At 40.3% G+C, this 68,977-nt stretch overlaps 9 protein-coding genes and 1 non-coding gene across 12 annotated transcripts in view; 6 read left to right on the top strand and 4 right to left on the bottom strand.

The window, feature by feature from the left end:
- penkb (proenkephalin b) overlaps nucleotides 1-2,415 on the top strand; it is a 3,360-nt gene extending 945 nt beyond the window's left edge. The window contains exon 3 of the mRNA XM_027013142.2: nucleotides 1,210-2,415. Within this exon, the coding sequence (XP_026868943.2) occupies nucleotides 1,210-1,836 (627 nt within the window). The 3' untranslated portion in view covers nucleotides 1,837-2,415. The remainder of the gene's footprint in view (nucleotides 1-1,209) is intronic.
- Nucleotides 2,416-3,732: 1,317 nt separating this feature from the next.
- sdr16c5b (short chain dehydrogenase/reductase family 16C, member 5b) lies at nucleotides 3,733-9,273 on the top strand. The gene is made up of 7 exons (XM_027013141.2): nucleotides 3,733-3,936; nucleotides 4,096-4,434; nucleotides 5,097-5,228; nucleotides 5,431-5,530; nucleotides 5,649-5,793; nucleotides 6,652-6,777; nucleotides 8,771-9,273. The coding sequence occupies exons 2-7, from the start codon at nucleotides 4,114-4,116 to the stop codon at nucleotides 8,865-8,867; spliced, it is 921 nt and encodes a 306-aa protein (XP_026868942.2). The 5' UTR covers nucleotides 3,733-3,936; nucleotides 4,096-4,113; the 3' UTR covers nucleotides 8,868-9,273.
- Nucleotides 9,274-11,873: 2,600 nt separating this feature from the next.
- Nucleotides 11,874-14,978, bottom strand: chchd7 (coiled-coil-helix-coiled-coil-helix domain containing 7). The gene is made up of 4 exons (XM_027013134.2): nucleotides 14,873-14,978; nucleotides 13,936-14,030; nucleotides 13,526-13,624; nucleotides 11,874-12,699 (listed from the first exon to the last, which is right to left on the bottom strand). The coding sequence occupies exons 2-4, from the start codon at nucleotides 13,993-13,995 to the stop codon at nucleotides 12,595-12,597; spliced, it is 264 nt and encodes an 87-aa protein (XP_026868935.1). The 5' UTR covers nucleotides 13,996-14,030; nucleotides 14,873-14,978; the 3' UTR covers nucleotides 11,874-12,594.
- A 370-nt stretch (nucleotides 14,979-15,348) lies between these two features.
- On the top strand, nucleotides 15,349-24,704 carry plag1 (pleiomorphic adenoma gene 1). Its single transcript, XM_027013133.2, has 3 exons — nucleotides 15,349-15,475; nucleotides 20,864-21,202; nucleotides 21,400-24,704. Exons 2-3 carry the CDS (start codon nucleotides 20,967-20,969, stop codon nucleotides 22,352-22,354), a joined length of 1,191 nt encoding a protein of 396 aa, XP_026868934.1. The 5' UTR covers nucleotides 15,349-15,475; nucleotides 20,864-20,966; the 3' UTR covers nucleotides 22,355-24,704.
- Nucleotides 24,705-26,571: 1,867 nt separating this feature from the next.
- Nucleotides 26,572-28,269, top strand: rps20 (ribosomal protein S20). The gene is made up of 4 exons (XM_027013165.1): nucleotides 26,572-26,680; nucleotides 27,178-27,277; nucleotides 27,464-27,537; nucleotides 27,960-28,269. Exons 1-4 carry the CDS (start codon nucleotides 26,678-26,680, stop codon nucleotides 28,140-28,142), a joined length of 360 nt encoding a protein of 119 aa, XP_026868966.1. The 5' UTR covers nucleotides 26,572-26,677; the 3' UTR covers nucleotides 28,143-28,269.
- LOC113579327 lies at nucleotides 27,327-27,396 on the top strand. Its single transcript, XR_003410862.1, has one exon. It is a non-coding gene; the product is annotated as a small nucleolar RNA U54 (small nucleolar RNA).
- A 754-nt stretch (nucleotides 28,270-29,023) lies between the features above and the next one.
- Nucleotides 29,024-34,817, top strand: zgc:56231 (uncharacterized protein LOC406257 homolog). The gene is made up of 18 exons (XM_027013150.2): nucleotides 29,024-29,326; nucleotides 29,420-29,512; nucleotides 29,609-29,728; nucleotides 29,815-29,953; nucleotides 30,097-30,281; nucleotides 30,496-30,577; nucleotides 30,665-30,844; nucleotides 31,081-31,192; nucleotides 31,436-31,498; nucleotides 31,577-31,723; nucleotides 31,978-32,143; nucleotides 32,632-32,811; nucleotides 33,201-33,340; nucleotides 33,613-33,778; nucleotides 33,858-33,990; nucleotides 34,082-34,152; nucleotides 34,369-34,488; nucleotides 34,563-34,817. The coding sequence occupies exons 1-18, from the start codon at nucleotides 29,204-29,206 to the stop codon at nucleotides 34,794-34,796; spliced, it is 2,454 nt and encodes an 817-aa protein (XP_026868951.2). The 5' UTR covers nucleotides 29,024-29,203; the 3' UTR covers nucleotides 34,797-34,817.
- Nucleotides 34,818-34,871: 54 nt separating this feature from the next.
- Nucleotides 34,872-42,529, bottom strand: LOC113579313 (tyrosine-protein kinase Lyn-like). 3 transcript variants are annotated; one of them, XM_027013148.2, is made up of 14 exons: nucleotides 42,427-42,529; nucleotides 42,141-42,230; nucleotides 41,786-41,900; nucleotides 41,102-41,147; nucleotides 39,862-39,967; nucleotides 39,612-39,710; nucleotides 38,723-38,826; nucleotides 38,364-38,513; nucleotides 37,837-37,986; nucleotides 37,239-37,421; nucleotides 36,816-36,892; nucleotides 36,449-36,602; nucleotides 36,095-36,226; nucleotides 34,872-35,494 (listed from the first exon to the last, which is right to left on the bottom strand). In XM_027013148.2, exons 3-14 carry the CDS (start codon nucleotides 41,897-41,899, stop codon nucleotides 35,292-35,294), a joined length of 1,518 nt encoding a protein of 505 aa, XP_026868949.1. In that variant the 5' UTR covers nucleotide 41,900; nucleotides 42,141-42,230; nucleotides 42,427-42,529; the 3' UTR covers nucleotides 34,872-35,291. The 3 variants fall into 3 exon arrangements, with proteins under 3 accessions (XP_026868949.1, XP_035375788.1, XP_026868950.1); XM_035519895.1 differs by lacking the exon at nucleotides 42,141-42,230; XM_027013149.2 differs by lacking the exon at nucleotides 36,095-36,226 and having other exon boundaries at nucleotides 35,270-35,494.
- Nucleotides 42,530-46,620: 4,091 nt separating this feature from the next.
- On the bottom strand, nucleotides 46,621-55,082 carry LOC113579295 (RP1 axonemal microtubule associated). Its single transcript, XM_027013110.2, has 3 exons — nucleotides 54,408-55,082; nucleotides 52,569-52,716; nucleotides 46,621-52,028 (listed from the first exon to the last, which is right to left on the bottom strand). Exons 1-3 carry the CDS (start codon nucleotides 55,080-55,082, stop codon nucleotides 46,621-46,623), a joined length of 6,231 nt encoding a protein of 2,076 aa, XP_026868911.2.
- Nucleotides 55,083-63,123: 8,041 nt separating this feature from the next.
- sox17 (SRY-box transcription factor 17) lies at nucleotides 63,124-66,876 on the bottom strand. The gene is made up of 2 exons (XM_027013100.2): nucleotides 66,384-66,876; nucleotides 63,124-64,404 (listed from the first exon to the last, which is right to left on the bottom strand). Exons 1-2 carry the CDS (start codon nucleotides 66,670-66,672, stop codon nucleotides 63,344-63,346), a joined length of 1,350 nt encoding a protein of 449 aa, XP_026868901.2. The 5' UTR covers nucleotides 66,673-66,876; the 3' UTR covers nucleotides 63,124-63,343.
- Nucleotides 66,877-68,977: the final 2,101 nt, after the last annotated feature.

The raw sequence follows: 68,977 nt of genomic DNA, 5'->3' as shown, positions 1-68,977 counted from the left end.
CCTGATTCTGTCCGTAATTGTTCATGCTTTATTTTGAAAGTAAAATTAAACGTGTTATTATTATTATTATTATTATTATTATTGGTGTTGTTGTTTTAGTTGTTGTTATTGCTGTTCCTATATGTTTTATCATATAATTCAAAATTGTGTATTTTTTATAACAAAAGGCAATTTGGCAGCATGATTAATTATTTATACTTTCAAAGGCCTTTTTTAGTCAATAGATTTAATACTTTACAGTTGTATAAACTGATATTTTATTCATTCAGTGCCTGAAAATGGTGGCGATATATTGATTGGAGGCATTTTCTAACCATAGCATGCTCCCTGAATCCATTTATAGTGCATGATGATGTATTGATCAAAACTGCCCTAAAATCTTTTGGGGGTGGCTGGTGACTGAGTGTGGGTGGGTGTGTGGGTGTGGAGAGAGAGAGAGAGAGAGAGAGAGAGAGAGAGAGAGAGAGAGAGAGGGGGGGGGTAGTTTTAAAATGAAAACTGAAAGATTATTGAAAACTATATGAAATGTTTTTAATTTTATATTTTATTTTCACAAAGAGAATACAATAGCACATTTCAGAAAAGTTTTAAATCTGATCAATTCATATGTTTATCCCATAAATATTTTTAATTCAGTTCTTTTTTATGGAGACAAAATGACTCCACAGTGACAGTAAAACCAGAACATAGTAAGGTTGTGGGGACATTTTCCTTGAGGATATTTTTATATACACAAATTTCAGTAAAAAAAAATTGTATATATAAAAACCTATTTTATATAAAAGAATAATTTTAAAACAGACAAAGGGCTTTATTTTGATTATAATATGATTTAAAATTTGTAATAGAAAATACAGTAGACAACACTTTGATAGAGAGGTCATTAAAAGGCCCTTCCTGTTCAAGATATTCTGAACATTTGATTCACACTGCATCTGTATTCATATGGGCACCAGTGAGCTTATCACTGCTTCACTCATGCATTTACACTGCTCTGGAATGAAAGGAAAAGAAGTGGTGTCATATGTCCCCTTTTAAGTTAGTAAAAATTGGACAGAGGGATTATAGTTTCACCCACCAGCTCTACTCTGATGTGTCTAATTAAGGTGGAGTCTCTAACTGTATTTGCATTCATGCGTGTTTATGAGACCAAAGTTTGCAGATGGTATGTTTGTGTTGCTCATACACTGCGCTGGTATGTTTTGGCAGGCATGTGTATTGCAGTGCAAGGGGCATCTTAATGGCGGCGGCTCGTGGGGTTTGTGTCAAGGTCTCCTGCAGACCAGTGTAAGCACACCTGAGGCAGAACAGGTCTCCAGAGAAAGCACGCCCAACCCCCAACACCATGAGGAAAAAAAGTATGGTGGCTTCATGAGGAGATATGGTGGCTTCATGAAGCGCTACGGAGGCTTCATGAAGCGATATGGAGGCTTCATGAAGAAGACTGCGGAGCTATATGGACCGGAGCCAGATGACATTGACCGCAGCAGAGAAATCCTGTCCAAGAGCGATGTAGAGATGCTGGCCAATCAGGTTGAAGATGATGGTGAGAGAGAAGAGGCTGCTCTGAGGAACAGTATTAATGTTAAAGGTGGTTCTGTAGGGTTAGAAGGTGTGGCTAAGCGCTACGGTGGCTTTATGAGGAGGGGTTATGCCTCTGAGGGTGGGGCTAGGTCACTAGAGAAACGCTACGGTGGGTTCATGAGGCGAGTGGGCAGGCCAGAGTGGGAGGAGAGCAAACGCTATGGGGGCTTCCTCCAACGATCTCCACAAGAGGAGGAGGAAGAGGAGTCTTCGGAGATGGAGAAGAGATATGGAGGTTTCATGGGATATTGAGCTGCTCGTGGACTGTGGTTAGCCATCAGCTATTATGTTCTATTCCACTGTATCTCCTTACTCTTAGAGGCTTTCTATGTGATCACAGTAGAAAAAAAAATGCTTAGAATAGGAACATGCTAACACCATGTTTATAATTTGATCATAATGTTTTTGTAGTGCTAAATATATATTCAAAATGTGAACAGTATGCTCTCATAGACTGGTTATGGTTGTACCATGGTTTATGGTAATTAATGTTCATTTTTGACAGATGCAAGCCTACACAGCAGAACGAGCAGATATGAAAAAATAATAAGAACTTTCATCACTATATCTGATGTACCTGTTTCTTCATCAGTCCCTCATCCCTCTTTTCTAGACTTTTTATCAGATCTAGTTAAGAGAATTATCCTGCGAATTAATGAAGTGCAGCAACTGACTAAAAAGCATAAAGCACAGCAAAGTGAACTCCCCTCCTCACAAATGTCCTTCTATCGGTCTGTTGTTCTGGTGTCAGTCTGAATTTGACATATGCTGAATAAAACTGAATAATCTTGAATAAAACTGCTCAAAACTGCAACAGAATGTTTCTGTCTTGAATAAAGAGGCCTGTGCCAATCTCCTGTTAGAGAGATACATCCTGTCACTCTGAGTGGCATTTCAGTCTATTGTTACTCTGCAATAGTGGCCTTACTACATCATGTCAAGATGATATGTTTTGTTATAAAATCTAGCCTAATCACTCGATCAATATCTTGAGAAGATGAGTGAAAAGCTTTCATTTTAATGACTACAGCCAGGCTGGTGGAATATAGTATGGTAGCCAGACAATTCCTGAAACATTTTACAATGATTGTGACAAAATCATAAATCCAGGAAGCACACTTACTCAGTATTGCATTTATATCACACTCATATACAATCATACAATCTAGGACCTTTTAAACAGGGTCAGCGAATGCCACAAACTGGGTACATTATTTGAAATGCTGATGTCATAGGCTACTCAGAACATGACCTCAGAACTTTTTTTAAGAGCACCTTTCAATAGGAAGCTGGAAACTTGCATCGCATTCACTTGTATCTCTAGACATGTTTTCTTTATTAAAAAAAAAGAAAATTGGCTTTATTTTGTATCTGTACCTCTTGACTACATCTACACTTAAAACATATTATAAATAAACAAAGATGCTTGAAGTCGTGTGACATTGTGATTACAATTTTCAAAAAGGACAATTAACCACTATAACCGCTTTTTAAATAGAATTAATCTCTCATCAAGTCTGTGTTTGAACCGCTACTGAATACTAAGTTTCTGAATACAAAAGCAACCTTAAACTTGTGCTATTCATTCCTAAATATGTCATGATAAATTATTATAATAATGTCTGAGTTGAAAACAATTAACCTATCCTTAAAACAATACTGCATTTTGCCTAAAGAATCCATATACCCTTAAATTACACAGCAAGGTGTGGTGACAATGTCAAACGTTAATTCTCCAGTTGGATTATTCACTAAATAATCTGGTATCAAGTCATCCGCTTCTGAGTACCAGATCAGGTAGGGACAGAAATACACACACACACACACACACACACACACACACACACAACACATTCACATTAAATGTAAAATATTTCCACATATAGTCTAACATATATGGTAGATTGGTTTGTACCTCCATGTTGTTGAACAAGACCAAAGTTTATGTTTACATAGGTTACCTACTAGTCCGGTCAAGCGAGTGAACTGCCTATAGCAAATAAACCACACAGCGCTTCCAAATTCCTAAAAATTCTGAATAATGTAATTTATTCTACAGTCTACCAAATTGGTTAGTTGTATCACTACATCACGCCAATAAACATCACAGGACACAGAAAACGGGAATTTTTAATAAGCTTTGCGATAATTGCTCAAATGCCTCGCGGCCTACAAACAGTTAAAAACAGACCGCGCCTTCCACATCCTGCACCGTTACAGTGGCAGCTGGTGAAACATTGACCTTTGGCTTGGAGTAAAACACGAAACATAACTGTGCAAAGGTCGACTGTATGCCGTTTGTTTAAAACCGGAATAAACGGAACATTGTAACACAATTCTAGCCTATTTGAGGTAAGTGCGCCGACTCTTGAGCCGCACGCTATGTCATGTTACATGTAGTGGACGTTTCCTGCGGAAGTCATTGTAAAACATGAAACCATATCTGTTTTATTTGGGGTTGTTGGGTTGTTGATCACGACGCTGTAAACTTACTTCCCCACTTGTGTGCAGGCCCTGTTCGCTACCGCCATGAATTTCTTTCTAGAGACGTTGAGGATGTTCGTGTTCTCGGTGATCTGTTACTTGGAGGCGTTCTTTCGGATATTTATTCCTGCGCGGAGGAAAAGCGTGGCCGGGGAGATCGTCCTGGTGACCGGGGCAGGAAGTGGCATTGGCCGTCTGGTTGCTTTAGAGTTCGCGCGTCTGGGCGCGCGGCTTGTCGTGTGGGACGTCAACGAGGAGGGCAACAAAGAGACTGCGCGCATGATCCAAAAAACCCACGGCTCTCGCGCTCACGCGTACACCTGTGACTGCAGTAAACGAGACCAGGTGTATAGACTAGCGGACCAGGTAGGGATGCACACACACGTAGCATTTGATTCGTTATATTGGACTTGCGGTTTTAATATTGATTGCCTATTTTTTACGCACACTGTCCTTGAGTCGTAGAAATGCGTGTTTATATTAAATTATTATTACTGTGTTCATATTTACATAACGGTCAAAACAGCAGTTTTTATATGCAACGTGGAGAGGCGAGGCAGAGGCGTGCCGTGGTTCACACAAAACATACGTTTAGTAGCACAATGACGAAGAACGACACTACGCTAACAGACTAAACACAAGAAATAGCAAAACACAGTAGATTTGCACAAGCACAGTCCTTCATAGAGAAGGAGTCAAATATCGACAAGATGATAACCAAACAAGACCTTAAATATACATACTAACAAGGACGATAATGAAGGTCAGATGTGACACATGACCTATTAACAAGGGCGTGATGACGGGGTCCAGGGGGGAGGGGGGCGTGTTAGGACAGTAAACACTTACCAGCACGTCATCCATTATAAGTGTTTTTAGTGGCACTAAAACAACAGCATTCTCCAAACACTATTTAACTTTGTGGCAAATCTAGTAAAGCTCTTTCAGTATTAGTGAAAACACCAATCAAATGTGCATTGTCTACTTCGAGAAAGCGAACATGGACCCAATTTATATTTCCCTTATAGGTCAAACGGGAGGTTGGTGACGTCACTATCCTGGTAAACAATGCTGGAATTGTCACGGGGAAGAATTTCCTGCAGTGCCCAGACTCGCTCTTAGAGAAGACAATGGAGGTCAACAGCATGGCCCACTTCTGGGTTAGTTAACCTGACTTGCCCTCTCTCACTAACTAACTAACTAACTAACTATCTGTCTGTCTATCTGTCTATCTCACATTAATACACTCATGCACACACACACACACACACACACACACACACACACACACACACACACACACACACACACACACACACAAATAAATATGTACATACAGGTGCATTTTCTCTTCCTTTCTAGATGTACAAGGCATTTCTCCCAGCCATGATTGCTGGAAACCATGGCCATCTGGTCAGCATTGCTAGTGCTGCTGGACTTTTCGGAGTCAATGGACTGGCAGGTATACACACAAAACACTATTTGTGTAACTGGAACACTAACCTTTCCACACAATACATTTGGAAATGATCCAGTTTTACACGAGTTTGTGTGTGTGTGTGTGTGTGTGTGTTTGACAGATTACTGTGCAAGTAAATTTGCCGCAGTTGGCTTTGCAGAGTCCATGGGTCTGGAGCTGCTGGCTGCACGCTGTTTTGGAGTGAAGACCACCATAGTCTGCCCTTTCTTCATCAAAACCGGCATGTTCGAAGGCGCATATACAAAGTAGGGTATGGTGGCAACGCATAGTAAACACTCAGTGTGAGCATATCAGTATTCTTGGCTAGATTACTGAAAGTACTTTTTAGGTTTAAACAGATGAAGCTTTAAATATTTAAAGTGCTGTACAGTTTGCTGAGGGTTATTTCCAGCCACTCGTTTGTTTCAAGTGTCTTAGAGAAGAGAGAGAGAGAGAGAGAGAGAGAGAGAGAGAGATATGGAGGTAGGCTCACACGTCTGTAGTCTCCCTAGCCCAGAGCCATGCATCAGGTGTCAGGTTAAATTTAAATGATCAGTGTGTGTCTGTCAGGATGTTTCTGAACGGAGTGTCTGCTATGGTAGTGGAGGTGTGTGTGGGTGGCCCCGTGAGACAGATTTTTGTTGACTCTGCCTGTTTAATTTAATTAGCACGTGTCAAACTGAGCTGAAGTTTGTTTTGGGTTTTTTTGCCAAGATAGATGGTCATTATTTAAATAGATAAATATTGTTTTAGTGAGCAGTCATAAAGTACCTCTGAGTAGACACGCTCATTCTGAGTCAGAGTTTACACAGCACAATCATCCTGGTAAGACACTGGTAAGAGATGTCGAGATCACATGTTTTCTTGTAAAATTCACAATGAGTACTCAGAGCTTAATAGATTAATAGAGGATCCTTTATTACTAAGGATTCTTAGTAATAAACAGCTGAACCTCCTTATTCACCAAGTCATTATGCATCTTTTACTGGTCATAGGCATGTATGCCTTATCTACCTTCATGGAGATCAGGCCTGTCAAGGGTCAGTAAAATGTGACACAGTGAGTTTGTCCTTCATATGTGTTTGTAAACTGGTGAGAGATGTGCATCTAACATGTGTATGCAGGTGGCCCAGACTCATGCCTCTTCTGGAACCGGAGTATGTGTGTAGAAGGATCGTAGATGCCGTTCGAAGAGATCAAGTCTACCTGTGTCTCCCTCGCTTCATCTATATTGTCATGCTCATGAAGAAGTAAGACCTGCTTCACTTGTCCCTCCTGCGGAGGAGCATAACAACACTGCAGCACTGCACATGAACCCAGTAACAGCACGCCATTGTAAGTGTCATGGACGACACTGTAAACCTACCTGATAAACCTATAAACCTACCTGATCTTTATTCACTTGTGTAAAATCACAAATACACTAGTACTGCAGCACTACAGGTCCACCTGTTGCCATGCACAGCACCTGTTGCCAGGCACACCTGTTAACCGATGGTGGCCGGGTATTATTTGGGCAACAGACTACTTTCGGCACAGCAGTAGCGCCACAGGGCAGCGGCATGAGCTGGCTCGGGTGTAGCAGACGCAGCAGTGCTGCTTGGCATACTTGCATGCACCAGCGTCACTGCACGGTTGAGAGTCACCCAAAAATATCCAGGGAACAACAGTCTTGTGGTCAGAAACCAAGACCGTAGGAACATATTGGAAAATGGGGGGGCAGGGCATGCCTTAATGCTAGGGATATCAGGGGCTAGCTACCACTGAAAGAAAAACACGGGTTTGGTCCATGTGGGTTGGTCAGTATGGATTTGGTCCATTTGGGTTAGTCCATGTGCTTGTCAGTCAAAAGGCCACTTATTGTCAAAGAAGGTGGTTCTTGGCTGAACTGAGTGACAAATACAAGACTCTTTAGAAAACCACTTCTGGTTTGCAGAACAGTAAAGATACGTTAGCAAGCCACTACAGCCTTGGATCATCTTATTTGGGAGTCTGTCTGCAGTATCACCACCATTACTCCTACCTTCAGTGGCTTAGCTGAGCAGCTGGAGCCTGCTTCACTCCACCCACCCTCTTCATCTGTTATCTGTTTGGTCAAGAAGAAAATAATGGTTTCTGTGGAAAGTAATGCCAAATTATACATATATTTTTCTATCGCAAATCGTATTAGGACAGTTAATTAAACAGATTATACAGTGGACCAGATCAAAACACAGAAAGGCTGTTCATTTTCAGAGTAACTCACGCATGGCGTCTTTTTAAAGGAAGATTATATCACTTCATGCGTCTGTGTGCTTTGGGATGTTGCTGTTATGGAGAGGCGTTTGTGGGGTGGGGTGGGGTGGTGTGTGTGTGTGTGTGTGTGTGTGTGTGTGTGTGTGTGTGTGTGTGTGTGTGTGTGTGTGTGTGTGTGTGTGTGTGTGTGTGTGTGTGTGTGTGTGTGTGTGTGTGTGTGTGTGTGTGTGTGTATAAAATTTGTTTTGTGTGTTTAATGAATGCGTATTTTATTTGTGGGCATGTGTATTTGCTCTCTCTGTTGCTAATGTTCATGGCTCTTTCAGCTCTAGGGTAACAACACCAACAATTAAGCATTTTAATGGTGAAATTGTGAAGTTTAATTGATATTATAATAGCATCTGCTGGTAAGAGTACAATGTTATAATGGGTAACCACTAAGCGACCTGAACGATCTGGAGCAAGAGATTTGCTGCACTGTACTCTGTGTGTGAATCAGTGTTCGATCATGCTAGTTATTTTATCTGCTTATATGTTGCTGAGTGTAAAGGTATAGTACTCAATTATGGGATTTCTAGTTCTTTACTATTTTTGCTATCACTATCAGTATTGTGTCTAATTGTCCCTTGGTGTTTGTACCCTTCTTCATTATATAAATACCGTTATATAAATAAGCCTTTTAATGTAGTTTTTCTTGCTGTCCTGATGCATGATATGGATTTTTATTTTCCACACACATTTCCCCGAAATCAACTTGGTGGATGTCTGCGTCTGCAGACTGGCTGAAAGATAGCACTTTATCCTATTTCAGTTGACTAGTGTGTTTCTGTATTTCTTGTGAGTGAAACTGATTGCTGAATTAATGGCGCATTCTTTTTGTTGTTGCTGTTTACCCATCTGTCAGTTACTGGTGATATACTATCATTTTGAATATATTGTTTTTGTATGAGTAATGACATTACTTTTCCTTGCTCTCTCTCTCGCTCCTTCTCTCTGTCTCTCTCTCAGTGTTTTGCCCACTAAAGTGGGTATGCTGGTTGCTAAGTATATGGGATCGCTTGACTTCATGGCTACGTTTAAAGGGCGCCAAATGAAGAGTGACTGATACCGAAGAGAACACACATCTGACTTTAAAACTTGGGGATGGCATGCAGTGGCCCAGGGCCATATAGCAGAAGCCAGTGGAGCAAAGCTACTGCTGTAACCACCATTTGGCCATGGGGAGGGGGGTGGTTTAGTACTTTTACACACATGCATGTCATTAGCACTTAGGCATTGTTATGTAGATTTCAATTAGAATTTGATTCATTTGATCTCTAACTGTTAATGTAGTAATTCCCTTCATAGTCAAGATTATTGATAAAGTAAGTTTTTGGAAAATGCTCATTTTCATAGTAATACCCTTTTATAATGTACATCTTATGAAGAACTAATGCAGTTTATATGAATGTACCTAGACTAAGTAAAATTCCTCTGACTATAAAACTCAATACAGCTTCTGAGACTTCTGATAATGTTGGACCAATGGATTGAGTTGTTGACGTGACATCATAGAACATGATTTTTCAAAGATGTATGGAGTCTCTGTTTATAGATTTACAAATTTGCATCTATTGTACATCTTTGTACACCTATTTTGCACAAACAGAACCATAATGTTGCTCTCTTTAGAGAAATGTGTGTAATTCTTTAGTCAGCTCTCCTAGTCATTCCCCAGTTTTTTCAGTGATTTATTTACTCCACTAAGCAAATCAACTGTTTCACAGTACAGTAGTCACTCATGCTGAAGATGGATTACAAGTCTTTAAAGAATACTTACTTGATACAGCTAAATACAGAGCTAACAACACCAATGAATACAGAAAGGTTCAATCAAATTGCCACTGTTATGATAATAACACACCATTACTCCATTTGTTTTCATCACGTATTGCTAGTTAAAAGGTATTTGCATAATTGGCCATTTTTTGCAATGTTCATGTTCTGGCGCTATGCTTCCAGTAACAAAGTGGGGGCCTGGAGTGCTGTAATTGTTTTGAATTTAAACCAACACTGACACGATATCACTAAAACAGCTGTGTCTTCCCTCAGCTCTGCAAGCAAAGACAAATTGAAAAACAGTTTTTTAAAAATAAAAAGACTTCAGGGGCAAGTGTGGGGCATTATGATCTTAAATAAGGCAGTTATCATAGAAAATAACTGACAGTGTCATATTGTTTTATATCATTCTGATTCTTTGCTCAGTGTCTCAACTGTACAAGACCATCACACTAGCCACTGGGAAGTTTGAACTAGGTCTAAAAGACAATTTATAAAGAATATAATTTTCAGACTCCAAGAGTGCAATTTTAAATACATATTACTAACACTATCAAGATACTTAACAAGTTTCGTTTTACCCCGGAGCTCACCAGGAGGCATGGGTGATCTCCCAAAGTCTGCAGCTTACCTCACCAGGTGACCTGTTCTGGCTGTCCTGTCCAAGGCCATGAGGATACTGTTAGGCGAGAGCCACCTCTAAAGGAGAAGAGCCCCAGACAGAAAGCACTACAGTCCAACCCAGAGGACTGCGGTCTTGCTGTCCAGAACTGCTTTGGTTCCAAGGTAGCAAGTTCCCCTCTGGTTTTCTTGGAGGAGGCTAGTGGGCCCCTGGCCCTGAACTCCAGGGGCCGACCATTCTACACCTGACCACTATGCAGGCAGGCCAGCTGGTCTGGAAGGCTGCCCAGGGTCACGTTAAATGAGTTGTGCTCTGTCCCTGCAGACTTCAGCATGGTGGATACTGGCTCGTCGATGAAAGGAGACCCAGTCAACAAAAGAGGGCGCTATCTCCATGTCCTGTCAATCAGAGGGGGCGCTATACAGGAAAGAGGATGGAGTTTTGGGAAGTGCAGTGTCGCTGTGCCTGAGCCCTGTATGCTCTGGTGTTCGCCATGTCACAGGCGCTGGATGGCATGCACTGATATGCCCCATGCAGTAGTTGGCACGATGGGTGGTACACCATAATCCCCCCCGTAATATGGCACGTCGTGTGCTGTAAGGTGTGATGGTGTGCCCATGTTTCACGGCCTTGACACTGCAGCCTGTTTACACATTTCAGGAGGCACGTGTTTGATGAGTTTGATGAGGGGTACTGTGATGGTGCCTTCCCTCCAGCAGCCTCCATCTCTGCCGATAGTATATACGTGGCCTTTTGTTGTGCTTTTCTGTTGCTCATGTTTTAGTTTTGTGCCACATCCCACACAGGTTATGCAAGTTGATTCTCATTTGCTGCATCACCTGTGTGTGTTCCTTGTCGGCCATTAATGTTATGTTGGCTTTTTAGTTCCTTTTTGTTTATGTTTATGTTATGTTTGATTTCATTTCATTAAACTCTTCAGTTGTAGACTTGTTTCCTTCCTTTTTGTACATTCTATGCACATGACACTTTAACTACATAGCTTTTATATTAGCTTCAATGTAGTTACTAAATTAATTACAGAGGACACTGAAAAATGTGTCAATGTATCCACGTGTGTCCTATTAGACTAACAACAAGAAAGAAACAGTAACTACTACAAAGCAGATAAAAGTGTGTGAACAGTGGGAGGAGTGGGTAGGGATGAGAAGAGTCAGGTTTTAAAGCACACAGATGACAATCAGTCACGAATGAAATGTAATTCAGGTTACACTAATGGAATGTCATTAACCATGGTTTGAGTATGAGTGTCAATTCAATGTGTACAGCCTCACATTTTAAGGCTGTAACCCCTATAATATATATATATATATATACACATACTATAACAGTGATAGTAATAGGAGGTTATGTTCTACCACTGGACGTTCTATCACATATTGTGTAAATTTTCACTATTTCTAATTCATTCAACATTCCTTACAGCTATACAATTGAATATTTCTACTCTTTTGCAATTGGAAGATATATGAATACAATAATGATTGGTGCATGACCCTATTTACAGGAAATACACAAAAAAGTATTTTATCAAATAACTATTCACTGTAGTATATGGATGCAATAACGATAATATTAACCGTGAAAACTCCTATTGGTGCAGTAGAAATAAAAACTATTTATTGTAGATATTTATACAATAAGGAGGATGTCTGGCAGTTTGACATGAATATTTTATTTTGAGGGGAATGTTAATACTTTGAAGTGAAAGCAAAATGTAGCAGCTGCTGATATGAGAACTGTATGACCCTATCTCCCCCAAGAGGTCACTAAACGAATTGCAAGCCTTTATACACAACAGGAATAAATTTACCAAAAACATTTGCATGTTGCCATTGTGGACAGCAGTTCCCCACGCCCTTTCAAGAAAGCTAGTCTGTCATCACATTACAGATTTGCACATATAGAAAATAATTACAATCACAAATGAGCAAAACAAAGAGGAAATATTTGTTATTTATTAGACTCATGAGGATGTTCATAAACAATATTTATTACCAGGGAACATTGTGAATTAAAATAACACGATAGAATTTCTATGCACTCTCTGACACACACAATCTTACACATATGCTGAGCTTGTGTTCAGGTGCTCATCATGGACATGCTCAAAAACACACAAACAACTGTACAAAGTGCATACAAATATGCTGAACTGCCACACAAGTACACATGTGTACATACACACCTACCCAGTGAGTACACATGTACACACCTGCCCAATGAGCTTTAGTCTAAAAGATCTTCCAGATGGAAGGATACACTCATCCACAGACCCTGGATGCCTGCGAAAAGAAATGCTCTAATAAAATTCGATCACAGTGGCACATTGAAAGAGTTGTCGGGGAAACTCAGTTCATGGTACATTTGTGTGTCAGTAGGGCTTTCCTCCCAGAGCACGTAATATTTCCTCCTGCTCTTTAGCTGTAGGCATTTCTGGTTTTATTCCTTCATGTCTGCGCTGAAGCTTCACACTATGCTGAAAGAGACACATTCACATACAGCATAAGTGCAACAGACAATATTTTTATATAAGAAATTTTGATTTATGTATACAGGTCTGTCTTATATTAGGGTTGGTATAGTGTGTAACAACACTGCCTCTCCTGTAGGGGACCAGGGTTTAGACCCCACCTGGACAATTACTTTACGCTATACCATCCTTGGGCAAGACTCCTAACACTACATTCACCTACATCTGTAAGCATGCTTGGATTTTGCTCTAAATAAGAATAATATAATTATGGGAAGCAGCTATGCAGTACTAAATAATAAATAAATTAGAACAGAACTTTCAAAGACTCTCCGGTTTCTGACAAAAATGGGGTTTAAATCACCCAACAACATTACAGTAGCTTCTACCAGCTACAACAATAACTTCATTACTCTGAAAATTGTTTATAATTGTATTGGTCCATGTTTAAAGCAAGACATTTGTTTCCAATGTGATTTTCTTTACTACTATTTAAATACTAGATAAATGTGTGAGGAAATACATTTTGCAAATGGTTCTCCAGAATTGTTTATGGACTGCTACAAGAGTTATAACAAAATACATTTTACAGGTAATAATGGACAAACAGCAGATTGTTTAAATTCATCAAAATGAATTTTATAAAGGCTTCAAGATGTAAGCATGCTTCAGTTTGTGGACTGGGCACCAACAATAGGTGGTTTCCTCACTGGAATTGAAATATAATAAAATGTAAACATATATAAGGTCTTGCTTGGAAACCTCAAGTGCAGTGGTTGGATTAGGCTGAAAATGTGACCAATGTTTGGTTGTATGGGGTTCAAGTACTCACCCAGTACTTCCTACAATTCTTATACTTCATGAAGTATGCATAACACATGTTCTTATCATAGTTATAAGCATCCAGGCACTTCTGTGAACCATCACTTTCCTGAACATGAAACAAGAAGTAGTTTATTATTAGAAGTGGGTAAATGTATTTCTACAAGGAATATTTGCCACTGAATAGCTTTTTGCATATCCAGAAAAATTCAGCATTTCAACATGGGCAAAAAAGAAAGAAAAAAGTACCACCCTTTATCCCAAGTGTGCATCTTTCCCAATTAATTACTTCAAATTGTACTGACTTGTTAAGCACTCGTTAAATGGGGTAACAAGCGCTTTAACAACATACAGAGACACAAGCTCATTAAGATGCACTTGAACCATTAGTATACCACCATGCCGATTTCTCAGACTGACCTCAATACAAGGGTTCGTGTCCATATTGCGAACCTTTCCAGCACTAGATTTGGCATTCATTCTTCACACACACACCTGCATATGCTGGATTATCTCTGTAAATTCAGTTAAAGTGAGAAGTGTTACACATTATAGTTACACATGCTGCCGACAATGATACATTTGCACAATGCCGCTGATCATTGTAGACCTTTAGGTGAGGTTTTTCCAAGATTTATTGAAAGATTACCGTTACACAACAACTCGACTTGTACAATTAATTTACTTCATTTACCGAGAAATACAATTATGTACAGGCTAAATAACACGTTAACGTAATCAACCGGTAGGTTGCCGATATCTCGAATTTATTCATATGACAAAACCATGACGTTTATTCAACCGGTATCCTAATTGGCTGTATTGAGTAGGCTAGCGCTGACAAGGGTTAGCTAGCATAGCATAGCCTAGCTAACTGACCAAAGTTAGCTAAGTGAATTGACATTGAACCGCTTAGGCAGCACTGGACAGGGAAAATTAAAAAATCGCTGAAGGTTTTGTTTGTAATTACGGAGAGCAGAGGGTGGCTTTATACACATAATTTATGAAGGGAATACGTAGCTAGCTAACTTATTTAGCCCGTAATAACATTAGCTAGCTAGTTAGCTATCTTTAGCTAGCTAGCTACGAGGTTGAACCAGTCTTGGGACGAACTGTTATCTTGCTAGCTAACCAGCTAGCTTCATATCTCAAAGCTCGTGTACTGCTAGCTAGGGTAGTGAAACAGTGCTAGCGTTATGTGATAGCCTTATAATGGCTTTAGCTAATAATGTAACCAGCAATACTTTTGTCGGATAGCTAGCTAGCTACTTATAAGATATTCGTGCAAGTCATAAATCATGTAACTTACTTATGTTTGCTTATATAAACGTGCACCTTTTCGTATGTGTATACTTACCAAATATTCTGACAAACTCTAGGTACCTAGCAAGCTAAGCTATCATAGAAGTCGCGTCGCTTAGCTACAGACCTCTCGCTTTTCCTACGTCACAATGGACGTCACACAACTCACTGGAACAACGTAACCGAATCACTGACAGCTCAACTGACCAACAGGCGGTGACTCACCAAAATAAACTGCTGCCTACTCAGTCGACTGACACCTCTTTCAACCACTAAGACATGGGATCTGGCCATTTTTTAACCCACCTATTGTTTTAATAGAAATAAATGGAGTCATTTCGATTGACAGAATCACTGACGAGTCCGAAAATTTTGATTTTTTTGAACGGCACCGTCAATAATAGTGAAATATGAAAATGACAGGTCGTTACACAAATCACAGCTACGTAGAGGGAGGGCGTCTGTGTGGGCGTGGCCAAACAGGGTTTGGTTGCATCGCAGCGCATAGCCTACACAATGGCTGCTGGAAAGAGGAGAAAGCAAACAATTTTCAGGCCCGCCGCGTCCAGCAAAAAATATGAGAAAAAAATTATTAAAAATTCGAAAAATAGTTGAAAGTCAAGAAAAACGCCCTAGAAAGGATGTTAAGGCTCCCACGGTAAGTTTTACGCAAATTAATTAAATTGTTACGGTGTTCTTGAATTAAAATATCGGGGTTATTCCAATTATGAGAGTGAGGGTGAGCTAGGGAAAAAAGTTTGTGTTAATCAGCGCCCAGTTTGAGACTTGCGAGAAAAGCAGCGGAAGGCAGAAATACATAGAAAATTAATATAAATTATGTTAGAAACTTCTGTCATGGCACGTTCAATGCAAACGAATGTCAATAAACAGGGGAAGTGCTCGAGGTTTTAAAAAGTTGGAAAAACTTCAGAAAATTAGTTCAGTTTAGGTTTTCTTTGAATATAATAACGACGGTGCTACGAGGATAGCCGTAGCGAACGCACGCGCATTTAAATATTGTAAAAATTAATATAAAATGCACGCTGCAGTCATGCTGCTCAAAACTTGACACATACATGCACACGAGACGACTGTAAACATGATGTTGTCGGTAGAATCACGTTTACACATTCTGTATTACGTGTAATACCAAAAAAATAGATAAAGGCTTTACAGTTGTATTTGTCCACGTGTTTTATTAAATTGTTGCCAAAATGTAGTTTTCAGGAATACTATTGATCGTATTGGTCGTGCCAAAAAGTGATACAGCGTTTCCGAATCGTTCAGTAGGCTATCGGAGAGAGAAAGTTGCTTGTCAATATCACAAACAACCAAAATGGAGGGAGAAGTTGAGGGGGACTAATTGGGCGATGCTAAACATTTTCTGCGGTGTGTCTGTCTGCTCTAATTCTACTCCAATACAGTGTCTAATTCCAGATAAGACCGCTGCCATGCGGATTTGTATTAAAATTCATTTGCTTTCATGACATGGGTGAGAGTGGATTGTACGAGATTTGTGTGATTAATAGAATAGCCTATTAAGTGGTCAATAATCATTAGAGGTTTGGTGTGTGTAGTGTGGTGTGAATGTACGTAGTGTGAGTAAGATTGAGTATGGTCTGTAATCAAGTAGTGTTATCAAAAAAAACAGACAGAACATTTTTGGATACGCGCTCAGGGATACGCACGACATTCATAGACAGTGCATGCAGAATAACTACATAGACTCCGTTTTTATAAATACGTTTCCAAGTTCTTCTGCTTTGCATTTATGGCTTAGCAGAGGATGAAAGAACATGTGTGGTATGGCTGGATATGTGAGGTGGAGAAGGGGGGGGGGGTAAAATAGCCCTCCTCGAGAGGGGCACCCCATTCTTAATGTTCCTGAGTGTCCTTTTATGCAGTGAGTCCGAGAGGGTTGATCGGGTTTAGGGGCAATTGTTATTTATGCTATGCTGTTGGTATAATGTGGATACAAGTGTGAAGATTCTGCCTCTTTAAGAAGTGTGAATTCTGTTTCGGAGGGCTTCAAGATAGCGTTACTCCGCGTGTATGATATGTAAACTCCGGTCGCGCAACCACTGGCGTGTCTTAAGCGAGTCTACTTGTGCGCACATTTCCGCCTGAGCGATTTGACACAGTCCATACGCACACCCAGAGTCAGAGATTAAATTATGCTTTTGATCGAACCCCGTATTCCAGAGTTATTTATGAAAGAGTCTTCTGGCTTTTAACAGTGCAATAACATTTGAAGTTTTCTTTAAGAAAATGTAGACTCTTTGGAGTGTTGATATATAAATACTGTTTTCTTTGCATTGTATTTGATCGTTTTGTTTCGTGCCCTACTTGATTTATCTACAACTAACAAAGAAATATCATAATGGCGTTTAATATCATAATTTACAATGAACATTTTCTTATATGTGTAGTAAACTTCTGTCTCATTGCATTTTTATATCTTGGTTTGCTGTATAAAACATACTTTGCTGTAAAAACACAATTTAATAAGTCAGCAAACTGCTTGTTAAACATTGAATCATATTTTGTTGTTGACTAATTTTGTGGTGTATTAAAGCCACATTTATAACACATTCACAATGCACAAAACGTTAATTTGTCTTAAATAATGTACTTGGTTTCTGAATGTAATACCTTGCTCTGTGCGATACATTTGGTAACTTTCTTGATAGCTTTTGTAAGACTAAGAGTTATGCTATAAAAAATCTGTTACTTTGAGAAGAAATGTGTGTTCTTTTCAAACATATGTTGCAAATGTTTGCTCATGTGGGTGTTTTAGATTTCCACCTAGATTTTCTATATTTTGATTTTTTTAATGATGATGGATGATTAATCATTACTAAACAATTAACTGTTACATGAATTGCTGAGTCTATATGTTTAAAAAAAATGTAAAATTAATCCAGTTTGCTGCATTGTTTTTCATTTGTCGAGTTCACGTGCCTTTTCACTAGGCAATTAGTTACAGTAGTTCTGAAAAAGTAAATAATTCTTTTAATAAATTCAATTAATTATTGGCTGATTTAAATAAGAATTCATACATATAATTTAGAATTGTCAGAACTGCACACAGCATAATTAAATTTGAAGATATTGTCACTTGATCTCCATAGTAAATAGTCTTGTCTTGTAGTTTATGAGCAACACAAACAGTATTAACATGGATTAGCAAGAAAAAATTCTTATTTTGTTTAAATTGTTTTATATTTTGTTATTGGATATTAATCTAGAGAGGAAATGTAAAGTGAAAAATAAACAACAGGTAAAACAACAGTAAAACAGCAGGTTGTGTTGGAATGTAAATTAAAAAGGATACTCCGTTTAATGCCGCTGCCTTCTGAGATGAACGGAAACATGGATGATTTTACAGAAAAATCAAATGTCCAAATGTCAGCATGTTAGCAAAGCATCAAAGTTCATGCAGCACAAACCAAAACATAGCTTATGAGTAACACGCCTTAGGGACATATTAAGCAGGCAATGGACTTCTTGTAACTCACCTGGTAGAGCAAGTAAAGGAAGATGCTAACACCACCAGGTTAATGGGCTCTGCTGGAAATGTAAATGTAAAAAGGACTACTAATACATTTGAGAAAAACACCTTAAGATGGAATATATCTCTCTGCTCGCTGCAGTTGACTAAATGTTTAGTTTTTTAAGTATACTAAATTCTTGAAAGTTATTGAAAAGTATTACTTAAAAGTGTCTTGGTATCTATTTACTGAATTATTTTGCAGTGCATAATCTGTATCTTAGTTGGCTAAAATTCTTTTGATGAATGTAAAAATGATCTGTATGTTTTTATAAGTCCAGAAAAAAATGTATTTAACAGCCTCAGAATTAAGAGACTCAAGCTGTCAGTGTGAGTGCATAGAAGTTAGTGACACACTATAGGCTGAAAAAGTATAAAGAAAAATGTATCTTGTTGTTGTTTGCTCATCCAACTGTATGTCCATTTGCTTTGGAGTCAGGGGTGTCACATGGTGTTATACTGTAACATGTGGTGTTACATTGTAACAGAGGAGCATGGACCATTTGGAGCCAGGGTGTCACATGATGTTACATTGTAACAGAGGAGCACGGACCATTTAAAACATTTAAATATCTTTTTACCTCTTTGTCATGCTGCTGCAAAAGAGGCTGTGAAGGGCTGCTGTAGCTTTTAACATGCACCTCTAAAAGGTGTGCAGGTTTAGTTCTCCCTGATATCTTACACAGGTCCAATGTCATAGACAGTAACACTTTTAAAATTATAGTCTGTGCATAATTGACAATAACATTTTAAATGTAATATTTGTTGTTTTGGCTTGATATTCATATTGGATTTGACATGTTGATTTTAAAATAAAACAATAGTTGTGAAGTTTAAAATACAAACTATAAATCTTTCTTCAAATACACATACATCCACACTGGATAAGGATTAAAGGTATCTTTTATAGACATCCCATTTTAGGGAGCCAAACATATTTGGACAAATGACTGCTTAGTTCCGGGGGGCCTGTGATGGTTAGTTCACACATGGGAGCCTTCACAGACGATCTGGAGCTGAGTCTTGATATGGCATTTGCATCAGGACTCTGCTGCTGTTGTCTGACAACATAAAGACCAAAAAAGTGTCAATACCAATAAAGCAGGCCATCACAGTGCTGGAAAAACAAAGCATTAAATCAGTCATAGCCACAGCCAAATATTAGATGGTTCAAAATCAACAGTTGGTACAGTTTGTCAAGAAGCAAGAATGCACAAGTGATCCTTGCAATGACAAATGATCCGATAGACCATTAAGGATCACAGTGGTGGATGACTGAAGAGGTTTTTCATCACAGTGTTATACTCAAAGTCTTCTATAAGGAAAATAATACATTAGCATGACTTCAGAGGGTTTACCAAAGATGGAATCCACTTGTAAACCTCAAGAAAGACATATTTTGCAAAAAACACGTAACATGAACACCTTGTAGAGTTCTGGGGAAAATGTTCTGGGGACCAAATGATAAACCAACATCAGAGTCACAGAAAGATGAAAGTGTGGACAAAAAAAAAGACATGGCCAACCATGATGGAGGCATGGGCATGCATGCTGAATCTGTGAATCTGACTCACTCATCGTTGTTAATAACAGCAGCAAATTGAACACAGGAATCCTAAATGTTCAGATGCAACCAAATACCTCAATATTCACTGGATGGTGCTTTCCTTCAGAGGAAGACAAGAAGACAAAATATAATAGTTTGGTGTTATAGATTACAAGGAGAGAAATGAACAGATGAATTACTTAAAGTTCCTTACAGATCACCTGACCTGAACCCCACTGAACCACCACTTACTGAACAGAAATGCCCCAAAACAAGCAAAAACTTAACACGACCTCATTATAGACCCAGCTAAGCACCACCAGGAAAGATACTCAAGTGATCTCTAAGAGTGACACCTAGGAGACCTCGGGCAGTAATGTATTCTGAGGTCTTGTAACGTTGTTGTACTAAGACATGGTGATTTTATTTAGGTTTATGTTCATTTTGTCAAATGAAATTAGTCCATTGAAATTACGTTTGGGTCACAGATACAGTACATTTCTATATATCTATAAATGGTTTACCTAATATAGATACTAATAATGTTAAATTGAGTTCTGCACTTTAACTCCAGTTATTTTTTTTCCCAAAACCTCAGTGCTAAATTGCAGTGTTAAACAACCAAATCTGTGTCACTGTCAAATTATTTAAAGACCTATGTTTCTGCAGTGTTGGCACCTTCCAATCACTTTTCCATTCCCCAAGAGGAATAAGTTGTGTGTTTAGCGTGAACCCGTTTGTTCATGGGTGACACGTATGGCTTCATACGTTAGTGTTTCAGCATGCCTCATTAGCCCATCAACTGTGCTGGGAGAGGCAACGTACTTTGCAGTGTCAAGCTGAGGATCAGGAACCACCACATCCTCCAGCAGGAGTGAAAGACATATGTCTGATCTCCTCCGATCTGTTTGCTCTCTGGCTATTTGTGTCCTTCTCTTCCACCCCCTCAGGGCCTGGCCTCTCCGTGGAACTGAAGATCCGGCCTCTATCGCTCCGTCAGCGTTCGGACGCACCACACGCGTCCACCGTGTGGCCAGCCCGTGCTAGGTCACCATGGCCACCGTCTCCCCCGGCGGAGACTGCACCAACCCGGCAGAGGGTGATCGAGCAAGGAAGAGGAGGCCAGAGGGGAAGGGGAGGAAGAACTTCCCCTGTCAGCTGTGTGAGAAGGCCTTCAACAGTGTGGAGAAGCTGAAGGTGCACTCTTACTCGCACACAGGCGAGAGGCCATACCGCTGCACACATACCGACTGCACCAAGGCCTTCGTCTCCAAATACAAACTTCTTCGGTGAGGAAAACACTCAGAAAAACAAAAACATGTGCTGTCTGCTTATTTGATAGACAGGGTGACACTTCAGATCAGATGCAGGTCAGTTGCCCCATGATGGGGCAGTGTTCTGTGTGGTATGTGATATCACAAGCCTTGTCCTCGCTCGCTGGTTGTGCGCCCACTCACTGTTTGTGCACGTGACTCTATCTCTGCAGGCACATGGCCACGCACTCGCCGGAGAAAAGCCATAAGTGCAGCTACTGTGAGAAGATGTTCCACCGCAAAGACCACCTGAAGAACCACCTCCACACACACGACCCCAACAAGGAGGCCTTCAGCTGCACAGAGTGTGGCAAGACCTACAACACCAAGCTGGGTTTCCGGCGGCACCAGGCGTTGCACGCCGCCCACCGCGGCGACCTCACGTGCCAGGTGTGCCTGCAGCCGTTCGCCAGCACGCCACTGCTGCTGGAGCACCTGCGCGGGCACGCAGGCAAGAGCGCCTCCGGCACCAAGGAGAAGCGGCACCAGTGTGAGCATTGCGAGCGTCGCTTCTACACCCGCAAGGACGTGCGGCGCCACCTGGTGGTGCACACGGGCCGCAAGGACTTCCTGTGCCAATACTGTGCACAGCGCTTTGGCCGCAAGGACCATCTGACACGTCATGTGAAGAAGAGCCATGCCCACGAGCTGCTGCGCGTGAAGGCTGAGCCACTGGAGCTGTCGGAGGCCTCGCACATGTCTCCAGCGGCAGGCGCCCTGGCACTGCGTTATCCACTGGCCCATGGCTCCTACTCGCCCCCACCCCCGCCACTGAGGGCAGAGCTGGAGAGCTACCTGCTGGAGCTGCAGGCAGAGGAGACGCCCAAGCTGAGTGGCGGCACTGCCGCTGCTGGGGAGATGGCAGCAGCACCATCTCTGGACTTCCTGTCACCGCTGTTTAACTTCCTGCCCTACAGTCAGGGGGCAGGACCTGCCTTTGGCATCTCATACAGCCAAGATGAGATGCTGCCCACGATCGCACCCTCCCAAGACGCGCCCGATCCTCTGGGCCCGCTCACGCATCCACACACACTCTCACAGACCCACGCGCTCACGGCCAATTACACAAATTCACAAAGCCTGAATACAACCACAACCCTGCCTCGCTTTCACCAAGCCTTTCAGTGACCTAAACTTGTATGTTCATACACCCTTAGTTACGTTAGCACTCGTACCAACACCTTACAACCGACTTGGCACTTAATAACATAGATCACCACAGCAACACTTTTCCTAAGTAATACAAAACGTGTCTTTGAGAACATATCACTCTCTCAAATAAATCTATTTCAGCACAATGTGGAGGCATTATACAAGTCATGTTATCGAAAGAGGATATGGAACATCGCATGATGAAACAAAATGAAATCACTTTGTTTTAAAAAACGCGTGTCTGCAAAGCAGTTTTACAGTGAAGCTTTGCTCTATGCTTAGAGCATATAGCTTTCAAAACCCTCCCATTTAGCACTTTGAACTTGTTAATGTGACGTTAAAGTTCCGTCAAAGTTAAAAGAAAAAATCTGATATTTCTGTTAATTTTTTTCATGTTTTGCTGACTCATAACCTTTTGGGTACTTAAATGCCAGCATTTGAGTGATGGTGTCAGAACTCCACACAGCCAAAGGCAACCAAACCCCTCAGAGCCAGAGTGAGGAAGGCTCAGCTCATCTTGGTTTTAGTTGTTTGTTTGTTTGTTGTTGTTTTTTTATGGCTGTTTGCCTTCATGCTGCTGCTCGTTTTAAGGGCCTGAAACTTTACCAGTGCAGATCTGCTTCACAATACAAAGCGATAAAGGGAAGCATAGACAGACAATACGAAGACTTCACACACCAACAGTTCTTCAACGCTTCTCTTCTGCGTCTCCTCCCTTGTCATATTTGTCTTTGTCTTCTTTCTATTTGCTCTCGTATTTCCCGTTACCATTTCAACTCTCAACCTCGTCCACCAGAATGCTGTTCATTGCACTGATTAAATCATTAGTATAACAAAACAACAAAACATTCAGTTGCAGCAATATGTGCTGTGGCTATCAGAGCACAGAACACTTAAGGACCGACACAGTCTGTGCAGTGGCCTTTTATGAATTTAATAAAATTCAACAAACATTTCAACAAATATTTCTACACAGGCTACAAACAAACTGTAAAAACCCACAATCTATAGATGACACAATCTTTGCCCAGCCATACCCCTCTAGAAATAGATTTGTGTGTGTGAGTGGGGGGGGGTGTCCTGTTTAAGGTTGGTTATGATAGGGGTGTGTGTTGAGTGAATGTCTGGTTCATGTTGAACTTACATTGGGAGCTAAGGGTTGGGTGCTGGAAAGCCTGCGCTTTGGGCATATTTTCATAATAGCACTTTTAAGAAAAATCTGATGCCTTTGTTTTGGCATGTTATCTATGTGTTTTTTAAGAATCTTTCTCATAAATGGTTTTAGATGTCATATTTAGCTCTCAAGCAGATTGTTAGCATGTATATACAAAAATCAAAATACTATATGTGATATTTTTACAGGTACACTTCATACAGTGTTTTACTTTGTACATTTCTCCTGTTTTTGCTTCATTGCACAAAATGTCTGTGTCTCTCAATGACACATTAACCTACACGAAAGGTTTATTCCATGCATACTTTTCCATACACTTCCTCTTTTCATAAAGCTCTAAAATGCTTTCAGAAGCCTGTTCAAAAATGCAGTTTGAAAATATTTCAGTATTGGGAAAAATGTGTTGAAGAGGGCAAACTAGAATGCCTGAACACATTTAAGGTCTAAAAGAGTGATGTCATTAATGCTGCTGAGTTCCTGACTCTGATTACATAGGGAATCTGGCTGAATTGCTGTGTTTGAGGGCGTTCTCACTGGGAGACACAGACCTTTAGCAATTCTCCTGTTCAGTTTCAGTGGTACCATCATTCATTGCGCATATGTGCACAAGTGGAACACAGTCTCTATTTAGTTAATGCTGCTATTGGACAAAATGTAGCCATTGATGGCGCAATAGAACTTTTTATTCCCCATTTTTTGTTTGTTTTGTTTTGTTTTACTTTAAATCCAAGACTGTGTGTTAAGGAGGGAGTGTCCTTGTGTGTCATATTGTGATGTGTTGGTAAGGTGCTGTGGCCCTTACTAACAGACCTTTTTTGGAGCTGGATGTTGCCATAGTAATGTTCAAGAGGAGGGTCTTGGCAGAAGTAGCCTCTGATCTCACAACCTGTTGAAGGGGAGAGGAAAGAATGAAAGATAAATAGCGATCGCTTCATGGAGAGACAGCATTCCAGCCATAATAGTGTTTTTACATTGTGTCCTCGTGTTGTTGTCCTCATTGTTTTAATCACATTTCTGTAATGTCATCCTGTGATAGTGCTAATCAATGTATATGTTACTTTAATGTACTTTTACAAACTACTGTTGTAAATGTATATCCCATTGACAGAATGATTCATATACCTGTGTGTGTGTGTGTTTGTGTTTGTGTGTGTGTGTGTGTGTGTGTGTGTGTGTGTGTGTGTGTGTGTGTGTGTGTGTGTGTGTGTGTGCACGCGCGCACATGTGTATGAGTATGTATTTGTAATGAGAACTTGCTGCTGCAGCCTGCATTTCCTTTTGTCTACTCCAGATGACATCATCCAAAGAGAAAGTTATTTATTGGCTGGCTGGGTGAGCCAGGTGTATGTTGTAGAAGGTGAATGACTGGTTGTTGGGTGTTGAGAGAGAGAATGAGAGTGAGAGAGATTGCATCTGTGTGCATTCAGACGACCTTTGCTGCTATGTGAGGAGAGGAGAGATTCGGTCCAGTGTTAAAACTGTCCACAGTACTGAGAGCTCAATAAACCAGAAGGACTCACTTTAAGAAGTGCTTCTCTGTAGTTCTGCATGAGCATGTCAAATTAGCTAAACATTCTTAAGTAGATATAACCTTGCTGTATTTGTATTTTCTGAACAAACAAAAGTTGTCTTGGTAGAATTTAAAATTAATTTTTATGCATATCTGGTCTGTTTTGTTTGCTTTTTGACTTACTGACTATAAGACATTGATTTAGCAAAATACGGTAGGTGATCATATATGCATACCGTTCATAATCTAGAAAGTGCACACGAGAAGATAAATAAGTAAAAATTGATTTGATAATATTGATGTGTAGAGAGGGAATGTCAAATGTTTCTACTTTTTCAAATCAACTATAGTAAATTTGTGATGTGAATCTTCACTAAAATAATAATAATTTGTTGTACATTAGATAGGCACTGTTTACAATAACATTTTTGAAGTACCAGAGCAATGACAGGCCTATGGCAGCAGTGGGAGATTGAAAACCAAAGTTTAATTATTTTTTATTTTACATAACTCAATTATGGATTTGCTGGTTATGAAGATTTATTTAGAGCCTTTGACACTGAAAATGCAACCATTAATAATTTGATATAATTAGCCTACTTGTTTAAAAAATGTAGGGATGAGGATCGAATTTCTTTTCAAAATAACTTGAGGACTATCCGAATAAACAACAAAGAATTAACTATATATTAAGTTATATATTTGGCAATACAACAATACGAATATTGTAGGGCTATATAATTTGATATCAGGAATGTTTAATGTTGCATAAAATAAAAGCGATATGAAGAAAAGAAAAATGACTGAAGAAAAAAATAAATAAATATATATATATATATATATATATATATATATATATATATATATATATGGGCAATCTTGCTCGATCTAAATCCGTTGTTTTATAAGGTGACGTCTACTTTTACGTCATTTATTTAGTTTTCCTGCCCACGAATTCCTTTGCATTAGTGAAACAGGGCTATGAAAACTGTTGAAAATTACGCCAGTACTGTTATTTTTGAATTATTCGCTGTATATGATCTGACGTACATACCAATAATAGCTTTCTATATATTAGCTACTCATCCGCTGAGGTTTAATGAGATCGGAAATAATGTCCGGTCCTAGCCTTGTAAAATCTCCACACACCCAATTTTTGCTATTGTTTGGTAATGTTAATTTTAACAAAATGATCTGTTACGCTAAATAAATATGAGTGAAATAAATACACAAATTAATTCAGCGCATAAATAGGCAGTATTTTTGGCCATTTGTGTTACCAAGTACATGGTGCTCAGCTTAAGTAACCGCTGCTGAGATACAGCGCTACCATGGCAGCCGCTGGCAACAGCGCCGCGAGAGACTGCACGTCCTGAAGCTTCGCGTGGACTCCGTGACCCTCGTTCCGAGCTCGCGCCAGCTCCTCTTTGGCGTTATTGGTCGTGCGCGAGCGGGTGCACAGGTCGCGCGGTACCCGGATGTGTTATATAACCTCACAAGCAGGCCTCGCAGCCTTCCTTTTCCAGAATAGAAGCGGAGACTCTGAGTCTACGTATCCTGGCTCACCGCTGTTCGCCCCTTACTTATACGAATAAGTCGGCCAGGAATACACACTATGGTATTTCTCTCCAGGCGTGTTCACGTATTTTGTTGTAGCTGTATCGGTGGGAATGTGCTGAAATAAAGAAAATGCCTAGAAGTAAATAGACAGTGTTAGCCACACGTGTGGTTCTTACCAAGTTAGTTGTCTGTGAGGCTACTTGGCTAACGTTAGCTAGCTGGCAGGCTGGCTAAATAAAGTTGTGGGAAAAAAATCGGTGTTATAAGTTTTGGTTTATAAACACTTGCTAGCTAGTCAGGTACGTGTTTGTTAGTCTCGCACGTCTGAATTGTCCTGCACGGTTATTGAACATAAAAGCGGCGTTAGCCGCTATGAAACGTCACTCATTGTCCACTTGGAAACATGCGAATTTCTTTTACGATAACTTGACTAAAGCTTGATTGTAACTATACAAAAGCAATGGCTTCATAGTTTGTATACTAAGTGTTTGCTTAACACATTAGCTTCATTAATTTGCTTCCAGAAATTTGAATAATCTTCACCTCCCCCCCCAGGCATTCAAAGAAACCGGCAAAGCTCCCGTTGAGCCCGAGGTGGCCATTCACCGCATCCGGATCACCCTCACGAGCCGCAATGTCAAGTCTCTCGAGAAGGGTCAGTGCATAAGACCAGGGCCTCGTTTCACTTTTCTAAGCAAAACCTCTGGCTATGAGGATAACAACATTAGAATGATTCTGTGTGTGATTTCTATAATACGCTATTCTGAGCCCCCTGTTGTTGACTGAACCTGATATTACTCCATATTTGTCTTGCTTATATGAACCTGTTAAAACTTTGCAGTGTGTGCTGATCTGATCCGGGGGGCTAAGGAAAAGAGCCTTAAGGTGAAGGGGCCAGTGCGCATGCCTACTAAGGTAAACAATCCTGTACATCTGAAATGACTTTTTGAGCATCTTAATGCTAGCATGAATGTGCTGCCTTGTGTCCGGCTAAGCTCAAGCTCAGTGCAGAATAAATAGAACAGTGCGGAACCTTAGAGTTCTGGACGTCCCGCCTCAAAATATGACATGGCCGGAAATGGGGGGCTGTCGAAATATTTTATCAGTGTTAATTGCTTTAGAAGAATGAGAAGGTGTTTGTTAGTGCTTGGTAAATATACACCTTCAGACCACATGAAGTTCAGCTTCATACTTAAGGTTTAGTTTAACTTGGTAACACAGTGTGGTTCATGGCCATGCATTTTTGAATGGTTATACTTTTCAAATACTCTTGGTGTAAGATTTAAGGACATGGTCAAATGTTGGGTCTGTGAGCTGATCCAGTGTGCTCCCTCCAGACTCTGCGCATTACCACCCGTAAGACTCCTTGTGGAGAGGGTTCCAAGACCTGGGACAGATTCCAGATGAGGATCCACAAGCGCCTCATTGACCTTCACAGCCCATCGGAGATCGTCAAGCAGATCACCAGCATCAGCATTGAGCCTGGGGTCGAGGTTGAAGTTACCATCGCTGATGCATAAATGGCTTTGGATGGCCAAATCGAGCTACTCTCAACTCCATAAAAATAAAGAAATGATAAAATGGGTGTTCTGTTTTAATTTTTTTCTGTTTTAATAAAATATCTTGGACTCCAAGTGAGCAAAGCAAGAGTGGTTCACGTTGTTTTACTAGAAACTATTAAATGCATAATGGGCATAATGTTTTGCTGTGATATTCCTAAGAATGTTCTTGTCTACAAAAATGGAGACCTGACAACTAGAAAGTTAGCAGCAACTGGTTACCAGCCTTAATTTCATGTTTCTGCAACAGTATTGTGTATGGTGGGCTTTGTATCTGCGATGCAGAAGTTATTTATGGGTTTCTAGGTATTTTCTTCATGTTCCAAGTATAAGAAAATATATTGCAGCTTCAAGTTGAGTGGAAGATAGTAACCCTGATGCTTCATATTTATCTTTACACCAAACTATTTTCTTTGTCTTGATTTAATTACTTGAGTTATGCATGATAAGCCTCAGACCTTATATTGCCTTGGAAAATCAACTCGCTGACATTTACAAGAAATCTATTTTCCTTAAAACAATAAATGTTTCACAAAAAAATGCTATTATTAATAGTAATATAATAAAACATGGCTGCATGTTGCCAAATAAGATTAGAAGGCCAATGCCCACAGAAAGGCTGTAAGTAACTTCTAAGCATTCATCTACAGTAGAGGTCCCTCTAAGGCAGGTGTAGCATCACCCTGCAGAAGCTGATTGTTGCTCAGCTCTGATTAGTGAGAAAGTTTTGGAACTGACACCTGATTGGTTGGCAGCTATTTTTGCAAGGGATTTCAGCTCATTACTGAAAGTGGATAAAGCTGTTTTTCAGTCTGTAGCATAGTTGCTGACATGTTTTGAAATCCTGCTGCTATATTTTGCTGAATAAGTTGAATTGGGACAGAGGAGTTTGGGAAAGTTTGTTGATTTCTAGTTTTGCCTAAAAGCACTTATCTTTCTTTGGTAAGCATGCAGTCATTATATAAGCATGGCTAATTGTTTCTTAGGTTGGTGTCTAACAATAAGCTTTCTCATAGATAGCCATGGCAACGACTATTGACCTGACACACGAGGATGTAGACTTGTTGGCCATGCAGTCAACAGCTTGTGAGCCTCACCATGTTGTGCTTCCGGAACTTTCTGGCCTTTCTTCTATTAATTCACAGGTACTAATTTACTTTCACAGGTGCCACTTCACATCTGTGCACATGGAGTATTGAGCAAGTCACAATTTTGTGTGTGTGTGTCTCTGTCCTTAGAGTGAGTCAGCAGATGCTTCAGAGCAGCAGCTCCGTGTGTACCTCCGGGTTCGTCCCTTTAGCAAGGAAGAACTCAACAATAATGAGGACCAGGTCTGTGTGGGCAGAGCATGGCTGTTGTTTCAAGTTGCCTGAACTTGGAGTTTGAGTCTACTGAGTGCGTGTTCTTCTATGCTCTCTTCTGCTCAGGGCTGTGTGGTGTTGGAGAGTGCAGAAACTGCCACTCTGCATGCGCCTAAAGGCTCTGCCACCATGAAGAGCAGTGAGAGAGGCGTTGGTCATCAGCTTCATAAGTTCAGTTTCACCAAGGTGCTTCAGCATTGCCACCTTTCTGTCAAAGTCTATTGTGACCTCTTCTATGCAGCCCTGTGTCATGCTTTGTGTCTATAATGTAGATTTTTGCACCGGAGGCAACTCAGGTGGAGTTTTTTGATGGAACAATCAAGCCACAAGTGCAGGACTTTTTGCATGGCAAAAATGCGTTGGTGTTCAGCTATGGTGTAACCAATGCTGGAAAGACCCACACTATACAAGGCACGTACTATCAGTGTGAGAGGTGCATGATTAAGCGTAAACATGCTGCAACATGAGGATGTGTAAGATGCTTCACATGATCAGTTATATGCTCTTCATTTGCCATTAGCCTTTGGCCATTGTGTGCATGTATGTGAGTACAGGTTCTGCCAAGGACCCTGGGGTTTTGCCACGTGCTCTGGAGGCAGTGTTCAAGCACATCGGCGGGCGACTGTATGAGCACATGGACTTGCGGCCGTACTTGAGCTCAGATGTACAGAAGCTGGATCTGGATCAGCTCCGGGCAGAGAGGGTTGCCAAGGTGGCCCTTTTCAGTCTGCTCAAAGAGGTACTAGCTCAGTCGTCACACATCCACAGCAGGAGAGGCCAACCAAATCTCAAATCATATAATCCATACAAATCTATACAACTCAGATTTTTAAGACAGTTCTGTTCCCACAATTTGAAATGCTCTCTTCAAACTGTCCTTTGCAAAGCTGAAGAGGTTGGCTTCTCATGGGGTGGATTAAGAAGTAATTTGCTCCTGGTGTTTGTGTCTGCAGGACTCTGAACCTACCAGGAGCAGGAGCTCTTCCTCTTCTGTCAATAGTCTCTCCTTTTCTGGAGTCTCTTATGATCAGACCGGTAAAAAATTCACATAGCTATGTAACCCCATGTAAGCTGAACAGGAAGCGTTTTTTTAATGTACATGCTTGTCTGCTTCTCTCTTAGTGGACAGTGCAGAGGGGTCCAGTGAGGACATGCAGTGTTCATACTCCATGTGGGTGTCTTACTACGAGATCTACAACGAGCAAGTGTATGACCTGCTTCAGCTAACTATTGCCAACAAGGCAAGGAGACGTCCTGCATTGCGCGTGTGTGAAGACAGTGCAGGAAACTCCTATGTTAGAGGTGATGTGGCCCTTGATTTAACTACTTTATTAATGTTTTTATTTATTTGTTATTGGTGGCTTGCATTGTGCCAACATGCTCTGCATAAGGGATATTGAAGAGACAAAACGGAGCTGAACTTTTGATGTTGTAATGGCTTGAGGCATTTTGTTTTGTACTTTAACACAAGTAAATGTTTATTAACTGAAATGATTGGAAATATGACCCACCCTGTGGTGTACTGGTTTACGTGGTAGATCTGCGGTGGGTTAATGTCCAGACTTCTGAGGAGGCAGCCAAGGTGCTGCGAGTGGGCAACAAGAACCGCAGTGCTGCTGCCACTAAAATGAACCAGTCATCCAGCAGAAGGTGACCTTGCCCTCGTACTTTCTTACCGAACTCCTTACTGCATGGGTCCCATTGACTAGAACACTACAAGGCCCTATATGCCATTATGGCGTGTTCCCTGCCAAAGGTTACTTATGACTGCAGCTTTGTGAAACACTGCACTGAGGCATATGAAGGCTCTGGCCTAGCTTTGTGCACCCATTTGTGCTAGTTTTATGGGTACCACACTGCTTTTGTTCGATCTGCTGGTTTCACTGCACACAGCCACAGCATTTTCACCATCAAGCTGATGCGCGTCGATGGAACTGATGTCCAAGGAATGTCTGAGTAAGTGTTTCTTGCTGTAAGAATAGATGAGCTGTGGGTGTGCGGGTGGCTTCACAATGGGCCGTACTTCCCCTTCAGGCTTTCACTGTGCGACCTTGCCGGCTCGGAGCGGTGCAACAAGACCAAAACATTTGGAGAGCGCCTGAAAGAGGCGGGTAACATCAACACCTCACTGCTCATTCTGGGCAAGTGCATGGTAGCACTCCGCAACAACCAAGGCGACCGGTAGGCTCATGCACAGCTCCAGGGGTTAGCTTGGATTTCTCAGCTAGTGGCTTACATTCTTTTGGTTGTCTGGATCAGGCCAAGTAGCCAGAAGTCCGTTAACCAAAGTTTTCAGCATAGTCTTGATATTGGGTGCATTACATTGGATTTGGAGGTAAACTGTGCAGCAGATCTTTAGGACTGGACTTGGGTGCTTTTGGTCAGGTGTATGACATTCTGCCTCTAAAGAGCCTGTGCATGCACCTTCCTCCCAGGGCGAAGAATGGATATGTCCCGTTTCGGGAGAGCAAGCTGACCCGCCTCTTCCAGGGCGTGTTCTGTGGCCGAGGCAGGGCCTCCATGATTGTCAACATCAACCAGTGTGCCTCCACATATGATGAGACTCTCCATGTCATGAAGTTCTCTGCCATTGCCAAGGAGGTACTGCTGCCACCTTATGGACAGTGACATTTGATTGATGAATGAGGTTCTCAGTCTGGTCTTCAGGGACTCTCAGCTAGGCCAGGTTTATGTTCATGCTCCCAAGGCACCTTAGCCAGGTAACGCAGACCTCTGCAGCTCTTGATTACCTGGATCATGTGTATGAGCTGGATCAAGGCAGGGATCGAGGACCTCTGATAAATGTTTGACATGTGTATGTCATGCTACTGCTTGAGTGCTGTAAAGCTTGAGTTTTGGTGGGGAATCAAGAATATGCATCAGGCTGTAAAATTTGGATCATGTTGGACAGATGTGGTTCAGGCATGCTAAAGGCCTGGCATATTTCTTGATTCATGTTTTATTTGCTGGAATTGCTGCCTGAGCCATTCCTTTTTGAAAAGCTTCCTGGACATCAAGGAAAAGGGATGTGACAATAGTTGAACTAGCATGCTTTCTCTCTCTCCCCCCCCCCCCCCCTTCCCTGTCAGGTGGTTCAGGTGATCCCACCCCGCTCTCTTGAGTCTTTAGCACCACGCCTGATTGGCCGGAATGGTAAGCCGTTGTTGACCAATGGGCTAATTGACACCCAGGCAGTGGATGACTACCTATCAGAGGATGAGTTGTTGGATGGTGATGAAGAAGCAGACATGTCGATATTGCCTCAGGAGGTGATGTATTTACCTCTTGCACAAATGTTTGCATAAATCATGCTGAATAAAATCTTCATGAGATTCTTATGAAGAGATCCAGTAAAACCAGCAAATAGACTTTCAGTTACTCAAAACGGTAGTATGAAATTTAATCTTCAACACAACCATTCTAACATCTGTTGTATGTGATGTAGACCTTTTTATGCTCACTTTGCACTTCTTCTAGGCATCACGTTTCCTGTAACTTAGTTCATCTTGAATTCTAACCTCCTTCCTGGCTAGGTTGCATTCTTTGAGTAGATGACAGCACTTTTTAAAGTTTCTCTGCCAAAAATGTAAATGAATAAAAGGATGGCAAATGGTCTTTGCTCTGTAAAATAAATAAATGGCTCATCTCTTATGGGCAGGAGCTTCTGATTTTGGTGGAGAGTCTGAGGACAAAACTGTTGGCTGAGCGAAAGAAAAACCTGCTTCAAGAGATTCAAATCCGCAAAGAGATGGGAGATGCCATGTTGCAGCAAATCATGGAGATTGAGGAGCTCCACAGGTTGGTGGGTGTGGGTCTGTACATGTGTTGCACAATTTGCTGATCCATGGTTCAAATACCACTGTCCAGAACAAACTGGGCATAGGTGGAGGATGCCTATTTATGCTGAAGTAATGTACTGTATTTGTAATTTTCATTGGTGGCAAGTAGTGATGTACTGCTATAATGGAATCTATTTTGGGGGGTGGGGTGGAAATGAGTGTTCCTAAACCTCTTTAAGGACCTTTCAATGCCACCTCTTGTATTGCTGTACAAAAGGTTATCTGTTTCAGTCGTCAGATGGCAGACTTGAAGGAGAGTTATGAGGAGAAGATGGACAGCACATTTGAGATGTATAAAGAGGCACTGAAGGAGCATGCTTATCAGTGCGCTCTGGAGCGTCTAGAAGAAGACTACGTCCCTCTGGAGGACTATACAGCAGAGCAGGACCGGGCCAAGGTGTCCCCTACATGAACTGAATCTAAAAACACATGCGTTTTGTTGTCTTTAATACCTCATTGATTTACTGTACATTTAGGAGCTTGAGATGCGTGTTGATGAACTGGAATGGAAACACCAGAGTTCTGCACCTGCTGCTGGTTTTGCATCAGCTCTCCAGCAGGAAAACTCCACACAGACTGACCCCATGCATCCAACCACACAGGAAACAGGTGGGGAGGGGGGGCTATTTATTTATTTATTTTTGATTTCCCCTCCTTTTAGCCCATTGAGTACTGTGTGGGTGTTTTTGTTCAATTTAAGATTCTGATCGGTTCAAACTACTCTACAAGGACAAATGTGCAGTGGAACAGCTTTGTGCAGAGAAACAAGAGGTAGATGAATTATGTGAACAAATGGTCTTAAGGTTGGTTTTGTCACCTTTTACCTGATCAGGGTGTCCATACTGTATATTGAACAGTCTGCAACATTTTTGTTTTGACCATGACTTTTTTTTTTTTTTTTTTTTTTTGAAGACTTTTTTAAAGAAACAAACTAGGAATAATGGTCCTCTATTGTGTGGTCATTTGAAATGAGTGTCCTTCGTGTAGTTGATCACATCTCTTGAGAAGCGCGTACAGGAGTTGACTGAAACTCTGCAGGAAGCTGGAGAGAGCTACATGGAGAAGCTCACCAAGGTCCAGAATCTTCAGAACAGGCTGATTCATCAGGTAGGCAAAGGTATGCTCTCAACACGTCTGTGCGTACGTGTGCATCACACCTGCTTGCTCTTTGCTGCCAACAGGAGCGAGAAGCTGAGCGTTTGCAGGGTGAGCTCACAGAAAGGGAGGCAGAACTGTGTGTTCTGAAGGAGGGGCTTTCTAAGCAGGCCAATGATTCTGCAGGGCAGTCACGTCAGAGGCGAGGACTGCTAGTGAATATCAAAGAATCAATGTCATCCCCGTCCTCAGGAAACCTGTGTCGCACGATCAGAAAATCCGTTCGCACTACCACCTCTTTGAAGAAGAAACCCAACTGAGTGACTGCCTGTGTGACTTGAGCAGATATCTGATTTTTTTTAAAAAATTTTTAATGTTTTTTTTTTTTTTAAATAATAAATAAGACAAACTCTTGGGCTTGTTCTCTGTCTAATAAACTTACCAAGGCACCAGGTGCATGTTCTTACAATGACCTGTTATACTAAAAATAAAAGAATACATGCTTGCATTAACAAAACAAAGTTAAAAACTCTTACATTCCAGACTAGAGAGAGGAGCTGGAAAGACACTGCTACATGAAGTATTTTGATTTCTGGAAATCAGTGGTCAGGGTTATATAGTTTGTTTTTCTCGGGGGGTGGGGGTTGTTTTCATTTTGTGCACATGCTCTTCTTGGGCTGATCCTTGTCCAGTATCTGTACTCATCCAAGTCTGTCAGCTTAAGCTAGCGGGAGATGCCGATATCAGCTCAGTGGCGGGGTGGTGCCCATTACCGGTGCTGTTGAATGTTCCTGAACCGCCCTCCTTTGCTCTTCTCAGGGTTGCTGCTGGTACTGGCCCTCTGTGGCTGTGTAATAATCTTCCAGGACACTCTGCATGTAATCGAAGGTAGGCCGCTCCTCCGGCTTGGCTTTCCAGCAGGAAGTCATGATGCTGTACAGGGACTGGGGGCAGTTTGGGGGGCGTGGCATCCTGTAGCCCCGCTGCAGTCTAGCCATCACTTCAGCGTTGCTCAGACCTGCCGCAGTGAGGTAGACATAACCAGAATCAAAAAATATAATCAGACTTTATTAGACAAGTATGTTTGGACACACGGAATTTGTCCTTGGTTGTCTCAGTATACAGTAGATAAAAGACTAGCAGAGAAACAGACATCCATATTTAAGTTCTACCACACGCACTTATGTACTGATAAAAAGAAGAGTATATATGTTTGCATAATGATTCTAGAAATAGATATGTCTTTGAATGTGGCTTTAAGCTGGTTGTTCATAAGTGGCTACTTTGGTAGCATCTGGCAGAATCAGGTAATTTTGTTGCTGTTGGTGCCATCTTGTAGTAGTAGCACCTGATTGTCTTTGTATATGCAGTATGTACTTAGGAACAGTATCTCTTTTCAGTTCTATTATATATGACATACCTGCTTCAGCCTCTAGGAAGCAGCAAACACCTTGATCTTATGAACCCTCTAACAGATTCAAATTCAAGTACAAACAGTATCACAAGTTGATGCAGAAAAATCAGCACCGTAAAGCTGTCACCCTATACCAGTTGTTATACAAAATATTAAACCTATTACAGATAGTAAGGAAATAGTGAGTTACAAGTTCTTCCTGACCTGTGTAAGGGATTTTGCCATATGTGATAAGCTCAGAAAGCAAGATTCCAAAAGACCACATGTCTGATTTGATGGTGAAAGAACCATAATTTATAGCTTCTGGTGCTGTCCACTTAATGGGGAATTTAGCACCTAAAACAAAGGAAAGAGGAATGTTGGTAATATGTGGACGGAAAACTGTGGTTACAAAACTATATTTCCCCAAAAAAACATTTTTGGATTTTAAATGTTAAATTAATTGATCTTCATGATTTATGAATTTTGAATGCTGATTTTTTAACAATGACTTTTCAATGCTGATTTTGCCATTTACTGTATTTATGCAGTATATGTTTTGGAAAGGTCTACTCCTACCTTCTTTGGCGGAATATTCGTTGTCCTCGATGACTCTAGCCAGGCCAAAGTCAGCAATCTTACAGAGCAGGCTCTTGCTGACCAGGATGTTAGCTGCTCGCAAGTCCCGGTGAATGTAGTTCTTCTTCTCAATGTATGCCATGCCTTCTGCGATCTAATGTACAAAAACAAAGTTTCCATTGTTCTTCTGCTTCTACACAGGCACCACGCTTCACTTCAGTCTCGCTTCCCTTAAAGTATTTCTGCAGTTCTGAGAAATGGGCTCATAAATATCAGACATCTGTTTCAGCCACTGTGTAGTTTACAGCCAATCAGCCTCAGGAGCACAACTTTGTAGAGGTGTTTGAGTGCGTATGTGAATGCATACTTGGGCAGCAAAGTCGATCAGTTTGGGTAGCAGTATTTTTCTGCCCGGTGGGCTTTTCAGAAAGTCCAACAAGCTCCCTACCACCCAAAAAGAGATGTCAGTCAGTGATGGGCAACTTATGATAGCAGCATCATATAGTCAGCAATCAGCACTTTGTTAATGTGCACATTGAAAAATTTATAGAACTGAAGCTCCAGGAATGCTTAAGCCCAGTCTTGGAAGGCTGGAGTTCAGCTTGGTGATTTCTCTGATCAGAAATATCATTTAACTATCAGACTTAGTAGGTGTGCCACTGCAGGGAACTCACCCCCCACCCCATCCAGACGATTTATGTTAATGGTCACTGAGGCTAGAGGACATCCCCAAGTATGTGAGCAAGCTTTGGGACAAAATTCTAAACTTAAAAGAAATTTGCATGTGCACCGTTTGACATGAACTCTGTGATGATATAGATTGGTGCCGTTTTGGTGACCACAGCGAACAGGCGCACCAGGCGGTCATGCTGCAGAGTTTTCATCAGGTTAGCTTCCTGCAGAAAGGCTGCGACTGTCATAGTACCAGGCTTCAGAGTCTTTACTGCAACCTTGGTAGTGTTGTTGTACATCGCTAAAGTGAAACAGAGCGAGACAGATAGGGAGAAGTGATAGAGGCAGTGTATCCAAATCACTCGGATATGTAAAGTAATAATGTTTCAATACTGAAGTGCATCCATTGATGTAGTTACTGAAACTGTTCACATTTAAATGTCTGGAAAGGAGAGCACAGAGGAATCCATGTAGGGCTTTGTGAGAGAATGAAATGCAGAGGTGATCTTAAGGCAAGCAGGAAGTCTTGCTAATTCAGAAAAAGGAAGAATTAAGAGCTCCAAACAGGGACACTGCCAGGAATTTTGGGCTACGTGAAAACATATCACGTTGGGCCCCATCACACCCCAGCTAAAGCCTTTTTTAGGGCCCCTGTCAGTCACAGCTCTTCGAATTATCTTTTTCCCACCTATATGGTGACCAAAATACACACTCACCCATCCAGACTTCTCCAAATTGACCAGCTCCAAGTCTTTTGACCATCCGGAGAGTTTCTTTAGCAATCTCCCAATCATCTTCATCCCACTTTTCAATTATGGGCTTCTCACATGCTTTGCCCAGTCGCCGACATAATCCATAAGCCTGCTCTATAAACACACACGCATGCAAGATGATACCAAAACAAGCAAACAGACTCATGGAACAATTTTAAATCCAAATGAAAGGGCATATAAGACACAATATAAGACACAAATGTAATTTAATCTAAGATCAAGAGTGCTACAGCATGATTCCGAACATTAAATGCACAGGAGCTGGTTTTGTGCTGGATATGATTTAAGTAGTTTAAGTAGATTCATTTATGTTTTTCTTAACTAGCAATATTTGTGGGTATAACAGCTGATTTCCCTACAAATTAAAGGTAATGTGAGAAAAAAGACACATGTAGAGGAATTTGTTTACACGTTTCTCAGTAATATGGATGTGTTTATATATGTGTTTATTTGTGCATGTGTTTTCATACTCTGGTAGTACGTGACGAGGTCATCCAGTGTTTTGAAGGTAATTCTTGAGGAGATGAAGAATCCTCCGTCCTCTAGCCGGCGAATCTTATAATGCTTTACCACATCTGTACCATCTGTGCACAAGTCTCTCACTGACATAGAGTAACACCCTACATACAGTGACACATGCGCACATGCAAATGGACATAGAGACAAAACTTAAATCCTCAATTTTGTCTTCGAGGTAGAAGCTGATCCTTTGAATCAGTTTGATTTAAATTTGATCCAGTCGTTTGCTTGAGTGCATTTTCATTCAATGGGTGTCAAAATACACACCTTCATTTTACTGGGTGTGAGGGTGTGTGCACACATTACAGACCTGTACTTGTCTCACTCTCTCGTATGAGAAAGGCTCCTGGGTTATTGGCAGGAGCCAGCAGGTATCTCTCAGCATCCTTTCTGTTAATGCTCTTAAAGAAAAAGCTTTATAGAAGAGAAGCCAAGAAAAAAGAAAGAAAGAAGTGGTGAACTGGAAGTTTCCAAACAGGCTGCATAGTCCGTGCCTGAACTGCAGGTGCACTGGTCAAAAAAAAAGTACCACATAACGAATCAGCATGTAATGCAGTCTCAACAAAAGCTGTACCTCGTGAACCAAAGCTTGTCTAAAAGCAAAGGCAGGTCCTACACCTTCGCTGTCCTCATTAATATGTCATTAAAAGTCCATTACCATGTTCACCCTACGTAGCCTATGTACGACACAGTTTACTATTTCTCATGCAAAATAGATGCACTTAAAGTGGTTGGCTTCAGGTTTTCTTTCACCTAGGGGAACCGCCTAGAAGAGGCATTTTTCTTTATTGATCTACTAACTTGCAGCAACTAACTAGTAGTACACACCAAGCTGTTAGCAGTGAAAACAGCATCGCAGTGCTCATGTGAATACCATAAAGACTGAACATTGCTCTCCGATTAATAACTTCTCCCATTGATAACTAGTTCGAACAGGTGCATTATTTGCACCAATTTTAGCTAGTGACATTTTAGTAAAAGATTAAATATTTTGCCTTATTTGTGACTGGCATCGTTTCATTATTTTCATTATTTTGTTCAATGATCCCATTCATTTTACTACAGTAACATAAATAATGAAAATGCACCAATTCCAATCCTTTTAGTCACTTCAAAATCTGATTTTCATCTGGCATTACCATTATTTCATACACCCCTGAAGGCATGGTGTGTGTACATAAATATTCTAGAGTACTTACTCTTTTGAGTCTATGCTCTCTTCTACCTGTAAATAATTGTAAGGTATCAAACCTTCTTTGCCAGAAGACAGTGACTTGGCCTTCCACCACTCACCACTCCTAGCACACATAACACACACACACACACACACACACACAGAATGATGTCTCCGGTATGACAAGCTATTTGTTACAGCATCACTCAGTGTACATATGGTGTGAGAGACTGAGACAATCCCTCATCTATGCACAGTATGTAAGGCATACTCACTTGTCCAATATTTGGAACTTCTCTCCTTTTTTGAAAGTCAGCTGAGTCTTTTTCACTGCTACATATGAGTACAGAGCAACCATTACCATCTCTTTTAGACTGGCAGCTGTAAATACACAAAGACCATATTTTCATCCTGTATAGACAGAAGGAAACTATCCCATGCACGACAACAAATGCATGCACATGCACGCTCTATATTCCCATTCTGCATTGCCATTCAGAACTATCAAGACCCAAGGCTTGTCATATTTCTGAGTGATTATGTTTCCAGAACACCAATCAGATGACACATCTATGACAACAAGCTATTTGATAGATGGGCCAGAAGATATCCCTGCAAACTTGCACCTGGAATTTCCTAACCTTTGCTGGTATTTTGACTTGTTTCATTTTTAGATAAGACAAATATGGTGCATTTTGGCTACAAACACCCGAGGTGTGTTTAATGTAAAAAAAAAAGAGGGATGGCCATGCTGGAAGAAACTTATTTATAATGATACACAGGATAAGATGTCAAATATCCTGTGCCAGACCATTCAATAGGACCCATGCCACTCACTTCAAACCATATTGATATTATTAGGGTATTTTTCCTCCAAAGACACTGGGCACCTTGCCAGAGTATATGACATCAAGGATTTCTTCAATGACCAGGAGATTTTCAATCAAAATGTAGCTGATCACAGAATCACACTTTCGCAATGGTCACCCTAATTCTCTAACCAAAACCTCACTGAAAAACCTGTCAAGTGACCTAAGGTAAGAGTTTACTAGTATCTAGTAGAGATTCAACATCTAGATAGATTCTTTATGGAGTTTCCAATTATTTGTTCTGTGTTCTCCCACATTATGAAATATAGCAGAAGACTCAGTGCTGGCAAAGGGAAGATACTCAAAGCACTGAATGTAGGGGCTCCAATAAATGTGTGCATATATACAGCTCCAAATACATGATTTTCAGACTAAAAATTATTTATTTTGAAGTGTTTTCTGAGCTGTGGTTTCACAACAAAGCTATAATGTTCTCATATTGTTGGGCATAAATATTCATTTTGAGTTGTTGTTCAAATGAAACTATGAGCAGTAACTATTACTACTTGCAGCATTTTTCACCAACTTGCCATTTATTAAATAGGCAACGCTATTTGAAATATAAACTTAGAAAGCTTAGACTTGGGGATTTTTAAAAGAAGAAACCACTCTGAGTCTGTACATGTGTTTGTCTGCAGTGACATACCATCATCATTTTGAAGAATCTGCTCAGGCAGTAAAGATGATGAATTCTAGAGATAGAAATACCACAGCGAGCCTTTAAATACAGTGGAAACTCTGATTATATGCAAATTCTGAAGGTATTTACCTTTCACTTGGGGTTTTCAAAACTACATTATTTGAATGTGCTCTCCATTTAAATGATGAGTGAAAATACACACAATGTTTCCATTTAGTAACTGTGTGTCTGTATATGACAGTTGTGTATGCAGTTAACAGTTATCATAGGCTCACTAGTGACAACTAAAAAAAAAACCATCAATAAATAAATAAACATTAATCTAAGAAGAATGCAACAGAGAATTCAAACTGAAATAATTCAAACTGAAATTAAATGTAATGTTTGACTCCTACAAGAGAGCTTTTAAAACAACAAAGTTGGATACACTTTCAATAAAGGATACTTCTCATTTGCTATCTATTCAGTAATGACAGACAAAACTCTTTTAACAAAACTGTAAATGCAAGTTCCTTTAGGTAATAAGTTTTGTAGGGACTGTAAAAATCAAGGACAAAACAGCAACAGCAACAACAACTTATTAGCAAGTGATGAAGCACTGATAAGTCATTTATGGCCCAAGACTAGCAAATTCAATTATAGAGATGCTTAACTTTAAAATCTATGTTAAAAATGTCAGAATATATTCACCTTTACATTTGTTGCTGACTGTTTTGGATCTTGGCTGTATTTGGTTTTTTGGGATGTGTCATTTTGAGTTTGTTCATGGGATACACCCTTTTCCATAGAACCTGCACATCCCATACTAGAAAGAAATAAAGAAATGCCATTGTTTATTATATTACTTATACATAAAGCATAAGGGTTATAAGTGTCAAACTTCATGAAAAGACATTTTAAAAGCAAACAATTGTTTTCTGAACAAACTGCATAAACCTTCAAATCAGATTTAAATTAGGCTTAAGAGGAAATACGTTTTAACAAAATGTTTGATTATTAAAAGACTGGGATAGAGGGAGATGCAATATACAGAATAAAGAAATACCTTAGACTAGCAATGGTTTAGAATAGTAACCATGTGTAGGGTGAAGTCTTCCGTGGAGTTTCAGTTGGGTGACTTTAGTTTGAAAAGTGTCTACGAATAACGGTAATCTTAGTTTATTACAAAATAAAAAATCTTTAAAAAAAAAGTACTGAAAAGTCGGAATAATACCAACAACAAAAAACCTAAGTGGGCATTTAGTATGAAAACATATTTGTAACATGAAACAGCACCCCTGCATCAGATCGGTGCGGTGAATGCGACAGGCCAATCCTCGGATTAGACTCACCTAATCCTCGAAGGTTTCTTTAGTTGCCCGTGTCTTTCTGTCAAATTAATGATAAATAGGTTTTTTGCATAGCTAGCGTCCTGGCTCTTACTTTCCCCATGCATTCAGCGACGTATTAACACAGATGGACTTTCTGTCTTCATTTCAAAATATTTGCATAAAGATGCAAAAGCGCTCAACTGGTGTCGCTCCCTCGAGAAGCATATTGGCGTGCAGCTTCTACATCAGAATATGCGCGCCGGGGAATGCAAATAGTTTTTTTCCGCGGAAATTTAACCCCCCAAACACCAGCATGGAATGCTTTAGACACAGCAGACCCTTACATAAATAAGACCCGTGTTAGTAACTCAAAGAACAAAGAACACTCAATAACGCACCAAGGATCTTCCTTTTCTGATTACGTCCTCCATTACCATACCGGTTTCATTTCTGTCATAATACGCCGCCTACTGTGCGTTTCAAAGGAAAGGAGAAAGCGTGGACGTTGAATAGACAGAAGCATCTCGAAAACATCGCTGTTGAATGTTGAAATGTTACTTCGGTGCCATCGTATACTCTATGTATGTAGAAACGTGTAATATGCAAGGCATTACATTACACGGCTGTTGGAGGAACATGCGCGCGTGAGTATATTTGTTCCGCAGGGTGCGAGATGTTAAAATGTCTGCGTGTTTAAATTTGTAAGTTTCTGACACGTTCAGTGTGGTTCACGGTAATAACAAGGCGGTTGGGACACCCACCATTATACATGGGTGCCTACGAACGGCCGAGTGTTGATATTCAGTATAACACCATGAGCTTGATAGTGATACTGTTTTTTTTTTAAACAGTTCTACAAGCACAATTTATTAGATAACAGTAACAAGCGACAACAAATTAGCCTATAATTGGTTTATTTAAAGGAGATATAAGTTCTTTTTACCACCAAAAAGTAGCAAACAATATTTATGAAAGTGATTATTTATTAAGTACACTTTTTCTATAAGGTTCAGCCCACATGAGATGAAGAATCAGATTGCTTTGTAGTCCTTACCCGATCCCCCACATGGAGGTGGCCAGTAATCTATATTATAGATATAGTATAGATTATCTGAAACAAACAGGCCATTAGGTGTCAGGATAAGGGCTGTTTAATAAATCGTTTGGCTCCGACAATACAAATGGTTCCGCAACTGGACTGGTACTGGACTTTGGTACTTTTTACTGGGAGTTCAAGCAACACCTAAACATTTTCCTGCACACTAACTTGCTACGTTGTGTAGGTCTACGTTACCACAGGCCAGCTATTTTGTATCACGTACATTTATCTGTATGTTTCCATTAACTGTACAAAAATAAATACGTTTGCTGACAGTTGCTTTGGTGGCATGTGTGATTTGATTCCGCTCATTAATGTAATTATTTGTTAATAGAACACAGCTAAAGCAGAGTGATACATGTGTAGTTAAAAGGTTCCAGCGCTATTATACTGTCTCGTCTAATCAAATTACAGTTGTGTAATCATATGCAAATGGTCACACATGCTATAAACATATTCTCAGCTCAGAACCCTGGACACCCTGCATGTAAAATTTTATTATTTTAAAAATTTAAATAATTAAAAAATAATTCCTCACTGGTGGGTGATTTTGTGTGCAACTGTATAGTGCTTTGTAAAATTACACATATCTGCCAGCAACCTTATTCTCTAACAGATGATAATTACTGCCAAGCCTAAAAATCCCAGACTGTCTCAAACAACTGCTGCTGAACAAGTCAAGTTTCAGATCTCAAGGTCTGCACCTTCCAATATCACCTTCGCTTTATAAAGGCCAAACCATGTTTTCACCTATACAGTGTAGGACAGAACATTGCATGTGTTAGTTGTGTTAATTTCTTGCACACATTGTGAAACAAGTACTTTTATTTTGTTATTACAAGTTGTGCAGGGCCCAGAAATTATGCAAGGGCCCTGCGTCCCCCTCGTGTAAAAGCAGGTATCAGTGTTTACAACTTCAATGAAACTATGAGGCAGAATAATCCTGGTCATGAGAAAACAATACAAGAGTGAATTGTGGGAACAACAATAAAATAAACTGTTCTCTCATCTCCAAGTTTGATGTCAGCAAATATCAGTAACGTTAAGTTTATTTTTTATATTACATTCCCTCTCTAGTGTGTCTGTCTCACTAATCTAGCTGGGCAAGGCAGCTCTTGGTCTGTCTGTGTCTTGCCTGTTTGTGAGATACTTCCAGACTGTGTTCTGTGACTCTGCACCTAACAAAAGTGAGTGTGAAATACAGTTTTTTATGTTCGATAAATGCCAATGGTCAATGGTGTTTATAAACATCTTGGAAAAGATAACAGAATTTTGCTTAGGTTCCCAGGAAAGTCATAACCAACTATGAAGACAAGCTGTAGAAAGTTTTGAATTGCATTCTGTAACCATCACTTTTTTTTATTACATAAAATGTACATTGTTTACATTAACAAAAAAGCAACTAAATTTGCCATCACATGAATTCTATTTTTAGCCAGAGAACATACATTTTATTAATAGTGACATGCCATTGATTGGTACAAAATCAAAATCAAAGGTGTACAAAAGCCTAGATGAACAATAAGTTTTTGGGTTTTTTTAAGTACTAATTTTGATATTTGAAGAAATTATTTTAAATTCACTCCACAAAATGTGCATTCTTGTGTCATGAAAAAATGTGGTTGCACAAAAGTATAGGACATGACAAATGGCAGTTTATTTGAGCACAAAATGATAATCCAATCGTAAACGCTGCTGGAATACAGCTGGAATAAGACTACACAAAGTCTTACTGCTAATTTCCACTCATGTAATCAGTCATATATGTGATCTTCAAGTTTAGAAGACCTAAAATGTGCCAAATGTACTAGGCTACATAAGTGGATGCACATGCACCCCACTAATAACATTTTAGAAGGTATTCTAGGCTTGAATACCACTTAAAATATATTATGCATGAAATGCAAAACGCCATTTCACACGTATTGTGAATTGTTAGGATACCTGTATGGATATGTGTTTCCATGTGCACGTTTTTCCATGTATGTAGCAGTTTTCAGAATAAAGAAAGCCTGCCAATACTGAGCATTTGCTGCCACATCGTGGATGGGCAGAGTAACTGCAGGAGAGTTTTTATCCTGCCATCTAGTGGTACAAACCTGTCCTACTGCATAAGAGACTAAGAAAACCATGAAACATGATAAATAAACTTTAATTAGATAAATTTGCCAGTTGTCACTGATTTTCCAGAGAAATGTGGGTTTTTCGAAACTATTCTCTTAAACATAATTTACAGTGATCCTACTAAAGGGATACAGTTTAAGGGCATATAACATATACTGATAATTAAATGTAAAATATAAAAACAAATCTACCAAGAGTACTGCATCTCAATCTATCGTCTTAAAAACAGTAAATACTTTAGTTCACAAACTAAAAACCAATAGAGTATTAAGTAATTGTAATATCCTACCTCATAAATGCTATATTGACATTAATTAACTGTCCTTATAAGAACAATAATTGGCAGATATGTAATGTTTGGGAGAGAAGTGGGTTTATATGACATATATGATGTGTGAGTAGAAGCTTGTGCCCCACTCCCATGCTGGGAGCCAGAAGCAGCTGCCAATTCCATGACACTTTTAGCATTGAACAGATTAAACCTCTTGTTCAAAATGAGATTAATGATAGCCTGTAATTTATCAACTACACCTTTCCTTGTCCTTCCTTAGAAGAGGTGATGTGTTTGTGAAGTAAAAATTACCTCAGGTTAACTGAATTTAAAGTAGCCAGGAGGCCACTGAGCAAACTGGAAATACTAGAAATAATGGTTTTTAATCCATCTGAAGTTTAATTACATTCTCTTTTTTTGCATGATGAACAGTTTGAACTGACAGTTGAGAGGTATGATGAGAGATAAGGCACTAAATAATTCATGTTCTCTCACCTTAAGTGCTAATCAATATTCAACAGCTGTGCTGCCTAAATCAAGACATTGCACATCTTCAGCACCTCCAGGAACTGAAAAAAATCCATCACATTAACACAGCATGTAAGGCAGTGCTGGCCATAATGAATATGGGAATAATTTATTCATTTGGTTATTGACATTTACTGCAGCTACATGTGGGCAAATTAAGAGGTTTGCTTATATACAGTGCTAAATGGCTACTTTAGAGTACAGGACAGTGTCGTCCACAAAATATGAAAAGTATCTCCAGGAGATCAGATTCTGTGGAATGCCTTGTGATTTCTGTATGTGCACTCTGTCCCCTAACTGGCTGGATGACTACAGGAGGTGTTACAGCTTCTGTCAATGGGTGCACCTTGTTATCTGCTTTCTTGACAACTGGTGGCCTGAAGGCAGGAAGAAAGCTGTTTAAGGTCTCCCAGGATTTAAGTGATTGTGTCACAGGAGTCACTTTAATCTCTGTTTTTTCAGAATTATCAGATTTTCTTTCTTCCAGGTCCAGTTCAGAGTCATTTGAATGTGGAAAGTTGAAATAGGTGAACTTTGATCCTGATGACCCAGACAGTTCTTCAAGTTCAGTGGAAGGGAGGGACCTATGAGGAGAAGCTGGGCAAAATAATGAATATGGAACATTTTCCTTTACAGTGTCTTGATCAGGCTTAATTGATATGGTTGTGAGCTTCATTTTTTGGGGGGGAGTTTCCTGGAGCTCTGGGGAAGTTTCATGAATTGAGTGGTTCTCAAAAGGCAACCAGTGACCTTTGTCAGTAAGAATGGCATCTCCAGGTTTCACCTGGGAATATGGACGCACACAGTGAGTTTGTTCATTGAAGGCATCAAAGGAGCTTGTGGCATTGAAGTATGATAAGTCAGTCACTCCCCGTGTGCAAGCTTCATGGAAGGAGGTCAAACTATTTACATGGGTCCTTCCAGGACATGTGTACTTCCCCTTGGATGCAGATAATGGTCTCTTAACATCTGTTGTACCATCTGAATTACTTCTTCCATAGAGACGCTCAATGGTTTTTCTAACAAAACCTTTGGCAATGGCTAAACGGCTATTGTCATCCTCACTACTGTATGCCTCTGGTGATGTCTGGGAGTGGTTTCCCCCACTGTCAGTGGATTCAGGATTGCAGTCAGACAGGTCAGAATTTGAACTGGGTGAAAATCTTTTCACATTCTGTTTTCTACTGTTGCTCTTAGTAAGGAACATCTCTCTGATTGACTTTACTCGGTTAACATGACTGCTTCTTTCTGGCTCTTGTGCCAAAGAGTTGCTTGGAGAATCATAGCTGAAAGCTAATGAAGAGGAGGGGAGTTCTGATGTTATGTCCAAGTGTGAATGCTTAGTTGTTCTGACCACGTTTAGGGAATGATTTGGTGAGATTCGATTACCATGCTTTTCACTATACTTTCTGCCATGTGTTTGGGCCTTAGACGAAGCACTTTTAAACCCCTCTATTTTGTCTGTTTCATTGAATAGATGATAAACATTAGTTAAGTCATGAGTCTTTGAAACTTCTGGTATCTCAGTATGTGCCAAAAATGTCTTTACAGGTATATAGCTAACTCTTTGTGCAGCCAACTCAAGGTTACTGATTAGCTCTGCCACTGAATTTGAATTTTTCTTTTTTCCAGTAAAATGTCCAATATTTTCTTCACACCCTTCCACAGCTTCATCTGGATCATATTCTGATTGCTCGACAAAATGTTCTTGATGAATTAGAAAGCATTCTGGAGCCTCCGAAACCACTTGCTTCTCCTCAGAATAAACAATTTTACTTTTATAGATAACTTGTTCCTGCTCTGCCTCATGTTTAATCTTGTCCTCCATGTCTGAATTCACATGAGTAGCAAAGAGGGTAGCTAGCATTCCAGATGGTCCACTGTGCTTCACACAGTATGTTTCACTTTGTGATTCATTTTTGTGATCTTCATTTTGCAACTTACCTAAAGGTTTCTGCATGGGATCTTTCTGGTCCATATCAGTTACTGTTGCTGCATTTAATTGACGTTTTTCTTCTTTGTTGACTTGAACTTCAGAAAAGCTAATGACTTCTTCATCAAACCTGTTTCCTAAGATGTGTTCCCCCAAACTGAATTTGTCTTCTTCAGAAGCAGTCAATTTAACTTCACTGCTACTAGTTGACTCTTTTCCAGTAATCCTATCATTATCCTTTTTTATTGCATCCATCACCTTTTCCACAGTCTCCTTCTTTTCAATATAATCTATTGTATTAGGATATTCAGTATTCTTCTCTAGAACATATTCTTTCTCATCTAGTCCCTGATCTCCCTTGTGAGTTGCATCCACCGTTTCTCTTTTTACTTCTAACATGTGCTTATGGGAGGGCATGTCCTTGCAGATGTCAGAAGCACGTACACAGTCGCCCTGCTCTGTTGTCTCTATGTAGCAGATGTTTCTTTCCTGTTCCTTGGTTAACATTTTTATTTCTTTTTGAGTGCAAGCCAGTAATTGTGCCATAGACAACGCCAAACTGCCACTCTCTTCAAGGTGTGTTTTAATAGCTTTTTCAATGACCGATTTTACGTATGTGTTTACCTCCTCTTCAAATACAGAGTGCGGGAACCTAATTGTTTCATCACCTAAGAGTTGTGCTAGAACCCTATTTAACTTTATCTCTGAGAAAGACTCATTTACCTCTTCTGATACTTCCACCTGATTACCTCTTTTGCTCTTCAATTCTTGAGTGCAGAAATTTGCTAGCTCCTGTCTGACCCTGTCAGGAATACCTAGTTCTTCCATGAGTCCCTGAATTACCTCCTCCTCAAAGCCAAACCCACTGTGAGAGCCGCTCCTCAAGGAGTCTGTTATGACACTGTGACTCTGGGACCTGTAGTTCAGCTCCCAAAAACTTATCCAACTATCTAGCAGCTGAACACATGCTACATTCTGCAAAGCATTCAGACTGCCTGTCAGCTGCTCTGCATCTTCTATGGCTGCCGTCAGCTTAAGTGTTTGTGATGAAGAGCCAAATGTATTGCCCATGTGTGAGGAGAAGTCTGGCAAGCAGTCTGAATGCTTTGCAGAATGTAGCATCAGCCATTTTTGCTGCGTCACTTCACAGAGTGTCTGAATGTAATGGCAAAGCTCCTCAAGAACATGCTTCATATCTCGCTTTACTGCCATTTGGACTGGTTTTTCTATCATTTCTGCATCTGATAACGTCCTTAATGATGGACATTTATTAATTTCACATGTGCCAGTAACCCCCTGTGAACTGAAACTTTGCTGATTTCCATTTGATTTTCCATTTAAGTCACTACTTACTTGTGATTTGTCCAACAATGTTCTTCTGCATGCAAGTCCCTTGTTCGAAGTAGAATGTAGAACATCTGACTTCTTGGCAGAAGTTTTCTTTCTATTAAATATTTTTTTGCCCTCAGTTTGATGACTGAATCGTGATGCCTTCAACAAAGTATTGTTTTGTGGTATTAAATCTATAAATGGATGGCTAAGAGGAATATTTTCTGCAGAGGAATCTCTAGGGAAAGGTAACAGTTTAATGTGGCCATTACCTGTTGACGTTTTTTCCAAGGACTTATCAGTTCCTTGAGTTTTTGATAATTCTGATAGCTCTAATGATTCTCTTGATGCTGAATTATTTTCTGAGGTAGCATTACTAGTAAAAGATACCTTTTCTGTACAAACATTTTCTGGCAGTGCTGTTTGGATGCCATTTTTCTCAGAGGAATTATCATTCAGTAATACATTCTGTTCAGAAGACTTATTTTTACTGAACAGACTTCTGGAAGATAAAGTATTATCCATTAAAACACAACATGATAAATCCTCCTTTGCTGCTTCTCCAGCACCCACAGTCTCAGTGGTTATAAACAACACCTTTGGAGAGGGCTTTGTCTTGGTAAGTGGCAATTGTTCCTGTCCAGGATGTGGTTCATTTTTCTGCAACCAGAGTTCTACATATTCATTAAATACTGAGGGTGAGGAATGCAAAGCAGGAAGGCAGATGCATTCGCTAAGCTCCTGTGTCTCCTGGTACAAATCATGTTCCTCATGAAGCAGGTCTTTCTTTGGTGAAGCTGAACCTTTATTCAGTTTCCCGCTGGACAGGTTTGCTTGGACAGGATTCTTTTCATTGGTACATAGCTCTTCCTCAGCTGGTAATTCATTTGGACTTTGTGCATTCAGCTGAACAGTGTTGGGTAACACAGAAGGAATATTTTCATAACCATTAACGTAATAGTTTCTCATTTTTATCAGCTTTTTGGCAGCTTTTGCTCTACAATACTCAGGTAGTCTTATAGTTTCTGCATGTCTGGAAATATCCGCTCTAATTTTCCTTATTTCTTTGAGAATATCAGTTTCATTATTCTTTCGTTTTCGTTCAGAAGCGGAAGTCTGAAACATATGATTCTTTTTCACAAGTACTCTTACTGGCTTTCTCCTCTTGTTAGTATCAGCTGTTGAGGGATTTCTAGAGGCTGAAGGCTTAACAAATTCTGTTATAGGAGAACACGTTCTTGATTCAGTGTTTATGATTTCTTGAGGGATGTTTTTGTTATATGTTGTATGGAGGTTTTCCTGTCTGTGGAGTGTTTCATAAGTGGTGCTAGTCCAAAGCTCAGACTCCAATTTATCATTGCAAAAGGAAATTGTTTTGTTAGACATTTCAGGAAATATAGTATCAGATGTTTCTGCATGATCCATGGCTGACCCACAGGTGCACATATCCTGGACACATAGGTGCTTATTTGCAAAGAAATTCTCCTGGCAGACCTGCTGCTCATAGACATGAACCGTGGTCTCATGGAATATCTCCCCACCATCCTGTAGGATCTCAGCTGGATTGTAGAAACTGGACTTTTGCTGTGAGGTGAATGTGTTCAGTTCATTGGTAAGGCCAGTGCAGGGTTTGGGTACAGGGTGACTGATACACTGCTCTAACACACAGCATTCCTCTTTCTTCTCACCATTCTTTGCCTCTTCCCTGTATCCATAAGATCCAAGAGCGATTTCCTTGCTCTCAGTTTCAGTATGTTTCATTGGAGTCCCAACGGATAATTGTTTCTGCTGAAGTTGGTACCACCCTAAGGTAGAAGTACCTATTCTACCTACCTCCAGTACTTCATGCCTTATACTGCTGTCCTTATTAGAGACATCACTCTGGTCACTGGGGAAGGTCTGGATTATATCTGAGGGCACAGTGTCGACATCAACTGGAACGCCAAGATCAGGAGATTCTGAGATGCATTGCATTTGGCTGGTAATGCTGGAGCGACTAAGCGTGGTTGTCCACTGGATTGTCTCCTCCTCCTTAATAGTCAGGTGCACCTTCATCTCTACAGTCATGCTTCCATCCTGGTTGACCCGAAAGGACTTCTCAATGTCTTCATCAGTGGGCACCTGGATATTTTCCTCACCATCACATTCCAGACAGGCAACTGTGTCTGTCTCTGCCACGGATTCCGTAGGATGATCCATCTTCCTTTCCACAGAAGCAGGAGGGCTACTTGGACAGTCACAACTTCCTGCAAAACTCTTGTGTGTCTGACTCATAATGTAGTGCTCTGAGGATAGTGAAATAGGAGCTTTGGTACTTCTAGTCATGAATTTGTTTTTCCCTTTAGAAGTAAATTGTCAATAAGAGGATTAACACAGACACAGTCATGCAGCAGATAAATAAATAAAGGGCAGAGTGTTTTACCAGAATCAAACAGAAGTAGATGTGAAACCCATCAAGTTGATCAGGCAGTCCAGAACAGCAGGTAAATATTGACAGGAAGAAAAAAAGAAAAAGGAGAGACAATGCAATGGCGTGAGAGAGTTTTCATGCATGTTACAAGATGTAGGTCATGGTACGTATTACTAGAGATAGCAGTGTCTCAGCAATTCATGTCAGATCATCTCAACCATAGCCACTTACACATATATACAAGCCTGTAGGCATAAATACAGCTGGGTAATAAAAACAAAAGCATTACAAAAAAGCAGTTAATTCTGACACTTTCACAGAATTGCGCAGAAAGTGTTTCGGTAGTTTCAGCTTTATAGGCTGTGAAAACAACCTGCAAAAACACATATCATAAAAATGGTTAGTCTAAAGTGGAATTTCAACAGAGAACTGCCATTATAATGAACTGGACAGAATGTGCTGGACTTACACAACATAGGATGCGTTCCTACATGTTTGGCTGGTAGCCAAGTTGGAGCTGAGGGTTTTTGGGCATCATAGTCTCCTTTGCTGAAAGGCTCACGACCAGAAGCCACCACTACCCCCGAACACATGATCAGAGCAGAAAGACCATCCAACTGCAACACAGCAAAACATATCAATTTGATCACACATTCAGCTATGTACAGATTTTCAAATTACTCATTATGGAGCTTCTTGAGTACTGATCTAGTAACATGTTAAATATCTCTTCTATAGACAAGTGATTTAAAATTTTAAATTCCATACCAAGTAGGAATTTGCCCTAATTTTCTCTAAAAAAATTCATTTAATAATTCATTGTTCATACACCTTTTAAACTAGAAGTATTTGTACTGTGTGGCATGAAGAAATTGCAGGTGAGGGTAAGGAGTGAGATGTTACAAAAACGTATTTCTGTTTTAAGCCAACTAAAACATAAATAAAATAGCTAAAAGTTTAAATAATAGCTACTTTTACTTGTGTAATTCAGAGCTCTGCCATTGCATTTAATATATCTAGTGGTCACTGATAGTCAAAGGCTATTGATTTTTAGTTACAATTGATTTTTAGTTACAATTGATTATTTCAGTTACTATTTAAATTTGCAGTAGTTTTCAGTGGTTGAGGGTCCCTATTACAGTATATTTCTCACTCCTCCTCTCAGGCTCTGTTCCATGATGCAGTTCTGTATAATAGGATGAGATGGTAAAGAGGATTAACTCGGGTTGTGGGTCATGCTCAGCCCATCATATTTATGCTCATATCAACTGTGGACAAGCCCCTGATGTATTTAAATGAATAACAGTTTGCACTATATCCCAACCTGTACCAATATGGTTACATGGCCAAGGCCTCCTAAAGTTAGTGAGCAGAAATAATGCTATAAGCATAAATCCCCATAAAAATTTGTTCCCACCACGCTGACAATTAACAAAGCAATGGCATTTACTCAAGTGAAGTTTTACCTTAATAAGTGACTTTGTCACCAACAGCTGACACATTATTATGTGGCTGATGCTTTTGTAAAACCAAAAATTGCTTAACCAACGTAGCTAAAACATGGATTCTGCATTGATGGCTGCAGAAAGAAAACGTAGTGGTTCTAACCAATTAATCAATTTAATCCTGTAAAAATGCTGAAAAAATGCTGTAGGAAGAAAGAATATTGGAGACATTGTTCTAGCACATATAAATAAACACTTAAATGAACCTGTTTCTAATGACTACCTAAAAACTGACTCAACTACACTCTAACTCAACTAATGACTTCAACATTAACTTCAGGAAAAATGTGTTCATATGCTATATTTACTTTTTTTCTTAATCTGGGTAGGATTTTCTATTGAAAAAGCCAACAGAAAATTCACTGCCACATTGATCAAAGATTTTAATGGTTTCAGATTATTTGGCCTGGAACACAAAGTCACTGTAGTGGTAGAGTGTAACTGAGGAGCAGTTGTAGTACCTGAGCAGTAGTAGTAACTGAAGTGGTATAGTGTAACTGTGTAGCAGTAGTAGTAATTGAAGTGGTATAGTGTAACTGAGGGGCAGTAGTAGTAACAGTAACTGACCAGTAGTAGTAACTGAAGTGTTAAAGTAGAGTGTATCTGTGGAGCAGTAGTAGTAACTGACCAGTAGTAATAGCTGAAGTGGCAGAGTGTAACTGTGTAGCTGTGTAATTTTTATACAAACTGAGTTGTGAAAATTTGTCCAAACATTGTCAAAACGTGCAGAAAGACAAGTGCCTCAGTTTGATACTAGAAAAAAAAAAAGAAAAAAGAGGCCAAAAGAGTACTATAGTTCTCACCCTTCTTCCATCAGGAGTGTATAGCTTCAGGACAGGGAAGCACATGACTTCAGATATGTGATCTAGAAGTGCCTCAAAGGAGTGGGTGGTCCTCTTTTGCAGTAACAGCGTATGCTTGACTTCAGGATTTCCATTGCGGAAAACCACCAGCCGCCTGGGTGCCTGCAGCAGGGGGGCATGCTGGCGCCACTTGGCCCCGCGTGTGCCACGTGGGGCTGGCCTCTGGGCCTGGTGTCGGCTCTGGCTCTGCCAGGCCAGGTTCCTTCTGCTGAAGGGCCGGGCATGGTACCATGGAAGCGGTTTGTGGCGTGCCCGCTCCAGGTCAATGGGCTTGACGGTACGCTTGTCAGAGCAGATGTAGGACTGGCCGTGATGCAGCTGGTCGAGGGAGTGAATGGCCGTGCGGCCCCGTGGCGTGGTGATGATGCGAACCCCGAAGGGCAGTGGGATACGCTTGGACAGGCTGTCCAACAGCGCCTCAAAGGTCTTGAAGGTGCGGCTGTTGATAACCACTGGTAAGCCATTGAACTGGGCATCGCCACTTTTGAAGAAGCACACGTGCTTCGAGGCGATTGGCTCGGTCATGTATGGTTGGCGTGATGTCATCAGTGTATGGTCACTTTCTGAGGATTGGACGGGCAGTGGAGCCCTGTGCACCATTGGTGCTTTGTTCATAACCTTACTGTGACAGCAGCCAATTAGGGGAGATAGAGGGAAGTGAAAGAAAAGGTAGAGGAGAGGAACTGTAATGCAAAATGTAAATGCAAAATAAATGTAAATGCAAAATAAACGTGACTTGTCTTGCCAACACCTTAATGAGAAAAACTGGCCTCATAATTGCCAGCATGAACAAACACATGAACTCAAGCAATTTACATCGTTTTAATAAGTCTAATTAAAGTACTGGTATAACCAATGTTAAACAGGTTGAGCCCTGAATTGTGAGTGTATAATTTGTACAACAGATAGGAACATCTTTAACACGTGTTGTTTATCACCTCATCTTGCTAGATTAATCACACTGGCACTGTATCACAGTGGTCAGTTATTTCGGCAATCCAATTTATAATTACACTGAATGATCACTATTATTGCAATATAGTGAAATAATTTGTTTAATTGTGTATAGTGAAAAATGAGTGAAAGTTTTATATTAAAATAACATTAAACTAATATTTTGGTCATTCAAAATATGGATTATAATTAATCAAATGTGTTATTACTTTACAGAAAGTGAAGAAAAGGGAATATTAGGCTGTTCAAAAAAATAGCAGTGTCTACGTTTTCCATTGCAAACTCAAAAATGTACTGGATAAACTGAAAAATGCTTGAATATTTAGCTGTGAATCACTAAACTAATATTTAGTTGTATAACCACTGTTTCTGAGAACTGCTTCGCACCTGTGTTGCATGGGGTCAACCGACTTCTGACACCTGTGAACAGGTATTCCAGCCCAGGACAATTGGACTACATTCCACAATTCCTCTGCATTTCTTGGTTTTGCCTCAGAAACAGCATTTTTGATGTCACCCCAAAAGTTTTCTATTGGATTAAGGTCTGGCGTTTGGGCTGGCCACTCCATAACATTAATCTTGTTGGTCTGGAACCAAGATGTTGCACACTTACTGGTGAGTTTTGGGGTCATTGTCTTGTTGAATCACCCATTTCAAGGACATTTCCTCTTCAGCATGAGGCAACATGACCTCTTCAAGTATTTTGATGTATTCAAACTGGTCCATGATCCCTGGTATCCAATAAAGAGGCCCAACACCATAGTATGAGAAACATCCCCATATCATGATGCTTGTGCCACCATGCTTCACTGTCTTCAGTGTACTGTGGCTTGAATTCAGTGTTTGGGGGTCGTCTGACAAACTGTCTGCGGCCCCTAGATCCAAAAAGTAAAATCTTGCTTTCATCAGTCCACAAAATGTTGCGCCATTTCTCTTTAGGCCAGTTGATGTGTTGTTTGGCAAATTGTAACCTCTTCAGCAAATGTTGTTTTTGCAGCAATGGGACTTTGCAGGGGATTCTTGCAGATAGCTTGGCTTCACATAGGCGTATTCTAATTGTTACAATATTCACAGGTAACTTTAGACCTTCTTTGATCTCCCTGGAGCTGACCATTGCCTGAGTCTTTGCCCTTTTGGTTTTTCTTCGATCCATTCAAATGCTAGTTTTCTGCTTTCTTCTGTCTTTCTGCTTTTTGTTGCCATTTTAAAGCATTTGAGGTCATTTTTTTCTGAGCAACCTATCATTTTCTGCACTTCTTTATATGTTTTCCCCTCTCCAATCAACTTTTTAATCAACGTATGATGTTCTTCTGAACAATGTCTGGAATGACCCATTTTACCTTTTTTTTTTAGAGAGAAAAATGCACTATAACCAGTATGCACAACATTTGCTGTTTTTATCCTTTAATAGGGGCCACCTGTTTGACACCTGTTTTTTCACAGAATGAATGACCTCACTTATTGAACTTCACACTGCTATTATTTTGAACACACTCCTTTTAGTTCATTATTTAATTACACAGAATCAACAGCATGCATGTCATAACTGTTGGGTCTGTTGGTTCATTACTCTACTACAACTACTAGTAATTTTTTGCCATGTAGAAATATATATTTCTACCAAAAACAGTGATTGATCTGGTTAGTGATGTTGGACTGCGATTATTTTGAACACAACTGTACATTCACCTCATGGATGATTAACTGGGCAACTACTTTCTACTTTCTTTAAACAAGTGCTTGATACAAAAGAAGAAGGTAACACACATTCAGTAATAATGCAGGCAAAAAGTATTTTCACACTTACCAGATTTCCCATGTTGAAGACAAAGTCTGGAAGAGGAGGACACGGAATCTCTTTTGTTGTATGTGGAACTCAGTGATGGAGGCTGGAAGATATTTTGGGTCATGGCTTAAGTGTTAATTTCCTTAATCTATGCCCTGTGCTAATCCCCTCTGCACAGAGAGCTCTTTACACACGTGTGTGAGTGCATGTGTGTTTACATTTGTGTGCATAAGTGATAAAAGAGCTCACAAGAATCGAGAGCTATTGTGTATGTTTGAGTGACTATCTTTGTCTTATTCATCATTCAAATAAACAGGCGTAAATAAAAAATAAAAATTAGATAGATATGGACAATAAACTAAATACATGAGCACAGTGTCTGATGAATAACCTTCTCTTGCGGTTGATTTTAGTGTTAAACCCTGTTACAGCTGGCCAGTTTCTGTGTTTCTGTGTTTTGGGCCTAAGTGGCCTAATCTCATTGTGCATACATAAGAAGGATAAGGACAGACTATGTGTGAGTGTGCAGCACATGTGTGTGTGTGTGTGTGTGTGTGTGTGTGTGTTGCTATATGAGAAAAAGAGAAACAAGCAAGAGAAAGACAAGACCACGGTATGACTACCTTATCCCCTCCTCTGGCTGGTTGTTGAATGCTTCGTTATGGATAAACCATCTCAAACAATCCTTCCTTTCTGAACTCCAGTTGAAAGAATGCATAGCAGCCAAACCAAAATAACAACATGCAAAACTATTGTGTGTGTGTGTGTGTGTGTGTGTGTGTGTGTGTGTGTGTGAGGGTGAAAGAAAGAGAGAGAGACAGACAGACAGAATGACAGAGAGAATAAGAAAATATGATCTCATTCCACCAATAATAAAACAGCAAGTGTTACACTTATTATACACTACATATTACACACACAAACACACAGGCCAGGCAGGCACACATACTCTGTCATTAACCCTCACCTGAGGCTGGAATAAGGTGGAAAATGATCAAAGAACTACCATTACCCATGGGACCAATGATCATTGGAATGTGCACATGTTCCCTTAGTATATATACATAGGGAAAGAATGTTGGACCTGGAGGAATAGAAGAACTTTGGAATGCCTGTGTGGTCTCCTGCTGGGTCTGTCCCATTCCCAAAACAAAACTGAGAGTAGGAATGTCAAACATCCAGTAGAGCAAACTCCATTCCCACTGATAAGAGACTGTGTGTGTGTGTGTGTGTGTGTGTGTGTGTGTGTGTGTGTGTGTGTGTGTGTGTGTGTGTGTGTGTGTGTGTGTGTGTGTATATTCATGCGCTGTGTGTGAGATGTACAATTGCACATACTCACAGCTTAATTATCTGGTATAGTTTTAGTAAACCCACAGGCTCACACACACAACAGAATCTGATGTTCGATCCCTGTTAGTTCTAAGATGTGTAGTACTGAGATATCTGAACTGAATGCCTGGCTCTATATTTAATCCTTCACTGCAGTCTAGGTGCCGACTCCAGATCCCTGAGCACTTACTGGGAAGCTATCTGGGACACACACACACACACACACACAAATCAAGAAATTATCTTTCTTCCATCCCATCTCCCTTTCTGTGTCATTCTTTTTCCTTCTATTTCTCAAGTATGCCTGGTGACCTTCTGAGATATGTCTGTAAATGGATGTGTTGGAAGTTAAGATGAAAGCCCCAGTCCATGCTGGCATGAATGAGGGAGAATTCCAGGCTTCTCCAGAGCATTTTGAGGAGGAAGCGGAGATTCCAGACTCCTGGCAAAGCACTTCCTGCTGCCGGGCTCCTCACTGCTCCGGGTCCTGACCGCTCTTCCACTGGAATTCCCGACTGCACTGGCCTTCAACCCCACATCATGCCAGTCTGCTAAACTTCTCAGGTTATACACAGGCCTTTACACAGATCAATGGTATGCAGTGCATACACACACACACACACACACACACACACACACACACACACACACACACACACACACACACAGCATAAAAAGACATTCAGAGATACAGGTGAACACTCCTTTCAAACTAAAATATGAATGTCTACAAAAATAAATGTTTTGACAGAACCCACAGACATACACCCACTTTTGTGTCATAAGGAAACAGCTATCAGAACAGATTACAGCAGAACAATAGTCTCACCTTAGCCTGCTCTCTATAAATCTAACCTACACACATACGTACACGCTCATGCACGTATACACTTACCTCCCAGCCATACTCACTCTACAAAATTGTTCCCTCCTCTTAGTTCTTATCCCTTCGATAATTTTGAACTTTAAAAGGCTCATCCAAGATAACTCTTATGCGTTAATAGTCTTTACAAGTGGCGAAAGGGCTATCTGTTTTCTAAACAAAGCTTCAGGTTATTATCAGTTTATATTTCTTTATTTTTAAGGCGATTATATTTGTAAGGTGCTCAGTCTAATAATCTAAAACTATTAACTATAACTAAACCAGTTTTCCAAAATAAACATGCTCTTCGGTGAAACCACAGGTCTTAGGCACATAATGTGCTTTCCACCATTTATCCAAGAATTCGCTCTTTTGATGGGTTGCGCGTGATTTTTTCGACAGCACGCGAGTGCCCTCTGGCGGGCGCTATACAGTCCTTTCCACCTTCTCAAATTAGATTATTGTATCCGACTTTTATTAAATGGAAAAGTAATAAATCACTTAGTATTTAGTCCGAAATATTAAAAGACCGATGTCCAACATGTAATTGAATCCTGTATCATTTCGAATGTTTTTTTTTTTCAATTACACTTTCCCTACCTGTGGGCTGAGGCAAATGTTTGCCTACTTTTTTGTCGTTTTTTAAAAATTCTTCATTGATCATTTATAAATATAAAGCCAGTTCCTAGACTTATGTCCTAGGTTACCACTGCTCTGCTTTCACATTGCTGTTACTACTGCAATAAGGGAATAATTGTCCATTTGCATAGGAAAGCACATTTAGATAAAGTCTAATTAAATACACATCTATTTTATAAGACAGCTTTGCTTTCATACTAAAATCCAAACTATTCAAGTTGGCTTGAACAAAAGGCTTCATATATAGGCCTTATTGCAGTCTGACTATTTCCCCTCTCTGGGTTGTTGTCTAATTCAAACACCCCAACCACATCCCGCAGAAAGCAAGAAAAAAACAACAAACAAAATGTACATATGCATGTGTGTCTGTTCCTATTCTGCTCAGGTGCTAATGTGGAACTTGAATGATAAACAGGAACATTGCTGTGACCCCCCCTGTCTGAAGCATGCCTGGGAAAGAAACATACAGACATAGGTCTGCACACACACACGCACACACGCACACACACACACACACACACACACACACACACACACACACACACACACACACACACTCCCACACACCCACCCACCCACCCACACACACACACACACACACAGACACACACACCAAAGGCATACTCCAACAAAGGTGTCTGGCCTGTGTTATGGTGCCCTTTCTTCTTTATTTAGTTTTATTCTGATGTATTCTTATTTAGGAGGAAATCCTTCTGTCTTTCCCAGAGTAGTGGAAGCAATGTGAATTTGAGTGAACTTTGTTTCCTGAACAAGTGAGGATGTTCCCTGCTAATCTTTCACAGGGTAAGTCACCTAGACAGTCCTTACACTGAGGAAATGTGAGCAGGTGCTCTTGGAAACTTCCACAAATGCTCCAATATTAAACACAATGAACATTCATCTTTTTGTTCATAAATACATCAATGGCAACATTCCAAACATAATCTATTTTTAAGGAATGCTGAAATTGTAATCTTGCTGATGTGATTACTATATTATTATTAGTATTTTATATATATATATATATATATATATATATATATATATATATATATATATATATATATATATATATATATATATATTCTATATAATAATGTAGAATCATTATGGATTCCACAACAAAATATCTTAGCAAAAATACAGTGATTTTGGAGATATAGTGTAAAAATAAACAAATAAGCACTTTCTTTGAATGTTAAAGCCATTATTTGTAAAAATATGGTCTTAACTGCAAATGGATATTTGTGTCAGCCTCTCCCGTATAGTCTCCTATTTTGAATCTTGTGTAACTAAATAATGCTGCCACATTTGTTGCATTTTGCCAGTGGACCTCTAAAGCTGATAGCTGTGGCAACACGTTGGATTTTAACTCAATAAACAAATTTCTCAATTTATCTTGATCAAATTTTAAAGATTACATTTTTTAAATATTAGATATCACTTTTATACTCTCACCACCACCAAATCAAGGGACTTTTATAACCAATAACTAAGGTTTATTTTAACTCAACAGCTAAAACCATGCATAGAACTCAAATATAATTTGCTTTGTCTCTCGTTATTATAAACCTCTGAAAATGAAATATATATATATACGCACACAGACACACACACACACACACACACACACACACACACACACACACACACACTCTCCTAAAAGTCAAATCAGTGAAAATAGCTTATTGTGTCAGAGCTTGGATCACTGATCAAGTGTGAGTTTATATTTAGAAGCAGCACAACTGGACTGGGTTTGGGAAAGCCATGCCTATGAAAGTGATAAGGCCAGGGCGGAGACTCATATTCCAAGGATTATAAAACCCAGTCACACACACACACTCACATACACACACACACACACACACACAGACAGAGTCAAACAAGCATACGTTCAAATGCACCTATACTCGCTCACACATACATTCCGTTTAAGACAAGAAACACCCTATTTATTACAGCTGACTCTGATAAACACTTAAAGTCCTTCACTTAAAGTTGACTGTAAAAGATAATACACGCTTGAGCAATTTTTGTTTTCTCTTTTGTTGTGTATTTGATGGCTTTTATTGTGGTCATAGCAGCGCATGCACAGGAGGGATTCCTGTCTTTCTACACCTAAGGGCAATGTTGGGATTTTCATTAGTCAGCTTGTAAATTTGGGTATTAGGTCTAGTCAGCTACTCCCAGCCCCCACCACAATACACCTCTCTCTTACAAGTGCAACCACTCCCTCCCAGTCAGGTGCTTCTGGGTGGGGACAAAGCCTATTGTTTGGCCTTTAGCACACAAAATGAAATTCACACACACACACACATACGTGTGTGGGAATCTGTAAAAACTTGCCGCTGTTGCATATTTCCGTCGTTTTTTTCTAAAAAAAGGATTGAGGGTCAGTGTTGGTGACCTGCTTCAAAAAAGCCTCTTCCTTCTTCAAGCAGAAGATGAACACAGAACTAAGTGCACACTCTTAGCAACATACCAGCCAAGGCAGACCAACACTGATTGTGTGAGTGAGTGGTGCTGGTGTGTGTGTGTGTGTGTGTGTGTGTGTGTGTGTGTGTGTGTGTGTGTGTGTGTGTGTGTGTGTGTGTGTGTGTGTGTGTGTGTTGTAATGGTGGGGGAGGGGGTGGTGGTGGTAGTGCTCAGTCTCTTATTGATGTTGATGATGGTCTTTGTTTGGTGAAGGTGCAGAGATTACGATCATATTTAAGTCACTGGAGCCAACAAAGCTGCCTTAAACAGGAAGAAGTGTGTTAATCTCAGTTTCCCTGCAGCAAGAATACATGCACATGTGTGCCCACACAAGCTCACACACACACAATCAAGCACACACATATACACACACACACACAAACACGTGCACGCAGAAGTAAAAAAAAGTTGAAAAGAAGGTCAGAAATACACAATGCAAAGATTAGGAGCAGCAGTGTTGGGGGGTTGTAATGAGGGAGGAGGCAGTAGAAGTACAAAGAAAAATACACATTATTAAGAACAAATTGACAATGATAAGCAAAAAGCCTCATCATTCAGATTTTTATTTTCCAAAAGTGCAAAAAGGTATGAAATTACATTTTAACATGCTAATCACTGTACATTTTATTTATAAAATAAGATATTTACAGAGGTTTTTGTTTTATGGTGTCATATTAAAACATTTGAAGGTTTCATTAAAAATTCAATCAATTTATATAATTACCAACCTTTATAGGTCTTTTCACTCCCTTCCCTAGTGTGCTTTGTGAACACATAAACATGGGACAATGTGTTTGCTAAGTCAGGAACTGCTCTTGTGATGTAGAGAACTCATGTGTTGCTATAGTTACAGTAGTACACAGCAGTGCTAGCATCTGACAATACAGAGGATATTAGGTCAGGCCCCTGCATGGGTGCCTGAGGAATCCCATATGAGAGATACTGCTCAAATTCATTAGTGTCAACCTCACTCAGCATCTCAGGACCATGGCGGTGTGCTTCTGTAGGAGTGCGTGAGTGCTGTTCAGCAAGGGTATGTGGATGTGTATGACTCTCCTGGGGAGGTGATAGATCCTCAACTGTATGCTTCACTTGAGAGGCAGGGTTATAGAACACGCCTAGGGTGGACTGGCAGGGCAGGTAGGCAGGGGGTGGGCCCTGATTGGAGCCAGCCGATAGGTTTCTGTTGAAGAGTACCTGAGACAGTGGATGGGAGTGAAGAGGATTGTGGGGAGCATTGATATTGTGGCCCATCTGTGCACTGACATTCGTACTGCCCAGTTCCTGAGAGTGTGTGCTGGTTATCAGATTGGTTTGGCTGTTGCTGTGGGAGTGTGCACTAACGAGTGTGTGTGGGTTGACCCCTTGGTGCACACCGCCATGAGAGTGTGCTGTGACGTGAGGATGCACCTCTCCCTGCCCACCGCCATGAATGTGTGTGTTGACAATATGTTGAGGGTGCCCATGGGGCACGTAGTCTTGGTGCTGACTGTAGCCATAAGCTCCCTGGGAACTCTCCTCCTGAGGATGGACAGCGAAAAATGTGGTCTCTGTCCCCAGCTCGTCCATTGGGGAGGAGTCAGGTGTGGGCAGACTGTAGTTTTCAAAGAGACCCTGGGTATCACAGTACTGTGGCAGACTCCCCTGGGGCATGCCGGTGGGGGGCAGGGAATAGCCCACCCCCAGACTCTCCATGCCCAGAGGGGTCTGGGGCTCAGACGTCCCAGGCAGCAGGAAGCCGGAGTCCAGACGCTTGATCCTCTTCACCTGCTTACGACGCCGGGGCCTGTACTTGTAGTTTGGGTGGTCCTGCATGTGCTGCACGCGCAGCCGCTCGGCCTCCTCCACAAATGGCCGCTTGTCCACCACTGACAGCGCCTTCCACGACTTACCTATCAAACAGGAAGGAAGAGACACAGGTCAAAGGCCAGACTAGTTTAGAGCAGAGGTAAGGTTAATCGCTATCATTGTTGGAAATGCTTCTCTTAAAAAAGACCAGTTAAGCAATATGTGTAGACATATGATTTGTATCAGGCTCTAGTAGTAAAAGACCATTTCTGTCAAATAGGCTTTCAACTTTAAAAGGACACTAAACCTGAATACAAATATCACTTAGAAAAAAAAAACTTCATCTCATAAATGATTTGGGTCAGTGATGCGTATAGACAGCAAATGTCCTTCCAGGTTATTGCCATATGACTTGGATGCAATCCAAACAAAGTTTTAGGAACTCTCCACACTGCTGTCAGGTGTCTCCCAGGGACCTAGTGTATATTCCCAGGGACCTAGTGACTAGACATGTCTGCAGTCTCCAAATTTTACTTTTAAATGAGGCAACAAGAAGATGCATATGGATAACATAATAATAACACAAAGCTTTGGCCCAGTGCAGGCAAAAACAATTTGGCTCCATACCTATGAATACCATGGAGGATATCGTTCTGAACACCAGTATAAACGGGGCTGACTAAATGCAGCCTCATATGGCTTTATCACCAACACAGTATTAATTAGATCTTAATTCCTTTAATACCCAAATATTAAAGAGTAATACTTAGATAAATATAAACAGCTGCAGTAATAACATTAGGTTTATCTATCATAAATTTAGTATTTTTCACTGTAGTCATTAATTTGCTGTATACATTCATTGACCCTTTTGCCTGAGGCAAACTACAGGTGGCTATTGCAGGGGCAACCCAAGAGGAGCTTGGGGTTTAGTGTCTCAAGGGCACAATGGCTGTTATCAGCTGCCATCAAACCAGTGACCTCCTGTTCTAGCTAGCTGGCTTTTTCAGAGAATGCCTTTTCAATAAGACAACTCTAACCTACTCAAAAATGTATTAACATTTATCATTTATTAAATGTAGCAAATTTCATGACAACCAAATCAGTTGTGAATAAACAAAATTGTATTTAGTGTTTTATTCAACGAATTGGTCTTAAATAATAATTCCACATTGTTTACATCAGCATATGACTTTATATCACACTGTACTTTGGGATTCCAACCCCTTCAAATACATAAGAGGTTAAATCCATGGTCCTGTATGGTTTAAGAAATAAAGAAACATCCTATTATATAATAATAAGTACAAAGAATGTAAAACCACTATATGTAATGTATATGTATATGTAATGAATATGTAAAAGATTAATTAATGAAATGTCTAGAATTGTTAATGCTTCATCTTACAGTGAATCATAACAAAAAGTTATCATGTCCCGTAAACACTGGCCCGTGGTTCAAATTGCCGAATTTAAACCCGTTTCTTATTATGGTCTTATAAACACAATTAAGTACTTTTTCAATAATAGGCTTACGACATTAGAAGGTTTGCTTGCAATGGCTTCTAGTCTATAATATCTGCATGTAACTAAAAGATATATTTGACTAACCGTGTGTGAAATAGAACATACTTGCAAAAAAAAAGTAATTAGATTAAATTAAAGCATCACAATTAATTAGGATTGCACTTCGTAATGCCAACTGTAATGACCAAAAGTCGCGATTACTCATTACTAAATTAGAGCTTCTTCAGTTTCTTCAGTTTTTTTTAAATAAAATACAAATACCTGTTTACTGTTTACCTAATAAAGTTAACAATAAACGAATAGTTATGAAATTACGGAAATATGGTTTGTTCCATTTTAAACACTGGTCCTCCATTTTTCAATAACGTAAAACCTTCGAATGAAATTAATCTCTGATAAAAGGATCCTTTTGCAAAATTAATGCAGGCACTATACACGGTTACATAAAAACGAAACTCACTCAAACAATTTATTGCAGTCCAAAAACACCAGCGGAGACTAGCTCAAATCAAAATAAATGTGTAATAAATGTGTAAGCATTAACGATTCCACTCACCGAGCATTTTGCTGAGTTCAGCGTTGTGCAGGTCAGGATTTTGCTGTGCAAGTCTCTTTCGCTCATCTTTTGCCCAAACCATAAATGCATTCATTGGCCTGCGGATGCGCGGTTCGCTCTTCCCACGCCCAGGACCGCCAGCGCACGCGTCGCTCTTCACTTTGGTGTCTGCGAGCGGACTCAGCGGGTCTGTCCACGCGCACTGGCCCACGCCGGGCATCATGACTGAGCTGGTGCCGCGAGCTTGGCTTGTATCGTCGCTGGCGTAGCCCGCATCGGGACTGCTCATCTCCGCGGAGGGACGTGGACTCACTCGCACCTTGGGGCCGCGGCTCAGTGTCCCTTTAGTTATACCTGCGCGTCGGTCGTGGCAGACGAACTTGTCGCGAGAGATAGTAGAAAAGTTTGGATCAAAGCAGAAATATGTGCGCCCGTATTGCTCGTCAGCTTTCTCTGCTGGCGGAGGTGACCTGTTCCGGGATTTTCAAGAGTCAGATCAGAATAACGCAGAGGGGTTTCACGGGCTTTAAGCACAGCGGCGGCCAATGGCGAGTGGGGTGGGAGGGCTCGCGCCGTGGAAGGTGAGAGATTAGAGTTCTTCGGCCCAGAGAGCCTCGGCGGGAGCCTCCTGCCCCCAGGGGACCTTCGGTGGACAAGAGTGGAAATAGGCTAACCCCCAGCCAAATAGAGTTTAGATCTGGCACACATCCTTTATGTCTAAAGAACAAAAACGAAATTATGGAGAAAAAATAATATTCATTACTTATTTATTACTATCATGATTAATTATTTGATTCTAAAAACAGCCTACTATCTCTAGTTCCCTAGAATATGTTTTCCGATAAACCTATAAAACACACAGAACACAGATCTTCGTTTTGTTTTCTTTTCTTTTCGTCGGTTTCGTTCGCAGCGATACCTACTTTTCCACAGTGCCTTGAATGAATTTCCTGTGAACTTGTATCATAGTGGTGGCTGAAGGCTGGGGTGGGGTAGGGCTGGTGTTATTAGCATGACAAATGAATGCAGGTATTAGTAATATTATAGGCTACAGTTAACCTGAGTAATTGACAATATTAAAAAGGCGCCAATAAGTTACAATCGGACGAAGGATTTCTCATCTAACGCATCTAACATGGGATCAGAGTGTAGGTGTTATGGGCTACATTTGCAAACAGTGTTGAGAAACAAAATAAATAAATAAATCAGGTAGTATGCGAAAAACGACTTTTAAGACTATCTGAGCGAGTCACAAACTTCAGGCCCGATCCACAGTGTCTCACAGGTTAGCGCGGTGAACGTGGATCCTTTCCGCGAGGAAGTGGCAGGTTTGCTCGCCTGGAGCTTCTGCTCTGCTCTTTCACGATTAGAATCAGTACTGAATAAAACAATACTGTATTTCAGAGAACAGTTATGAATTGTAATAAGATATTTTTAATATCTAGTCCTATTTAAATGTTACTGGGGGAACAATTTGGACTATACTTTCTCAGTTTTGCGTTGTTACCACATCAAATAGCAATTGTGGAATTTGGTGATGTTAAATTTAATGAAAATAAACTGATTGCTTTTTAAACAGTACTTAGGTATCTACACATCTCAGAAGATAATTTACTGTTTCTATGCAGTATTAGAGCACAGGAATATAAATATTAGGTCATAACACGTGTGAGGGAGAGATGTTAAGACATTTATTTTAAAACAACTAGAGGTTCTATGGTTATGAATACAGCTATTTTAATAATAAAATACAATTTTTTATTTGTTCTCTCATGAAAGGTTACATACAAATGTTTCCAGCTTACAGCTGTTCACTATACTGTCTAATACAGACACTGTGTTGGTCCAGCTGACAGTGAAATATTGTTTCGTGCCATTTCTTGTCTTTTACCAAGGTGGCTTAGCAAAAACTAGGTTATGAGGTTATATAATGTACATTTTGAGAAGTTAGGACACCTTATGTGTACTGTGTTCCGGGAATAACTGGGAACTTCACCTAAACCACATCCTATTTTCCAACAACCAAATTATGTGTGTATGTATGTTTGTGTGTGTGTGTGTGTGTGTGTGTGTGTGTGTGTGTGTGTGTGTGTGTGTGTGTGTGTGTGTGTGTGTGTGTGTGTGTGCATGTGTCTTTGTTTTTGTGTGAGATGGGGAGAGAAAGAAAGAATTCAGTCTGTACATTTTTGAGTTGGTGCGTACGTGCAAGTGAAAGCTTGGAGTCTTTTCAAGTGTGTTGGAACATCCCTTTAACTCATCCACACATACACACACACACACACACACACACACACACACACACACACACACACACACACACACACACACACACACACACACACACACACACACACACACACACATACCTAATGCTATTGTCCCCTGTGTAAGGGCACAAAGGGAGTGCACTCTATACTGAGGCTATATTACTGTCATCATCTATTTTACTACTGAAGACCGAATAAGTTTGTGTGTGTGTGTGTGTGTGTGTGTGTGTGTGTGTGTGTGTGTGTGTGTGTGTGTGTGTGCATGTAGTGCTAACACATATACAGCTTCCTTTGACTCATATAAAGTCCCCCTCGGCACTCAGGAGC

The sequence above is a fragment of the Electrophorus electricus genome, chromosome 19, assembly GCF_013358815.1.
Source record: "Electrophorus electricus isolate fEleEle1 chromosome 19, fEleEle1.pri, whole genome shotgun sequence".
Classification (NCBI taxonomy): domain Eukaryota; kingdom Metazoa; phylum Chordata; class Actinopteri; order Gymnotiformes; family Gymnotidae; genus Electrophorus; species Electrophorus electricus.
This window is presented reverse-complemented; position numbering and strand designations above follow the sequence as displayed.

Bases quoted from the DNA above. Each gene is read 5' to 3' on its own strand.
- sdr16c5b (XM_027013141.2), top strand. From the start codon at position 4,114: ATGAATTTCTTTCTAGAGACGTTGAGGATGTTCGTGTTCTCGGTGATC. The intron at 5,531-5,648 runs GTATACACACAA...TGTGTTTGACAG, and splicing joins CGGAGTCAATGGACTGGCAG to ATTACTGTGCAAGTAAATTT. The intron at 5,794-6,651 runs GTAGGGTATGGT...ATGTGTATGCAG, and splicing joins TTCGAAGGCGCATATACAAA to GTGGCCCAGACTCATGCCTC.
- chchd7 (XM_027013134.2), bottom strand. From the start codon at position 13,995: ATGAATGCCAAATCTAGTGCTGGAAAGGTTCGCAATATGGACACGAAC. The intron at 13,625-13,935 runs GTCAGTCTGAGA...TTTCATGTTCAG, and splicing joins ACACGAACCCTTGTATTGAG to GAAAGTGATGGTTCACAGAA. The intron at 12,700-13,525 runs GTGAGTACTTGA...TGTCTCTTTCAG, and splicing joins AGAATTGTAGGAAGTACTGG to CATAGTGTGAAGCTTCAGCG.
- plag1 (XM_027013133.2), top strand. From the start codon at position 20,967: ATGGCCACCGTCTCCCCCGGCGGAGACTGCACCAACCCGGCAGAGGGT. The intron at 21,203-21,399 runs GTGAGGAAAACA...CTATCTCTGCAG, and splicing joins TCCAAATACAAACTTCTTCG to GCACATGGCCACGCACTCGC.
- rps20 (XM_027013165.1), top strand. The intron at 27,278-27,463 runs GTCAGTGCATAA...AAAACTTTGCAG, and splicing joins TGTCAAGTCTCTCGAGAAGG to TGTGTGCTGATCTGATCCGG. The intron at 27,538-27,959 runs GTAAACAATCCT...TGCTCCCTCCAG, and splicing joins CAGTGCGCATGCCTACTAAG to ACTCTGCGCATTACCACCCG.
- zgc:56231 (XM_027013150.2), top strand. From the start codon at position 29,204: ATGGCAACGACTATTGACCTGACACACGAGGATGTAGACTTGTTGGCC. The intron at 29,729-29,814 runs GTGCTTCAGCAT...TCTATAATGTAG, and splicing joins ATAAGTTCAGTTTCACCAAG to ATTTTTGCACCGGAGGCAAC. The intron at 32,144-32,631 runs GTACTGCTGCCA...CTTCCCTGTCAG, and splicing joins TCTCTGCCATTGCCAAGGAG to GTGGTTCAGGTGATCCCACC.
- LOC113579313 (XM_027013148.2), bottom strand. From the start codon at position 41,899: ATGGGATGTGCAGGTTCTATGGAAAAGGGTGTATCCCATGAACAAACT. The intron at 36,227-36,448 runs GTAGGAGTAGAC...CCTTTGTTTTAG, and splicing joins CGAATATTCCGCCAAAGAAG to GTGCTAAATTCCCCATTAAG. The intron at 35,495-36,094 runs GTCAGGAAGAAC...TCACTGCGGCAG, and splicing joins TGGCAAAATCCCTTACACAG to GTCTGAGCAACGCTGAAGTG.
- LOC113579295 (XM_027013110.2), bottom strand. From the start codon at position 55,082: ATGAACAAAGCACCAATGGTGCACAGGGCTCCACTGCCCGTCCAATCC. The intron at 52,717-54,407 runs GTGAGAACTATA...GCTGTGTTGCAG, and splicing joins ACACTCCTGATGGAAGAAGG to TTGGATGGTCTTTCTGCTCT. The intron at 52,029-52,568 runs GTAAGTCCAGCA...TTACTTCTAAAG, and splicing joins AGGAACGCATCCTATGTTGT to GGAAAAACAAATTCATGACT.
- sox17 (XM_027013100.2), bottom strand. From the start codon at position 66,672: ATGAGCAGTCCCGATGCGGGCTACGCCAGCGACGATACAAGCCAAGCT. The intron at 64,405-66,383 runs GTGAGTGGAATC...CCTGTTTGATAG, and splicing joins TGAACTCAGCAAAATGCTCG to GTAAGTCGTGGAAGGCGCTG.